Genomic DNA, 72089 nt, shown 5'->3' on the forward strand with positions numbered 1-72089 from the left:
TGCACCGCTGAACCCCAAAACCTGTTGGCTTAATTCCACAACACCAAGCTATTGCAATAACACATAAGTTGCTCCCATACGATAAACTTACACCAACCCACTTCTCTTGCCAACTGAAACAAAATTGAACTTGAACACATAAATTTTTTTTTCCACTGAGGTAATTTTGCAAACACTTGGTACTCATGAATTTCAAGAACACAAGCTATCCACGAATTGCTACTCGGCGTGCCAACCAAAAAAAGGTTCCAACAAGAGAATAAAAAAGTTTTAGCAATTTGTTTTGCAACTGGAGCCCATTCGGGGGGATTTAGATTGCCACAACTAAACCAATAACAAATACTCAATGGCTACAATGAAAGAACATGGAAGGGCCGCTTTGAATAAGTAATTTTGAAGGCCACAAAGTTGTGCCGTTATGGATAAACAACCACTTCCATTCACCAATTGAAAAGCAAGCCAGACGAATATGACCCACAACGTAATGAACGAAAACAAACAAATGCAGCACAAACAATTTTGGAACCACAAACGAGAAAATCCGAAACCAATCTAAGAAGAACAACTAACCGAGCTCTGATTACCAGATTATGAAGGACCGTCTCGGATTTGGGGGAAAATCGTTTGGAACGAAAATGGGTATGAACCCTAACATGAAAAGGGGGAAAATGGAAGACGTCGATTTGGGGGTTTTCGGAACGGGAGGAAATCACGCCACTTGAAGGAGGTTCCAAGATAAGTGAGGAAGATCCGCCACTTTGAATCGGAGATTCAAAGATAAGGATCGGTGGTTCTGAGTAGAACCTCGAGACTTGAGAGAAAACTCAAATTTTCATATAACTCAAATCTGAATACAAATGTGTCTCACAAGGGCTTATATACTATGGGCCGAAACACAAAAAGGTCCAACATAACTTAAGGTCTGAAAAAGCCCAAACAAAAATATTACAAAAAAAATATAAAAGAGTTCCTATTCTACGATCTGAAGCTAATTTGAGATCTCTTTGAAGATCATAGGCATGATTCCATCATCTGTTTTCTAATCCCTTGATGGTCTCGAACCACGCCTCCATCACCTAAACTTTGGGATCAAGTGATGGATGGGGCTCAATGACAGACTTCATAGTCGCTTGGACTAGTTCATTTGTCAGTTCACAAATGTCTGCTTTGAAGATCTAATTTTCAATAAAGGGTATTTCCATATGAATGAACAAAGTAGTGAACAAACGTTAGCATTTAGTAGAAGTAAGGTGACATAATTTCAAATTGTGGTCAGTACCTTCACAATGTTGCGGACAGTGATGTTGAGGTAACAAATTTTATGTTTATGACTAAAAGTCGCAACCTGCTATGAAGAAGGAAAGAACATTACTATCACAATGATTTACCGTATAATGTTTTGATGTTAATCATGACATTCTAAAATGTGTGGAAGGAAATTTTACTTACGATGTTCAAAAGTAAAACTGCTCCAACATTAAAATCTCTTCGATATTCTGGATGAAGAAGTACTTTTCGGTGCACACTTGCCCAAACGGTGCTAGTAGGATCCTGTTCTTGTAAATGCAGGAATTAGTCAAAGAATTTGGTTTCAATACATATGATCTTTGTTAAAGAATGATACCTTCACACATATTTGCATATCGCCTAACCCATTTGAGTTGCACTGTTCCACAATGCATGCTACAAAAGGAAGGATACCAGTTCTGTTACAACTTCCTAAGTGTGTAGTATTGTTAATGTCTCCGTCCTTAACAAGCCCTGCCAATGACAACTACAATTACTGTTTTGGCTACATTCAAATTGACAACAAACTAATTTTTATTAAACCATATGTACCATGGAACTTTATGAATTTCTCTACCCATAACCATGCATTTGATTTGAAATCTCGTTCATAAGTTGCAACAGCAATAGCTTGTGCAAATTCTTGTGTGCTTTGTGCATCTTTTGTACCACGGTTAATGATGGCTGCCTGGACATTTCCTACAGGCCCTGTAATAAGTGTAGTTGATGAATTACATTTTTTAAGGAAAGATTCCAAATCTTGTTCTTCTACATCAAGCCCCTTCCACGATTCCATTGGCACTAAACAACAGACAATATTAACAGAGTTTAATGAACAAGTATGTGAGGTAAATGAAAACCAGTCGGCCAAATTTAATGATGTCCAAGTTAAATGCAGAAATGAAAGAGTTGTTGACTTACCTACTATGTAACCGCGCAACCCAACAAACTAAGAAAGTTATTTTCGTCTGATACCAAGTGGGCCGCGAGGTCCAATATATACAAAAAGTAATTAAAAGTGATATGTCCATAATACCCTTACTTTTCTTCTTCAGGAAGTTTAATGGTCATTGACGTATTGTTTCCTGTTTCATCGCCACCACATTAACTTCTCTCCAACCCCCTTACCTAACACAACTTAGTGCAAAGTTATGGTACCAGCTTCCACATTAAAGGCACGCAGGTGGTAGCTGTCTTTGAATGCTGTTTGGAGCTCAACACTCTTCCTCGTTAAAGATCGTCAACTTCCATTCCAAGTAAGTGGGGATTATTAGTTTAAAAAAAATTATTTCTGCGAGCAAAAAATATTTTCATCTCCGCATTAATGATGGAGGTTGTCTGCATTGGCTTGGTATGTTTAAACATTACAGTCGCAGTTACCGTGTCTGTTACCTAGGGTTTCAATCAATGTTGAATATGATATTTGGCCACCAAGTCTTTGTCTTTGAATGAAATATTGAATATCTTATCTAATGACATGTACAACCATCTTATTGACCATACAAAGATTATAATGGAATCATTTCCGTCACTTGATGATATTTGCTTGGGCGAAGAAATTATTGTCGAAGCATCACATGAAGTCAATGAAGAAACCAGTAGTGACAATGCACATAACCTCAACGAAGATGACATTGTTCCAAAAGTCCATATGTGTTTTGATACGTTGGAGGCTGTGAAAGTTTTTTACAAAAATTATGCTATCAACATTGGCTTTGGTGTTAGGATCAAAAGTTCCCTACGCGGAGCAGACAATGAAATCAACTACATAAAGTTAGTTTGTTTTCGTGAAGGAAATTATGTGTCAATCATTCCCCTAAAATTGAAGATCGTGCCAAGCCAAAAAAAAGCAATGCAAAGCAGGTATAACTGTTGGGAAGAAGGAAGGAAAATGGTACATAAGGAGTGTTGTCACTGAACATAGTCATGATATTAGTCCAAAGAAGTCAAAGCTAATACGTGGCAACTGTAAAGTAAATATGCATGTCAGGCAAACAGTTGACATTAACAACGAAGCCGATGTTAGAATCAACAAAAGTTTTCGATCACTAGTTTGTGAAGCTGGTGGATATGATAACATAAGCTTCATTGAGCGGGATCTTCGCAACTACATTGGTAAACAAAGAAGGTCATTGTGCAAGGATGGGAATGGACAAGCGTTGCTTCGACACTTCTCACAAATGAGAGAATTGAACGACTTTTATTTCGATATAGACATGGACGAAAACAACAGAATATGCAATGTCTTTTGGGCCGATGCAAGAAGTCGAGCGACATGTCAAGATTTTGGTGATGTGGTGTCATTTGACACCACCTACTTAACCAAAAAATACGACATGCCATTTGCGCCTTTTGTGGGAGTCAATCACCATGGGCAGTCTATTTTGTTAGGTTGCGATCTTGTATCTGCTGAGGACACAAGTATGTTTGTCTGGCTTTTTCAGTGTTGGCGTTGATGCATGTCCAACGTTGAACCTGATGGTATCGTGACTGACCAATGTAAAGCGATGATGAACGCAATTCAAGTAGTTTTTCCTAACACAAAACATAGGTGGTGCTTGTGGCACATCATGAAAAAAAGGTGCTTGAGAAATTGCAAGGGTACATAAACTACAAACCTATGAAGACTGAATTAAAAAAACTTGTGTACGACTCCATCTGTGTTAATGAGTTTGAGTTAGGGTGGCTGGGCTTTATTAACAAGTATGACTTGAATGCAAATGAATGGTTGTCTACATTGTATGATGAGAAGCATCGTTGGGTTCCCTACTATTTGAAATGTCATTTCTGGGCTGAAATGTCAACTACACAAAGGAATGAAGGCATGAATGCATTTTTTGATGGATTCATCAATTCTAGCACAACCTTGCAACAATTTGTGGTACTGTATGACAATGCATTAAGGCAAAAGAGAGAAAAGGAGTTTGAAGCTGACTTTCCATTTGTTAATACAATTGTTGCATGTGGATCTCAATCACTAATTGAAAGACAATTTCAATTAGAATACACACACACCAAATTTGGTGAGGTTCAAACGAATTCAGGGGTAAGATGAATTACTTCGTTAAGAGTGTGTCAAAAGATGAAACTGTTTGGAAGTATACGGTCAAGGAAGAGTGGATATGGAACGGAAAAAAAACCACAAAATGCACAATTTAAACTCGACTCAGTGACAACAAATATTGAATGTAGTTGTTTGTTGTTTGAGTTTCGAAGCATATTGTTTCGTCACAACTTCTTGATCCTGGGACAAGAAGATATTGAATGTGTTCCAGAGAAGTATGTTCTCCGACGTTGGTCTAAAATGTGCGAAGGAGACACAACCTCATAAATGCAGGTTACAATAGAAGTAGTGACGACCCACGAATGCAAAGGTACCAATTATTATGCAAGACTTTTTATGATATAGTTGAGGTTGCTTGTGACTCAGATAATGCAACAAATAAGTTGTGTGATGAACTGCACCTTATAGCAAAATTATTAGGGGTACCAACCAAACCAATCCAATGTGTAATTACCAACGCTGGTGGATGCCAAAGCAATAATGATGTTATTCCATCTGCAACCAACATCGGAACGGTTCTAAGCCCAATTCAGGTTAAGAGGAAGGGAAGACCACGTTCAAACAGAATTTAATCAACTATTGAGAAAATATGTAAGAGGAAGAGAACAAATGCGTCTAAAAACAAAGCTAGTAGAACTTTATTGGTCAGTACATTTAATTTTATAAAATGTTAATAAATTATGAAGTCATTAATCAATACTAGAACTAACTGTTTGTTATATTTTTAACAAGACACATGCTATTTTGATACATCATCAGACCATCAACATGTGCCCTTTGAAGGCCAATCGTTACTCAAAACACATTCCTAATAATGGATTTATGTCTTTGTTGACATCTGTGGAGTCTGATTCTGGAAACACTCAAATGTCTACAACAACCCACAATTGAAAAAATTAGAGGTACGAACACAAAGTCAAGTACAAATGGAATGTGGTGGTAAAGTGATTTGTTGTCATCAAAGTTATATTTATGTTTTGTTAAACATTTACAACTAGTTTTGGAAATGCACCTGAGATAGCTTAACTTTATTATCAGATAGCTTTTGGGCCACATGAAATAGACAAACATAATGTAACTCATGTCGTCTTGTTTGTCAATTACATGTGTGTAAATGCTTGGTGATTTCATATTGTAATGGTTATTCCATTTAATGAAATATTATGTCCTTTGAACGTTTCCTCTATTAAATATTCCAATTAGATGAATAATTAAATTTCTTAATTCCATTTCATTATTCATTAAATGAATTAATGTTAGTGACTATGGCCATTACGTTAACGGGTACCAATCATGTGTCCATATTAACATTGGTGGCACACACTAAAAGTTAACGTTTCAGACTCCATGTGGGGGAACCCAATGTTCAACTTCCACCATTTCATATTAATTATGTATTGACCCTTCAAACTTACTGCTGCGACACCCACCAATCCGTCTCGTCTGTCCAGCTCTCCTCAACCACCAGTATTTAATGCCTTTAATGTAACCTTGTTTGAGATCCACTCTCATCTATCAAAAACCCTAACAAATCATGGAAACATCACCACCAACCCAATAATATGGCAGCGAATGGTTGCAACAGTGAAGGCCAAATTCATGTTCATGACGTTCCTCCTATTGGGACCAAGGTGTTGTGGACCTTCACCACGATTAACATACATCAGCAGGTTCTTCGTACCCTTTTAATTGTCATTGTCTTTACAATGATTTACATTATTTAACATATTATGTTTCTGACTTTCCATGTAGTCGTTTGCTTATGTGGATCGACATTTTGTTGCGACATTTGAAAAGGAACTCACCCACGGACTTTGCTTGATAGCTTTGAAAATCGATTTGTAGTATCCTATAACATGGATACAATGAATCCAAAATTAACGGATGGGTGGAAAGATCTGGAAAAGACATACACAACACAGATGTGGGACTCATACGTCCAATTTCGTTATGTGGGCAACTGTAATTTCCAAATAACAGTTTTTATTGGGCAATGCACACTAGAAAATATGGAGGCATTCTTAGAGAGAGCATCCACGGACCCTGGAACAACACTGTTTGCGATGACGTTGACTAAATCTCAAGCAAAAGCAAGTCACTTGGTAATTACTTTTTTTCTGATGTGAATTCTCTTAAATACGATTAATACCTATGAATTCAACCTTTTTGGTGACGTTATTGTTGGTTATCTTAACAGGACTTGAATGTTGCTTTTGCTGACGTCATCAAGAGCCTTGAAATGAATGTCATATATCTGGTTACACGGAGAAGTGGAGTGGAATGCAAACTTCTTGTGTCGTGATCGAAGAAATCAACCAAGTTTGGACAAGCTGGAGGCAGTTTTGTGTTGAAAATAGGTTGAAGGAAGGAGACAGATTGGTGTTTGAGGTAGACCATCTTCAAAAACAACCTATAGTTGATATTTACATTAATCGGTGCTACTGTTACGTTGCAAAGTCAATAAATTTAGTCTGATGTTATGACATCCACACAGACGCTTGTACAAGTGTTTTGTGTGTTTATGTTCTCATTACAAAAATTTAAATAAATTTTGCCATTTTGTTACTTTTTGGTAACTTGGGAGTCATTTCTTTAATTAAGATGTATTTGATGTTTCAATGTGCAAATACTGGTGAATTATTTGATACTTTGATGCAAACAAATTATTCATATAACCAATACATTAGGTGCAACCTTATTTGGATGTGGGTAATCATGATTTAACAGCAAAACAAGAGTAACATCAGTCCCAGTATTTAAGTTCCAACTATGGAGTCAATAATAACTTCATGTGGAGTGTTGATGAATATTTCGGTTTTCGTTTCCCAGTCTTGTGTTATGAATCCATCAACATTGTCAACAACATTTAATAACAACAATGTGAACATATTACAATTTTATTTGCTAGGCAAAAACATGCACTTTAAACTCACAATTACGTTAAAAATTGGGGACTGAAACTACCCCAAGTGGGGAGTTCTGTTACATATTTTGGTTGACACAACCAGTATTTATGACCAATTCTAATTTCAAGGTTCGTATAACCAATTCTAATTTCAAAGTTTAGAATCACGACAATGTGAACATATTACAATTTTATTTCCTAGGAATAAACATGTTCTTTAAACTCACAATTAGGTTAAAAAGTGGGGAGTGTTGTTACATATTTTAGTTTACACAACCAATTTTTATAACCAATTCAAATTTCAAAGTTTTTATAATCAATTCAAATTTCATGTTTTTTATAACCAATTCGAATTTCAAATTACAATTTTATTTCCTAGAAAAAACATGTTCTTTAAACTAACATTTACGTTATAAAGTGGGCAGTGGAACTAAAACGAGTGGGGAGTGAAGTTACATATTTGGGTTCACACAACCAGTTTTTATAACCAATTCAAATTTCAAAGTTTTGATAACAAATTCAAATTTCATGTTTTTTATAACCAATTCAAATTTCAAATTACAATTTTATTTACTAAGCAAAAACATCTTCTTTAAACTCACAATTAGGTTAAAAAGTGGGGAGTGAAACTAAAACAAGTGGGAAGTGTTGTTACATATTTTGGTTTACACAACCAGTTTTTATAACCAATTCAAATTTCAAAGTTTTGCTAACTAATTCAAATTTCATGTTTTTTATAACCAATTCAAATTTCATATTACAATTTTATTTCCTAGGAAAAAACATGTTCTTTAAACTAACAATTATGTTATAAAGTGGAGAGTGGAACTAAAACGAGTGGGGAGTGAAGTTACATATTTGAGTTGACACAACCAGTTTTTATAACCAATTCAAATTTCAAAGTTTTGATAACCAATTCAAATTTCATGTTTCTTATAATCAATTTAAATTTCATATTACAATTTTATTTCCTAGGAAAAAACATGTTCTTTAAACTAACAATTATGTTATAAAGTGGGGAGTGGAACTAAAACGAGTGGGGAGTGAAGTTACATATTTGAGTTGACACAACCAGTTTTTATAACCAATTCAAATTTCAAAGTTTTGATAACCAATTCAAATTTCATGTTTCTTATAATCAATTTAAATTTCAAATTACAATTTTATTTGCTAGGCAAAAACATCCTCTTTAAACTCACAATTAGGTTAAAAAGTGGAGAGTGAAACGAAAACAAGTGGGCAGTGCTGTTACATATTTTGGTTGACACAACCAGTTTTTATAACCAATTCAAATTTCAAAGTTTTGATAACCAATTCAAATTTCATGTTTTTTATAACCAATTCAAATTTCAAATTACAATTTTATTTGGTAGGCAAAAAATTCTCTTTAAACTCACAATTATGTTAAAAAGTGGGGAGTGTAACTAAAACAAGTGCGGAGTTTTGTTACATATTTTGGTTCACACTACCAGTTTCACGGATTGTGTTACGGACCCAGTGAGTGTATGATGCTAAAAATATATTTCCATGAAAACATAATTCACACATCGTCTTCCATCCCCACCACATTCCTTAATGGGTACACAAGGTTGGCCACGAAATTCTGACCACAAAAAATGAATTCAAAAATGGGTGAAAACTGGGGACTAGAAAACGATTAAGTGGGGAGTTATGGTTCACAGCCCCAAATGGCTTAAGCAATTTTTTGAATATATGCCAATCACATCATCTTCCTTGACCATCACATTCCATAACCGGAACACATGGATTTCTGACAAAAAAGATTAAATTCAAAAATGGGTGAAAACTAGAGACTAGAAAACAATTTAGTGGGGACTTATGTTCAACATTCTGGTTCACAGCCCCAACCTGCTTAAGCAATGACAAATACATGTCAACCACAAACTGATCAAAGTCACGTTCAAATGGTGGATAATTCCTTCCATCCAAAAAATAATTCCCCAGTAGGTTATGTGGACGGATAACATATGCAAATGCTATAATATGGAAGTGGGGAATGAATGGAAATTAAGTGGGGACTTCTGTTACATATTTTGGATCTCACACCAAAATGGGGTGTGAAGGGAAATTAAGTGCGATCTTCTGTTACATATTTTGGTTCTCACACCCACTACGAACACAAATATAACTGTTGAGCAAACCAAAAAGAAACAACTGGATACCTGTAACATACATTTTCACAACCAAAACAGATAACAGAATCATGCACACACTTTCTCCTGTAAAATCAATCCATATGTTGCTCCTGAAATAATTTAATGGGGACAATAGGGGACATATCAGGGGACTTCATTACCAAATTTCTATCATCAATTTAAGAAATACATTGCTACATACATAAATGGTTTGCCAAAATAATAGTGACCATACCATCAATTTCATCCATAATTTCCATCCATACATACCATACATAAACTACATTCATAATTAACTAAACAAAAAATAACAATGACTTCCTACGTGTACTTATCAATTCACAACACCATCAACCCATTTTTAGTGATTTGAACTTCTTCTTTCCATAAACAGAAAATGGTGTTTTTATGGCAACACTCTTGAACCGCCTACGAGGTTGGGCCTTCATACGGTCATACATATTGCTATGTTGTGCATCATCATCTTTTTCAACACCTGTTACATCATCAGGTGGCTCAACGCTTTGCTCATTCACCATATCGTCATTATCGAAAATATCATCACCTACTTCATCTGGGACCTCATCCTTTGGGCGTTCACCCTTCCATTTTGCAACCAAGTCATCCAATGCAGACATAGATTGTTCCAAATCAACTATCTCTGCTTCATGATGTTGTAGCAAACGCTCAACCTCTTCCTTGTCCTTCACATCTTGGGTTTTGTATGCAGTGCCAAATTATTCAAATGCTTCTCTTACAACAACATGATCAAGTTCTTCCTTTGACGCCACCACATCAACAATAGCCTATAGAAAAAAACACATGTGTCACATCCAAAAAACTTACAAACTGGAAAATAAATAATATTGTTAAGCACGTCCACACCATGTCGTTATCAAACGCAGTCTTCATGACTTTGTCACCCACGCTCACATTCATCCAATACAACAATTGTGGGAACAAGTTCATCTTACACTTGAACGTTGAGTGGCAAATAATCAAATAATCAAATGATCAAATGACCATAATCGCAAAAATAAATAAAAGCTAAAATCAATTTATGCAAAATGAAAACCATCAGTAAACAACATTAAAAACCATAAATCACTTTACCTCAAGCAAATACGCACATCCAACCACATAGAACTCAAATCGACTTGGTTCATTCTGCAATGCCAACAAAGCACTACACAAGTTACACACCAAATACTCGTACACTAATGTACCCCAATTATATTTTCCAATATTTTCCATGTCATCAACAATTTTAAAAATAATGGGAAAAACACTACCCTTTTTATTTGAAAGCAAGAACTCTGATATTCCTAACACAATATATAACTTGCAAAATAATTCAACATCACCAACATCATCATCAAATTTCATCAAAAAATCAGATATCAACTTAACATCAACTCTTTGACCCCTAAAAGTATTCCATGTCTCACTCTCCAAAACTTCCTCATTTAAATCAATTTTTTCTCCTACCACCCTCAATCCTAACCTTAACCAAACATCTAATAAATTAAATTCCACCACTTCACCGCTAACATCAAAATCACCCCTTCTTTCAACCCATTTAACACATAATTGAGATAAAACATTTCTACTTATCTTCAATGATTCCTTTAACATGGGAAACCACCAAAACGGGGTGCTTGCAATATACTCCTTTTGTGGCACACTTAACTTTTCATTCAAAGCACCAATGCACTTTGTTTTACAGCAATGACGAAATACATCTCTGTAAAAAATCATAATTTTAGGAATTTCAGAAAAATTATATACATCAAATCAACAATAATTTCAACACCTCAATCAATAATTTCAACACCAAAACTGCCATGTTTTATACACTAATAAAAACCAAATCAGCAATACCCCGAAATGGAAAATTAAGTTTAATGAACCAAACGTTGAATATAATTACCTGATTGTGCAACCCTTGAGATAACTCAAACCGCATACAAATCGGAGAATTTCTGCTGAAAAAGGGGTTATAAAAAACATAATCTTTCAAATAGAATTAGGGGATACTTACAAAATAAAGGTTCCTACCCACCGTCGTCGTTGTGGTGTGTCGGAGGTGTTGGATTTTTGAAAGCCCTAGTGGTCGTCTTCTTTGATTAACTATGCAAAAACTTCCAAAGACACCTGTCACTTCAAATGCGAAAATGGTGGAAACGTCGCCGTGGATGACTTCTAGTCACACCTCTGTTCTCCGACAAGCACAAACGTCTTCTTTTATGACTTTTGATCTCACTCTTTCTCTGCTTCTCTAAGAACTAGAGTTTACCCTGCCTTTTGCTCTCTCTCTGTCAGTCTGCCTTTCTCTCTCTCTATCGCACCAACAACTCCACTTTCTCCCCCTTTCTCTCTCTCTGACGCACCAACAATTTCATTTTGCCAAAAACAACTTTCAGGATAACTTCCGCACGTGCACATCAATTTGGTTTCATTTAAAATAATTACTTTAAAAATAAAAAAAAGGCTGTCACGTAAGCCATGTCAACGTGTATGTTAAAAATAATTACTTGGAAACCACACATTCCATAATTGAAGTCAACGTGTATGCTGAAAGGTCAAAGTAAGCATGCAAATGGTAGAAACTAAAATTTCCTGTCACAAAGAAACGATACCTGTTACGGCACTGCTAGTTAGATTATGAGAATGGAAATAAAATTTTATATTGTGGACTTTATTTTTATTAAATGATTTTTTTACTTTATAATGCTAGAATCTCGTAAAAATTCTGGTACTGGAGCAACAATTTTTTTATCTTCATGGTTAACATTAATTACTTGTATCGGAAATTACTTATATTGTATTTAACATTTTGTTATCATTATTGCTTACCTTTGAAGAGTTGACTTCAATTCCTCTGATGGAGTTCGCTTCTTCTTCTTCTTCATCATCATCTTCTTCCTTCTTAAAATCAGAATCCAATTTCATATACGATGCGTTCGTCAACTTTGGCGGAGAAGACATCCGTAGAAAGTTTGTTTCTCATCTCCATTATGTTATTTTACAAGCTAAGGTCAAAACATTGATTAAGGAAGAGAATCTACATGAGGGAATGAAGATGGAAGAACACTTGCGAGCAATAGCAAGCTCTAAGATTGCAATTATCGTTTTCTCCAAAACATACACTGAATCTACCTGTTGTCTTCTTGAGCTTGAACAAATCATTGAATGTGTAGCAACTTTTGGTCAAATAGTTCTGCCCGTATTTTACGAGATTGACCCATTGGATGTACGTCATCAGAAGGATGATTTTGGAAAAGCATTGGAAGAAACTGCACGCAAAAGCTATTCAGGAGAACAACTGGAACTTTCATTGTCCAAGTGGAGCCGTGCACTCACCACAGCCGCAGGTATCACTGGTTTGGATCTCAGAAATTTCAGGTAAACAAATGAATCCTTCATACTTTCTTTTGTTTGAGATTGAATGAAGCATATGTTAAGGTTGTGATTTATTGTGGTAATACATTACCATTCATCTTGAAGGCATGATGCCGAACTTGTGGAGGCAATTGTTAGCCGCGTTCAAACATTGTTGGACTATTCAGAGTTGCCTATTACCCGATTCCCTGTTGGATTAGAGTCCCACGTGAAAAGGGTGATTAGATGTATCGAAAATCATTCCACCGAAGTCTGTATGATAGGAATATGGGGAATGGGAGGATCGGGTAAAACTACTGTAGCCAAAGCCATCTATAATCGAATTTATCGTACATTCATTGGTAAGAGTTTTATTGAAAATATTAGAGATTGGGATCTAGTAAATAGCAAAAATGTTGATTTGCAAGAAAATCTTCTTTATGAAGTCCTAAAATCAAAGTTCGGGTTCAAAAGCACTTGGATGGGAAGAACTATCATCGAGAACGAACTTTGTCGAAAAAAGGTGCTCATTGTGCTTGATGATGTGAATGAGTTTAGCCAATTAGAAAACCTATGCGGGAGTTGTGAATGGTTCGGTCAAGGATCTGTGATAATCATTACAACTAGAGATGTTCAATTGCTGAACCGACTTAAAGTTAATTATGTTTATGAAATGGATGTTATGAACCAAAATGATTCCCTTGAACTTTTTAGTTGGCATGCCTTTAGAGAAGCAAAACCAAGAAAAGACTTAAATGAACTTGCAAGAAACATAGTTGTTTATTGTGGAGGACTACCACTAGCTCTTAAGGTCCTTGGTTCCTTTTTATATGGTAGGACAATGGAAGAGTGGGAAAATGTACCGTCAAAACTAAAAGTAATTTCCATTGATCAAGTTCAAGAGAAATTGAAAATAAGTTTTGACGATTTACGTGAAATGGAAAAAGATATATTTCTTGATATATGTTGTTTCTTTATTGGTAAAGAGAGAAACTATGTCACAGATGTATTAAATGGCTGTGGACTACATGCTAATATTGGAATAAAAGTTCTCATAGAACGTGGCCTCATAAAAGTTGGAAGGAACAACAAACTTAAAATGCATCCTTTGTTTCGAGACATGGGAAGAGAAATTATTTTTCAGAGATGCCCAAAGGAACCGTGGAAAAGGAGTCGACTATGGTTTCAGGATGATGTAAAAGATGTACTGAAAAATAATACTGTAAGAACATTCTTTATTTCAACGTGTTTTCTTTTTCATTGTAATGGATGTGTTGTTAACTTGTTAGACTCGGCATTAGGTAGCAATAATCAACAGAAATTTAGGGATTTACCAATTGTTTATCTTTGCTATATTCATCACAGGGAACAGAAGCTACCCAGGGATTGTCCCTGAAACTACATTCAACCAGCACAGATTGCTTTGAAGCCCATGCCTTCAAGGAAATGAAGAGATTAAGACTTCTACAATTGGATCGTGTACAACTTAATGGAGATTATGGCTACGTTTCTAAACAACTCAGATGGATTTGTTGGCAAGGGTTTCTTTCTAAATACATTCCAAACAACTTTCATATGGAAAATGTAATTGCAATTGATTTAAAACGTAGTCATCTTCAACTCGTCTGGAAACAACCCCAGGTATTCATACATGCCTTTTCTTTTAAAACTCATAGGTTAATTAAGTTAGAAATAGTATAATTGGCTCCGATTATAACTGTTGTTTACTATTTTTCTTCCCAAATCCTTTTGTCAAAAAACTATCTTTGTAGGTTTTAGAGTGGTTAAAATTCCTTAATCTTAGTCACTCGAAGTTCTTAAGAGAAACACCTGACTTTTCAGGACTACCAAGTCTTGAAAAGCTCATTCTAAAAGATTGCCCAAGTTTGTACAAGGTACACGAATCCATTGGAAATCTCTGCAACCTACTACTGATCAATTTGAAAGACTGCACAAGTCTAATCAGTCTCCCCAGAGAGGTATATAAGTTGAAATCTTTGAGAACTTTCATCCTCTCTGGTTGTTTCAAGATTGACATATTGAAAGAAGATATAGTGAAGATGGAATCCTTGATAACTCTAGTTACTGAAAATACAGCTCTGAAACAAGTGCCCTGTTCAATTTTAAGCTCAAAAAGCATTGCATATATATCCCTATATGGATTTGGAGGATTGTCACATCATATTATTCCTTCTGCTATTCGGTCTTGGATGTTGCCAACAAGGAATCCCCAATCTTTTATTCGTCCGTTTTGCGTGGATAAGGAGAATAATAATTGGGGTGACCTTGCCCCATTGCATAACAGCCTTGCAAATATTCGAAGTGTTTTGGTTCAATTTGACACAGAGTTTCAACTATATAGGCACCTAAAAACAATTCTTTTCGAATGCGGTGCTGATTTTACACAATCAAAAATTTCAAAGGATCAGTTGAGATTTTCTTCGATTGGTATTGGAAGTTACAAGGAGTTCTTCAACACTCTCAGCGATAGCGTTTCTGAGGTTCCTTCTCTAGCTCTTACCTTTGTGTACATACATAGCTTTCCATTCATTTTAGCTGTTGAGACAACATGAAATAACCCTAATACAGTATCTAAAGGAAACTACAAGACTCAACCTTTTTTCACCCGTTTTTTTTACAGTAGCATTGCTTCATTTAAAAATACCTCACTTTAATTATCAACAAGCCAAATGATCATGCTAAACTTGACTCATGTTTGTCAGATTCCCATTGATCGTAAACAGAAATGCAGAGCAAAACTATGACCAATTTTGTTAAATTTGATTTGTGCTTTGTAACTTGATTAAAAAGTCCATTTTTGTGTTTTCCATGGCTAATCAAGATTGCGACTAACAGGAATGATTGGTACAATAAACATCAATCTCGTTCATAATTTGCATACCCATAGAACTAGTGATGATTATTGAGGTGACTAATTCCAGGAATACATTTTAATTTGATTAAAAAGGTTCATATTTGTGATTCAGAATGATAAAACAAGGATTGTAGGTGATCATTTGAATAGAAAATTTTCATACATGACTAAGCCTTTGCTCTCCTGGTACAGGGATTGACCAACAGTGAGTCTTGTTATGTTTCTCTTCCAAGTGACAACTATCCTTACTGGTATGCCCATATGGGTGAGGGACATTCCGTTTCTTTCACTGTGCCTCACAATAGTGACATGAAGGGAATGGCTTTGTGTGTTGTTTATTCATCAACCTCCAAAATCATTGAACCTGAATGTCTTTCTAGTGTCTTAATTGCTAATTACACAAAGTGTACATGCCAGATATACAACCATGGCACAATAATTTCCTTTAAGGATGAGGATTGGAATGGCATAGTGTCAAATTTAGGATTCGGAGATAAGGTGGAGATTTTTGTGACTTTTGATCAAGGATTGGTAGTCAAGAACACAACTATCTATCTTATATATGGTGAATCAAATGGCTTAGAAATGGACCCTTGCCCTGAGCCAAAGGTAAATGCCCTTGACAAATTCATTAAGAAAATGGTGAGGTGTGACTACTGGTAAGTTATTTTTCTTCTTTGAGAACAAAACAAGATGCCTTGAGTATTAAATCCTAATGTCCTTGTTTACAGTTTATTTCTGTGTCGTTGTTTTCTTGTTTGTGTTGAGTAGCAGTTTATAGTTTAAAATTCAATTTTTATTTTATCCTGTTTCTCACTCCTCGCGCTATACCTTGTTGCCTGTCCTTGAGATGTTTATTGTATTTTCTTTCTTATTATTTCTGACAATTTTTTCCCTTTCTAACATTATTAACACTGTATCAAGAAATAAACTCAGTTAAATTTCGGTATTTTCTTCTTAAAGTGTGTTATGATTTGTTGTCTATTAGTTTCTGTTTTTGGTTCAACGTGATACGTTATATTATTAGGATCGCACCGTAATCTCGTCCCTTTACTGAATTGAAGAACACACTTGAATATCATCCTGCATTATGTACACTCATACACTTTGTCGTAATAATAATAAAATTACTATTATTGTAAAATCCGTGTACAGGAACAACTTCTTCTAGATATATACTAAACAAGATTATCTACTAAGTCCACGTAAAAATATGCTTTATTTTGGCAGTTTTATATAAAGTATTGTCATGATTGTAACCTTCAACTACCACAATGATAGAAATATAGTTTTTTCTTTCTCTCTATCCTTCTTGATGCTGACAAAAACGGGGTGTGAGAAAATGTGTTTTGTCTTCAATACTAAAAACACTATAAAGTATGTTGCATTGCCACCTTCTTTCTGCATCTGTGCTTTTTTTATGTTGTGCTTATAAACATTCTAATGTTGTATTTTATGAAGGAAAAGCTGTTACACCTACTAAAAGCATTTAAATTAAGCAAGACAGTCTAGTATATGATAATCTTAATTGATTGACAAAACAAATGTTCATAAATATCTTTTTACCCATAAAATCAATTATTATGGTAACTTTCAATTTGCTCAAATTAACTTAAACATTGCCCTTAAAGTTGAAGCCACTATTTTCTTTGATAAATGCAGAAACAATTTGTTTGAGCAATGTTAAAAAATAAACCTATATAAAAAGAATCATTGATCGTAAGGAACGTGAGGCAATCAATATTTGTACAATATCATAATCATATTATTCCAAACGTTCTTTGCATGTTTCCTTATCTATAGCTCGCAGTATTTATAAGGAAGTGCAACATTCTACAAGTCCATATATATGCAAACGATTGTGTTATCAAGCATAAAAGGATAATATCTCTAAAGATTATGCAAGAAACAGTCTTATTTGAAGGCCTATATAAAGGACAAAGTCATTACAACATATACAATGCTTTAAACTTGAATGTTATTTGTTCTTTTTTAGAAGTCTTAAACCTTAATACATTTCATTATGTGAAGTCACACACCTATAACGAAACCTGATGACTTAATACGTTCTTTTTCATGTATATTTTTTTAGTTTTATTCATGATAGCTTATAGATATCGAACCTCAGCTGTCTTTATTCCATAATGCAGCATCTTTTGCGAGGATTTCTTAATGAAATATTATATGGTAAAAGGTAAAAGAACCGACAAAAGCAACAACGACAAAACAAATACAGTAAACATCTCAAATAAAGCCAAGGAAGCACAATGTGAGGAGCAAAAACAGGGTAAAATAAACAAGGGAAGTATAAGAAAAAATAAATTGCACTCAAGGACACAAGGATTAATTCCATAACTCGAGATCCTGCTGTTCTAAAAGAAGATAAATGACTTATCAAAGGTCACATTACAATTTTCTTAAGAAATCTAATGAGGGAATTTTTCTTTGGCGCAGGCTCCTTTTCCAAGTCATTTAATTGATCATCACATATCAGATAGACAACTGTGTTCTTGACTACCAATTCATGAGAAAAAGTCACACAAATCTCCACCTTGTCTCCTGATCCCAAATTTGATATTATACCTTGCCAATCTATATCATTAAAGGAAATTACTCTACCATGGTTGTGTATGTGCAAGGTGCACTTTGTGTAATTAACAATTAAGACACTTCTAAGACATTCTGTTGCCACAATTTCAGGGGTTGATAAATAAACGAGACACAAAGCCATTCCCTTCAAGTCACGATCTGGAGGCACAGTGAAAGAAACAGAATGTCCCTCACCTATGTGGCCCAACCAATAAGGATCAACATCACCTGGGAGAGAAACATCACGTGACTCATTGCTTGCAACTACCTGTATCATGAGATAATAAGGACACGCTTAATTAAACAAAAATTGATACATGGTTAAAAAAAATCTAGTTAATAGTTTTCTTGAGTGTATTTCACCATCATTTCTTTAAGGATTCATAATGCGGTTTTGTTTTTGTCTCTCATGGTTTATAGTTCTACAACCATTATGAAGCTAGTAAAGCAAGAAAGTGGAAATCAATTTGCTAGTACTTAGTATAAGCATAATCACTTGGTTAGTTGGTTATTAAAATCAGAAACTTTTGGATGAAGTTGTGTGCCTGTAGAAGCGCTGGGAGCTAAAATTTTAGAATTGTAGTATATATTACATACTTTATTAGGATTATTGTGTTCTCTTAATTAATAGATAAAATGTTAGTGAAGGTAAGGAACACAGGAAAAGCTAGAGAAGAACCTTAGATATGCTATCACTGACAGCATTGAAGAAATCCTTGCATCTTCCAACACCAATCAAAGAATACTTGAAGTGCTGCTTTGAAATTCCTGATTTTGTAATATTTACACCATAATCGATCAGAATATCTTCAACTTGCTTGGATAGTTGAAACTCGGTGTCACATTGCACCAAAACACTTCGAAGACTTGCAAGGGTGCTAAGCAATGGCGCAATATTGTTCCAACCATTATCCTCAACATCCATGCAAAACGAGTGAATATAAGATAAGGGATTCATTATTGGTGACATCCAAGACCGAATTATAGAAGAAAAAAGATTACGTGACAATCCCTCAACTCCACGTAGGAATATATATCCAATGCTTTTTGAGCTTACAATTGAAAAAGGTACTTGTTTCACAGCTGCATTTTCAGCAATTAGAATTATCAAGGATTCCATTTGCACTATATATTTTTCCAATAAGTCAATCTTCGAACAACCAGAGAGAATGAGAGTGTTTAAAGATTTCAACTTATATACCTCTCTTGGGAGATTGCTTAGACTTGTACAATCCTTCAAATTTAGCAATATAAGATTGCTGAGACATCCAACAGACGGGTGTACTTTGCGCAATCTTGGACAATCTTTGAGAATGAGTTTTTCAAGACGTGGTAGTCCAGAAAAGTCAGGAGTTTCTCTCAAGTACTTGGAGTGACTAAGATTAAGGACTTTTAGCCACTTCAAAACCTTCAAGCAGAAAGTTTTTGACAAAATATTAGAGAAGAAAATGAAAAACCGATATAGTTATAAGTGTAAACAAATAGTATTTTTATTTTAATTAAGCTAAGTTTTAAAAGAAAATGACACGAAATAAAAACCTGATGTTCTTTCCAGACTAATAGAAGAAGACTGTGTTTTAAATCAATTGCCATTGCATCATGCAGATTAAAGTCGTTAGGTAGGTATTCTGAAGTAAACCCTTGCAAATTGATCCATCTCAGTTTCCCAAAATCTTCAGTGAGTTTCCGAGTCCTTGATGTGTCTCTTATCACTAAAGGATAACGTTCGAATAAGTCTCTTGTGGCTATTACAAGCATCTTGAAAGGCAATTTCTGAATGACTTTTGTCCGGTGTGATGAGAAGAGCTAAGAAAAACAAATATATTGCTCATGAGAAAGCAAACACTTCCAAAAGAAGTTTCAAAACGATAGATAAAAAATGTTCTTACAGTATTCTCTAACATTGCATATTCTGCATCCTGACCAAACCATAGTTGAGGGTTCTTCCCAAGTTCCTTTCCTGAAATTTCACGAATAATTTTTCTTCCCATTTTTCGTAGCAACGGTTGCATTCCTAATTTGTTGTTCTTTCTAACTTGTATGAGGTTACGTTCTATGAGAATTCTTATTCCACTATCAGCATCTACTCCACAGTCGTTTAGGATCTTTGTAACGAAGGCTCTGCCTTTACCAACAAAGAAACAACATACATCAAGGAATAAATCTTTTTCCATTTCATTGCGTAAATTGTTGAAGCTTATTTTCAATTTCCGATGGACATCAAGCCTGGGAATTTCCTTTAATTCTAACAACACACTCTCCCATTCTTCTTTCGTCCTTTCAAATAAACTACTTCCAATGACTTCAAGAGCAAGAGGTAGTCCTCTGCAATAATCAGCTACTCTTTTTGCAAGGTAATTGTATTCTTCTTTTGGTTTTTCTTCTCTAAATGCGTGCCAACTAAGAAGCTCAAGGGACTCATTTTCTCTCAACAAATTTACATTAAAAACAGAATCAATCTGAGGTATCCTCTGTAGGTGTTCTTCTCTTGCAGTAATTATTATGACAGTTCCTTTAGCGAACCATACATGACTATCCCATAGGTCTAATAATGGTTCGTATTTAGTATCGTCAAGTACAAGGAGCAATTTTTTCCCATGAAGTTTTTCCCGAATTATACTTCTTCCCATCTCAACGCTAGGTATATTCATCTTTGTTTTTAGGACATCCGAAAGAAGTTGTTCTTGTAAATGAACATGCCCTCTTGTTTGACTAACTTGTGCAATATCTTCAATAAAACTTTTCTCTGTGAATGTACTATGAATTTGATGGTAGATAGCTTTGGCAAGGGTGGTTTTACCCGATCCTCGCTCTCCACATATCCCTATTAGACAAACTTCCATGGATTTATTTTGTATAATCTCAATCACACCTTTCACGCGGGATTGTAATCCAACTGGAAATTTAGTAGCAGACAAGACCGGTAAATTAAGAACACTCTTAACAATTTTGTCCACTAGTTCAGCATCACTCCTTCAAGTTCAACAGCAATCATAGAAGAACCCACGTATTACAAAAATTATAGTACAATCTCAAAATATGGTTGATTGAATGATTGAGTGAGTGATTTACCTGTAATTACTCTCATCCCATCCAAAGAAACTTGCTGCTTTGGTGAGTGCGTGGCTCCAACTGGACATGTCATGCTCCATGGACATGCCTGAAAATGTTTGATGTGCAGTTGCTTTGAAGGCTTCTCCAAAATCACCCTTCTGAAGACGTACATCAGATGGTTCAATTTCGTAAAATACAGGCAAAAGATGTCGTGAGTAAGTTTCTTGCCATTTAATGATTTGTTGAAGCTGATGAAGACACCAAGCAGATTCAGAATAGGTTTTGGTGAAAACAACTATTGCTACCCGACACAGATTGAGAATAGGTTGTTGGATGTGCATGCCCTTCACTGCATTCTCCACGTAAAGGAAAGTGGAGAGCCCAACATTAGAGAGAGCAGAATCGAGATGAGAAACAAATTTCCTGCGAATGTCTTCTCCAGTGAAGTTGATTAGCACGTCGTATTTCCGTGGAAGTTTCGAATTTGAAGAGGCGAATTCCGTGGAAGGAATTGATGACGCCATCAAGTGTTAGAAGCGAAAGCAATAATGCAACACGCTCAAAGAGATGATCTCTCTCTGGTGTACACTGTACAGACACATATTCATTCAAAAGTGGTCAAAGATAGTAACTTTTTATATTAGTGGAATGGAAGCGCATTATAACCTTTTTTTACTTTACTCATTTAAGAAATACCAACACACAACAAAAAAAAATAAATATTAAAAAGAAAATAATATTTTAATCCATCTTTTTTACCCACTTTTAATTTACTACTCTCATCACTCTTAAATTATCTATTTTAATTTTTTATAATAATGTGATATGATTATCTAAAAGTGATAAGAGTGATAGATTAAAAATAGATAAAAAAACTAGATTAAAGTATTATTATCCATATTAAAATAATAAGTATGAAAACTTTTATAATTATATTCTGGTTTTTTTTTTTTAAATTTACATGTTAAATTTACCTTTGATCTTAAAAGCGTTAGGGACCCTCTCACTTGAGCGAGGCCTTTCTGCCTGAGCGAGAAGCTGAGCGAGAATGCATTCTTGTGCTATTTACTTCTTTGTTCTTGGATGAATGTCACATGTTTAGTTGGATTACTGTATTAAAGCATGTTTTGAGTGATGTTGCATGTATGAAATGGTTCATGGGCTGAATATGATGAGTTTGGTAGGATCTTGGAATGGAATATGAATGAAGGTTGGTTATAAGTGTTGGCATGAGTCTAGTATGCATGACAACTACACTCTTGGTTTGTGAAACATGATTTGTATGTGGTTAGGGCATAATTCCACGATAGTTTCGTGGTGGTGCCTCATTGGTTAGCACGTAATTCCATGAGCCTCTAGGTGAGACCTCATGGTGGTGCCTCAGTTGGTTGGGACGTAATTCCATGACTCCTGTTAGTGGGAGTTCATGGTGGTGTCCCATTTATATAATTTAGTAAGGATTCAAGGTAAGGATTGCATCCTGACACTCTAAAGAGTTAGTTAGTCTCACATAAAGCGTACTGACTCGAGTGGTGGGAGTAGTAGGAGGCCTGAAACACTTTAAGAACTAACCTTATGCGTGGGGGATGAGACACATGTAACAATTAGCTCGATAGAGCAGCTCGGTAGAGCAGGAAAGGCCACCATAAGTGCAAGCATCCGCTAAATCTGACTAATTATATGTATTCGGATGAGTTGTGTCTCGAGTCTTAGTGTATTGTTTGAAAAGTCATAACATGATTGGTTGACATATGCATCTTCGACTGTGAAATTGTATGTGACTGTATGATAAACTGTTTTCTACTCTAGCTTACCCTTTTGTTTGTTGTATGTTCTGTTTGTGTGGTTTTCTCTTTTCACGATGATCATCAATTTATTGATGTGAGCAGATACGAGAGCTACTCGTGGTCAACATGAAAATGATGATTCCGCTACTTAGCTCCTTGGGATGGTCTCCATTTCTCTGAGTTTTATTTAAGGCCATGGCCCATGTATTACCTTGTTTTTGGAGCATTAATCGTTTACTGTCAATCCTTGTACTTTGTTCTGTATTGGCATCTTGGTGTGCCTTGGATTCCTCTAAGTATTTTTGGATATTGTAAGGAGTAGTGATTGTTATACTCCGAACCTTTGCTCTTATATTACATTGTGTGACGTGTCGTTTAAATAAGTTATTTATTAAATGGGACGTTACAAAAGTTTGATTGTAAAATTATATTATCACATTAATTGATTTTATTATTAAAATTTGATGAGTTTTACTTAAAATTTGTTGTGTCTAGTTTTAATAATTATATTTTTTTTAAAAAAAACTTTTAGTTTGATTAATTTATGTAACATCCCAATTTCAACAACTTAAAATTAATAAACTAGGATGTTTCATCATAATATTCAAAACAAATATCCATTGTATAAAATATATTATTACAATCTTACAAAAGATATGACTATAAAATATATCATTTATACAAAACAGCTAAAACTAATCAAGCTACACGTTAACCACTTACTAAAACTCCTATAAACCTTCCACTAACCTAACAAATGGTTTCTCATTCTCCAAAGGTGCCTCTAAACCTGTAACCTCATTGCTCCCACCGAATAGGTGATCATGCAAAAGAAAGACAAACAACAAAAGACATAGAGCGCAAGGGTAAGCTAGTTTATAAAAGAAATAATCATATAATAGATAAACTTGTTACATTATAAAATAGCGTATTTCAAGCATTCATAAAAGGAAATACAAAACATATAATTGCATACTCTCTAGACTCAATTATCCAGATTTATGCATTAACTAAGATAGAAGTTGTGCACCTGTCATAAAAGTGGATTGTGGCAAAGGCCCTGGCTCCACTTGGCCTAACGAAAAGTGGATTGCGACAAAGGCCCTGCTCCACTTGGCCTAACCAACATGAATCAATTTCTTCTGGACATGGTAAATTACTTATGGCATCGCCAGATTAGTGGTCTCACCCTTAATCCCGCCATAAGAACCTCCTTCAACTCTCACCACCTAGGCCATGATACTCTATATGAGTTTGTAAGGCTAGTAGAGTATAGGATAGCTTCTGACCAACACATATCCCTAGCCAATGCATAACAACCTACTAGTGAGAACTACACTTCTTCCTTAGAAACACAACCCTTATGCAACAAACAATTCAAATCAACTTTCTCATTCCATTCCATTAACATCCACTTTCACTCTCTTACCATCATCACATTTCCTCATAATCCAACACTTCAAAAACAAAGATGCAGTCCAACTTTAACCGTCTCATTTCACTGATTCTCTTTCATACTTATAACCTCATCACTTATAAAACATACCCACCAATTATATACAACTCATTCATCATATTCACATATCATATTTCATAATTTCATGTAATAAGCACTCTATAACATAAATGTTCAAGAACAACTAGTAAAACTTCATAAACACAAAGGAAAACATAAATGTCACACATGATAGAGGGGAGATGACAATTTATGTTAAAGGTGAAGAAACAAATAGAAGGTTCCACAAGTAACCTAGGGATTTTCCCACAACCCGTGGATTTGGCTTTAGGATGAAGAATTCACACCAACGTATTCCACAAGTAACCAGTGGACATTTCCACAGCTTGTGGATTCAACTACGAGAAGTATAATTCAAACAGTGAATTCCACAAGTAACTAGTGGATATTTCCACAACCTGTGGATTTAGCTACGAAAAGTATATATCAAATCATACAAGCAAAAAAACCATACTCATCATAGATCAAATTCATCAACATGCAATTATTAATTTAGAAAAACACTGCAAAGCAAGATAATACAAGCTTCCCTTACTTGAAAAAGCGGCTCAATCGGCCCAAACAGCTCAATAGACTCAAGGACACCAAAACACCTTTTGCTCCACAGGACACTCTATCTATACCTAGGAACAACACAAGAACGATTAGGACCTACCGTTATGATCACTGACCAACAAAGACTCATATTGATGATTAAAACGTCACATGCAACCAAAGCATGGTCACATGCAAGCCAGAATAGAGAAGACCCACAAGAAAACGAGCAGAAGTTCAACTTACATGTTTGAAAAAATTGATCGGATAGAAAGGAAGAGCTCGCCAAGAGGATCACCCTAGCGGTCTCCGATCTTCAAACAGATGAACAGAAGGTGAGAACTTCTAGAGAGAAGTCAGAGAACTCTAGAAAAGTGGTTTCTAGAGAGATGGTGTGTTTTTAAAATAATGAAACTCGTTTATAACAAAACTATTTATACTAAAACCTTTTAATATTAAATAATCGAGTCTCACTATTTTTAAACCACTATCAATTCTAAAATGTCAATTTCTAGGGTTTTACATTCTCCCCAACTAGAAAAGTTTTCATCCTCAAAAATTCGCTCATTAGGTAGAAGGAAAATTATGGTCTCCTCATATTGTCTTACCACAACCACCTAGACTTATCTGACTTATTGACCTCAACACATTAACTAACTAGAAACCTTGCCTCTATGTTATCCGATATGGTGCTCAATAGTGTAGATTTGTGTAGTCATTGCTCTTAGAGAAACTTCTCAACTTCAAACCCAAAGCTTGAAGGATCCTTTAGGTCCAACCAACCGATTTTTATCTGATATGCCGACTCACCTTCCATATGCCCTTCACTGCCTCTTGTAGGTTTTTACCAAAATATGAAGATAGCCTTAGTCTCAATCTAAAACATATTAGTTACCACCTCACACCATCTGATTCCCTCCTTTAAGGACCACTCAATTGGCTTGACCACACACGACTTCTGACATACCAATAAGAAGTGAGCACTCTTTGTCATCCTATCCACCATAATCTTCACGACATCATGCTTCTTTTAAGGTATAATTAGTCGTATAGTACTCAGTTTGGGGCTAGGGTGTCAAATAGGTACCCGGTTTAAAGAAAGTGTCAATTGCATCCCAACTTTTGAAAAAGTACTTCAATTAGGTCCCTTTCAGACAGAGTTGACTAACGCCGTTAGTCAACGTGCCACATGTTAGTCTGTGGTTTTTTTTATTTTTTTTGATATTTTTTGATTTTTTTAAAATTTTTTAAAATTTTTTAAATTTCTTTTGAAAATAAAAATAAAAATGTCACGTGTCAAGTCCTTGTGTGTGACACGTGGCATTGTTAGTGCCACGTGTTAGTGTCACTATCAGATGTCATTGTGTTGATTTCGATTTAGTCCCCATATATGTCTTTTTGTTTTAATTTAGTACCTAAGTATGTGTATCTGATTCAATTGTGTCCCAATTTTTTTTAATAATTAAAATATTTTTGTAATCCATTTTTTGTAAGATTAAAAATAATTATGTATAAATATTTTTACAAAATTAAGTACTAATATTTATATTGTTCCTCTCAATTTCAGACCAAATTTATTATTTACATAAATGTTATACTAATATTTTTTTATTAAAAACGACTTTTTAACATATTACTTTTTTGTTAAGTACTCATGTTTTGTTAATTTTTTTTTTAAAATAGAACAATATTGTCTCTTACTAATTTTAAACCAAAATTTCTATTGGTTTGAATGTTATACTATTTTTTTTTATTATTAAAAATGACTTAATAAAATGACTTTTACCACTAAATTTTAATATAAACATCAAATACTTAATTTTTGTTAAATTTTTATACTTAATTACTTTTAATTTTATAAAAAAATAGATTTTAATTATTAAAAAAAATTGGGACAAAATTGAATCAGATACACATACTTAAGTACTAAATTGAAACAAAAAAACATATATGGGGACTAAATCGAAATCAACACAATGGCATCTAATAGTGATACTAACACGTGGCACTAACAATGCCACGTGACACTAACAATGCCACGTGTCATACCCAAGGACTTGACACGTGGCATTTTTATTTTTATTTTCAAAAATTTTAAAAAAAAATTAAAAAAAACTACAGACTGACACGTGGCATGTTGACTAACGGCGTTAGTCAACTCTATCTGAAAGAAACCTAATTGAAGCACTTTTTCAAAAGTTGGGATGCAATTGATACTTTTTTTAAACCGGGTACCTATTTGACACCCTAGTCCCAAACTGGGTACTATACGAGTAATTATACCTTCTTTTAATGACTTTGACCAGTAGGTAACATAGTCCATAATAATGTTATCCCACTTCTAGACTGAACCCTTCAACTGTTGTAATGACAACACCAAATTCTAACATTCAATCAACACCTCTTAATATTCTAACCTGTAACATTCATGCATCATACCCGTAGAACCACATCTTTTCTTGACTTGAAATTTCTAGTTTGATCAATACCTAGTAGCTTTGTGATACATCTCAAACTAGGATTGTCCAATTTGCCTTTTTTCCCAACCATTTTGACAAAGCCACTAGTTTTAGTTAGATGACTACACTGATGCAATCTCCTAACAACTTCACTTCCCAGCTTAGATTCTCATACTTCTCTACCAATTCTTGCTCTTACCTCATCAAACCAAGGACTTGAACCCCTTTTTTTTTATCATTTAAGCTTTTACTATCGTTTTCTCACTTCTACGTTGACACTTCAATTTGAAACCATAACCCAATTCATCTCCTACTTCTCCTGTCCAACTTCTTTTGTGCAACACCACACTTCTAGCTATTGGTGATCATTGAACATTGTTAACCAATCCTCATAAGAAATACACCTTTTGTTATTCTTGAGAAATCACTACTGTATCAACCACCAGGTCATGAGCAAGATAACTCTTCTCTTGCACCTCCAACCATTGATATGAATAACCCACCACTATACCACTGCGCTACCCTGACCCATACACAACCCCATAGTAATGAGATTGGAAGACAACCAATTCACCTTTGAGATTATGTCCCAACCTTGTAAAAGGACAATTCAAATTGACTTTGAATCTGAATCCTTTAATCACCACGAGACATACCAAAGACCCGAGCAATCTTCACTTGGCCACAATTGTAGCAAAACCACCATCTCAACTCCAACTCCCTCTAGCACCCAACAATGGCTCATCCACCATAATTCTAACACCAAGAGGTTATGACCCCAAACGAAACCAAAAGCCCTAGTCCAAGCATCACCTTTGTAACATGTATGAAGAGACTGATCGGATAAAAAGGAAGAGCTCGTCAAGAGGACCACCCTAGCGGTCTCCGATCTTCAAACAGATGAACAGAAGGTGAGAACTTCTAGAGAGAAGTCAGAGAACTCTAGAAAAGTAGTTTCTAGAGAGATTATGTGTTTTTAAAATAATGAAACTCATTTATAACAAAACTATTTATACTAAAACCTTTTAACATTAAATAATCGAGTCTCACTATTTTTAAACCACTATCAATTCCAAAATGCCAATTTCTAGGATTTTACATTCTCCCCACTTGTATTAATTTGTTTGTTTGTAGTTTATATATTTTGCAATATATTTTTGAATTACGAAATATGTAGTAATGAAATTTACAATGTATAAGGAAATATAATTATTGAATGAAATTCAGTACACATAACCTAATTGACATAATTAATAAAAAAATAAAATTCATTAGAACCAAAATGGATAATTAAATCTTGTACCCCTTTTGGATATGCATTTAATCAAGGATTCAGATGTTTCCTTATTTAATAGACTCTTGATGGACGTGTATATTGTAACATCTTTTTTTTAATAAACTGTATTATTTATTTTAAATAAAGCAATTAGAAAATCTTATATTTTTACTAATGTTTCATATTTTATCTAAATGCATTTTAAACATTAAAAATATATTTTATCATGATGTAATTTTACTTATTGAAAATAACAATAAGAATAAAACAAAACAAATATTATATATATATATATATATATATATATATATATATATATGAAGGATTTTTTAAAAGAGAAAAAAAAAATAATATAGAAAAGAAAAAGAAAAAAGAAAAGAATAAGAAAGGATAAGAAGATAAGAAGAAGAAAAAAGGAGGATAATGATGATTTGGATAAACATGCACATGCTTTGCTTTATATATATATGGAATGAGAGAAGTTACGGTGAGGTGAGAAAGTGAGAAAGTGAGAAAGTGAGAAAGAAAGAAAGAAAGAAAGAAAGGAGGGAGAGAGAGAAAGAAAGGAGAAAGAAAAAGAGAAAGAGAAAGAAAGGAGAGAGAGAGAGAAAGAGGAAGAGAAAGAAGAGAGGGAAAGAAAGTATAGAGCAAAGATTCAAAGATATCTTAGTCTTCTTCAAAGATTATTAGTGTGCCCTTCAATCAATAAGGTAAGGGGGAGTGAGGTTAAGCTCTTATATATTAATCTTGATAAGCTCATGGGTTTTATATTAATCTTTTATTTATTTTGACTCATATATTATTCTTTTTACTTTCATTTAACTTATTTTCATTTATTATCCTCTTATATTTATTTTATTTAACCTCTAATTATACACGGATCTTGTTTACTTATTTAATCTCCAAATATGTATTGATCCTGTTTATTTATTTTATTTATTTTATTTTATTTATCTCCAGTTACGCACTGGTCCTGTTTATTTATTTTATTTCATTTTATTTATCTCCAGTTACGCACTGGTCCTGTTTATTTAGTTTATTTTATTTATCTCCAGTTACGCACTGATCCTATTTATTTATTTAATTTAATTTAATTTATCTCCAGTTATGCACTGATCCTGTTTATTTATTTTATTTAATCTCCAATTAGTATTGGTCCTGTTTAATTTATATTTTTGTTTATTTATAACGTTCTTACCCTTATCTAATTATTTATTTAAAGTTCTTGCTTTGATTCTTATTTTATCATTATTTTTACAATTAAAAATAAATAAATGTGAAGTAAAAGTATATACTATTTTATTCAGTGAGCTTGGATATAAGAAAATTGTATGTACATTTTATCGTTGTTTTATATTCTTTGTATAGTTTATACAATGACATGAATTGATAGTCATCACATTTAATGACCTTTGAAAATATCCAAGAGTATGTCAGTTAAGTAAGAGTTAAGTCTGGTTTCAATAAGTTGAGATTAAACCAGTGTCAAAGTGTTTGTATTTGGGAAGTCACAGTTTGGTACACTGCGGGATGAAAGGCAAGGACCATGGTGGGGTCTAAGAAAGTTTTACCAAGTAGGTGAATATCTGGATAGTTCAGAATAGCGCCCTGGACTAGGATATTCATAGGCCAAACTTGGGACTATCCGATACCTGCTCGGCATCGCCAAGGTTAGGTAGTGAGTATATATCTCTTTTGTGAGCCGATGAATGGCTAATATTCTTGAGAAAGAAATAATTATGATTGTACCAATATTTTATGAGAAATACTCAACTACCTAATCACTTCCCAAAGCAACTTTTGATGTTCAGATTGGATCATCAGAAGTGGAATATGGATCCATATGTCTGGTAAAACAAGATCAAGTTTGGTGGTTATAGGTCCAAATCTAGGCCCCCGGTGTCTGCATTGTTTGTTGAGTTTATTAAGATTGATATTTAAGGCTTATAAAGACCTCACTCCTTTCATATTTTGTTTTTCATATGTACCTGTTGCATGAGCAGAAGAGGAACTTGCTCAGTGAGAGTTGTTCGGGATATTATTGGTGGATCTTCTGAAGATTGACTCATGGATAATTTCTATTAATATCTTTAGGAGATGTTAAAAATATAGAAAATCTTCTATTCTGATGTAGGACTCTTAATATTTAACAAATATATATTTTTGTAATATTTCATGAACAATTACATAGATGCAAACTACATATATAAATATGAAGTTATGTTATTATTAATGTTCTCTCAAGGATAATCGTATGGAAAAAAAAATTGATTCCATATTTTTTTATCAAATAATAATTATTTAGTATAGTAGTCGGGGTGTCACATTTAGTGGTATCAGAGCAGTTCTTTCTGTCAAGACCTTGGGTATGGTGTCTTCCATGTTTGTAGTCTCTACTAGTAAGTAGAGGTGCAAGTTGTTTGTTCTTACATTTTTCTTGTAAAAGAGAAATGCAAGATAAGTAGACTAATAAAAGTAAGTAATAACAACAATTAATACTTGTAGTAAGGATAAGTTTTAACAATAGTTTAAAAAAAAAAATCTAAAGAAAACTAAGGAAATTGTTCATTCTTTCAGGAAAAGATGGATAATGGACCAAACATTACCAATGAGTTGTTGGAAAGAATGACAATTGTCCTGGAAAATATGAGCCAAAAACAAAATGTTGAACCCATGGAAAATCAAGGATTAGAAACCTTTCGCAGGAATAATCCACAAAAATTTAAAGGGGGATTTAATCCTGAAGGTGCTCAGTCATAGATAGCAGAAATTGAGAAAATTTTCATCGCAATGACGTGTGCAGATGCAAATAGAGTCACATTTGCTACATTTATGCTCGTTGAAGAAGCTGAAAACTGGTGGAGATTTACAAAACAACAATTGGAGGATGAAGGGAGACAAATTACTTGGGAAGCCTTCAAACAAAAGTTTCTGGAAAAATATTTTCCAGAGGATCTTCGGAGGAGGAAAGAAGTTGAATTCCTTAATCTTCGTCAAGGAATCATGTCTGTAGGAGAATATGCAGCAAAGTTTGACGAGTTGTCAAAGTTTTGTCCTTACTTTCATGATAGAGTTGATGAACGTTCCCGTTGTTCCAAGTTTGAAAGTGGACTGAGACCTGATATTAAACAAGCAGTTGGTTATTTAGAGATTTCTTCCTTTCCCAATCTTGTAAACCGTTGTAGGATTTATGAGGATGATACTAAGGCAAGGCAAACTCAATGGAGGCAAGGAGGGCCTTTGAGGCACAAAAGAAATGATTTTAATAATAAGAAACCCTACCAACGTCCATCTCATGCTTCATGGAATTCTTCAGGACAAAGACATTCCTCTCCTGCCAATAATTCAAGCATAACCAACCCTATCAAATGTTTCCACTGTGGAGGACCTCATCTGTCAAGAAATTGCACCATAAGGACTATAACTTGCTTCAATTGTGGGAAGTTGGGTCATTATCGTAATGAATGCAAAGAGTTAATTAAGGAGCAAGGAAGTAGAGGAAGCATCAACAGAGGAAAGAATCAACTTGGAAGACCAAAGACAACCGGGAGAGTCTTCACGATGAATGGTACTGAAGCTGTTCAATCTGAAGATCTAATCCAAGGTAAATGCATCATAAATGGTCACCTCGTTAATGTACTATATGATTCAGGTGCTACTCATTCTTTCATATCACATGAGTGTGTCAAACATTTAAAGTTACCTATCTCTTTATTACCATATGATTTAACTGTGTCTACTCCTACCAATGTTCCAGTCACGACTTCACTTGCATGTACAAATTGCAATATTTCTATAGGGAATAGAAAATTTTCTGTAAATCTTATATGTCTACCCTTGTCTCATTTGGATATTGTTCTTGGAATGGACTGGTTATCTTCCAACCATGTTCTCCTAAACTGTCACGATAAGACTTTAATTTTTGAATCACACATAGGTGAAGTTTTTGACTCAAAAGAATTAAAAGAGAGTACTACCAACCACAATGAAATCCCAAAAGGATCTCAAGTATACATGATCTTAACTTCTTTAAAAGTCAAGGAAATTCCAGACATTAATAAGTTTCCTGTTGTTTGTGAGTATCTTGATGTTTTCCTTGAAGATGTTCCTGGGTTACCTCCACAAAGAGAAATAGAATTCACTATAGACTTGGTACCAGGATCAAGACCTGTGTCTATAGCCCCTTATAGGATGTCACCTCTAGAGTTAGCAGAATTAGAAAAACAAATAGAAGAATTGTTGGATAAACAATTCATCAGACCTAGTGTTTCTCCCTGGGGTGCGCCAGTATTGTTAGTCAAGAAAAAGGATGGCACTATGAGGTTGTGTGTGGATTATCGTCAGCTTAACAAAATCACCATTAAGAACAAATACCCTCTACCAAGGATTGATGATTTGATGGATCAATTGAGAGGTGCTGTGGTATATTCCAAAATTGACTTAAAATCTGGTTATCATCAGATTCGAGTCAAGGCAGAAGATATTCAAAAGACAGCTTTTAGGACAAGATACGGTCATTATGAGTACTTGGTAATGCCTTTTGGTGTGACCAATGCTCCTGCCATTTTTATGGATTATATGAACCGTATTTTTCATGAATTTTTGGATAAATTTGTGGTTGTTTTCATTGACGACATTTTAATTTATTCCAAAAATCATGAAGAACATGAGAGGCATTTGAGGATTGTGTTACAAATTCTAAGAGAAAGACAATTGTATGGAAAATGGTCAAAGTGTGAATTCTGGTTGAGAGAAGTTCAATTTTTGGGTCATGTGATATCACAAAATGGCATTGCAGTTGACCCCTCAAAGGTTCAAGCGGTATTGCTTTGGGAACAACCAAAGAATATCACAGAAATACGAAGTTTCTTAGGATTAGCAGGCTACTATAGAAAATTCATTGAAAGATTTTCTAAATTAGCATTGCCTTTGACTAAGTTAACACGTAAGGGAAAACCTTTCAAATGGAATGAAGCATGTGAGTTTAGTTTTCAAGAGTTGAAGAAAAAATTAACATCTGCACCTGTTTTAATCCTTCCTGACCCTACAAAAAATTTTGAGGTATATTGTGATGCATGCAGACAAGGATTAGGATGTGTGTTAATGCAAGAAAGAAAAGTTGCAGCTTATGCTTCACGACAACTCAAGCAACATGAGCTTAATTATCCTACACATGATTTGGAATTAGCTGCAGTGGTGTTTGCATTGAAAATATGGAGACATTACTTGTATGGGGCAAGGTTTGAAGTTTTTAGTGACCATAAAAGTTTGAAGTACCTTTTTGATCAGAAAGAACTAAATATGAGACAACGTAGATGGATGGAATTTCTTAAGGATTATGACTTTGAGCTGCAATATCACCCTGGGAAAGCAAATGTTGTTGCTGATGCTTTAAGTCGAAAGTCTATACATGCATCCATGATGATGGTGAAATAATTGGATTTGATAGAATCATTCAGAGACTTGAACTTAGCTGTAAAACTTAGACCCAATAGCATATGCTTAGGAATGTTAAAAATATCAAGTGAATTCTTAGAAGAAATAAAGAGAGCTCAAGAAAGAGGTCAATTTTTGCAAGAAAAATTGATAGCAAAAGTTGAAGGAAAGGAATCTGAATTCCACAAAGATTCAAATGGAATCATCAAGTTTAGAGATAGAATTTGCATACCTGCAAAAGAAGAGTTGAGAAAGTTGATAATGGAGGAAGCTCATAAGAGTAGCTTAAGTATTCATCCGGGTACTACAAAGATGTATTAAGACTTAAAGAAAATGTTTTGGTGGTCTGGGATGAAGAAAGAAGTGGTGGAGTTTGTTGCACGTTGTCTAGTGTGTCAGAAAACAAAAGTTGAACATAGAAAGCCTTATGGGGAACTACAATCCTTAGATGTACCGGAATGGAAATGAGAAAGCATATCCATGGATTTTGTGACAGGTTTACCAAAGACTGTGTCAGGTCATGATGCAATTTGGGTCATTGTAGATAGATTAACAAAATCTGCTCACTTTCTACCTATTAACATTAGATTTTCCTTAGAAAAGTTAGCTCATTTGTACATAAAAGAAATTATCAAACTACATGGAGTACCTTTTAGTATAATTTCTGATAGAGACCCTCGTTTCACATCTAGATTTTGGGATAGCTTACAAAAAGCCTTGGGAACAAAAGTTAGGCTTAGTTCAGCTTATCACCCTCAAACTGATGGACAATCAGAAAGGACTATCCAATCTTTAGAAGACTTGTTGAGAGCCTGTGTTTTAGAACAAACTGAAAGTTGGGAGAAATTTCTACCACTTATAGAGTTCACTTATAACAACAGTTTCCACTCAAGCATAGGAATGGCTCCATATGAGGCTCTATATGGGAGAAGGTGTAGAACCCCGTTGTGTTGGTATGAGAATGGAAATTCCTTAGTTTTGGGTCCAGAGGTAATTCAACAAGCAACTGAGAAGATTAAAATGATCAGGGAAAAGATGAAAACTTCTCAAGATAGGCAGAAAAGTTACTATGATAAACGAAGGGAACCCCTTGAGTTTGAAGAAGGAGATCATGTTTTCTTGAAAGTTACACCTGTAACTGGGGTTGGTAGAGCTATCAAATCTAGGAAACTTACACCCAAATTCATAGGTCCTTATCAAATCCTTAAAAGAATTGGTTCTGTCGCATACCAAATTGCTTTACCTCCAAACCTTTCAAAACTTCATAATGTTTTTCATGTGTCTCAACTTCGTAAATATATTCATGACCCTTTTCATGTGATAGAACCTGATATAGTACAAATACGAGAAAACCTTACTTATGATGTGCTTCCTGTAAGGATTGGAGATCGAAGGATTAAACAACTTCGAGAAAAGGACATACCTTTGGTAAAGATATTGTGGAATCAACAAGATGAAGGTGATGCAACTTGGGAATTAGAAAGTAGTATGAGAGAGATGTATCCCCATCTTTTTGCAACCACGTGAATTTCGGGGACGAAATTCCTAAAAGGAGGGGAGAAATGTAACATCTTTTTTTTAATAAACTGTATTATTTATTTTAAATAAAGCATTTAGAAAATCTTATATTTTTACTAATGTTTCATATTTTATCTAAATGCATTTTAAACATTAAAAATATATTTTATCATGATGTAATTTTACTTATTGAAAATAACAATAAGAATAAAACAAAACAAATATTATATATATATATATATATATGAAGGATTTTTTAAAAGAGAAAAAAAATAATATAGAAAAGAAAAAGAAAAAAGAAAAGAATAAGAAAGGATAAGAAGATAAGAAGAAAAGATAAGAAGAAAAAAAAAAGGAGGATAATGATGATTTGGATAAACATGCATATGCTTTGCTTTATATATATATGGAATGAGAGAAGTTACGGTGAGGTGAGAAAGTGAGAAAGTGAGAAAGTGAGAAAGAAAGAAAGAAAGAAAGAAAGGAGGGAGAGAGAGAAAGAAAGGAGAAAGAAAAAGAGAAAGAGAAAGAAAGGAGAGAGAGAGAGAGAAAGAGGAAGAGAAAGAAGAGAGGGAAAGAAAGTATAGAGCAAAGATTCAAAGATATCTTAGTCTTCTTCAAAGATTATTAGTGTGCCCTTCAATCAATAAGGTAAGGGGGAGTGAGGTTAAGCTCTTATATATTAATCTTGATAAGCTCATGGGTTTTATATTAATCTTTTATTTATTTTGACTCATATATTATTCTTTTTACTTTCATTTAACTTATTTTCATTTATTATCCTCTTATATTTATTTTATTTAACCTCTAATTATACACGGATCTTGTTTACTTATTTAATCTCCAAATATGTATTGATCCTGTTTATTTATTTTATTTATTTTATTTTATTTATCTCCAGTTACGCACTGGTCCTGTTTATTTATTTTATTTTATTTTATTTATCTCCAGTTACGCACTGGTCCTGTTTATTTAGTTTATTTTATTTATCTCCAGTTACGCATTGGTCCTATTTATTTATTTAATTTAATTTAATTTATCTCCAGTTATGCACTGGTCCTGTTTATTTATTTTATTTAATCTCCAATTAGTATTGGTCTTGTTTAATTTATATTTTTGTTTATTTATAACGTTCTTACCCTTATCTAATTATTTATTTAAAGTTCTTGCTTTGATTCTTATTTTATCATTATTTTTACAATTAAAAATAAATAAATGTGAAGTGAAAGTATATACTATTTTATTCAGTGAGCTTGGATATAAGAAAATTGTATATACATTTTATCGTTGTTTTATATTCTTTGTATAGTTTATACAATGACATGAATTGATAGTCATCACATTTAATGACCTTTGAAAATATCCAAGAGTATGTCAGTTAAGTAAGAGTTAAGTCTGGTTTCAATAAGTTGAGATTAAACCAGTGTCAAAGTGTTTGTATTTGGGAAGTCACAGTTTGGTACACTGCGGGATGAAAGGCAGGGACCATGGTGGGGTCTAAGGAAGTTTTACCAAGTAGGTGAATATCTGGATAGTTCAGAATAGCGCCCTGGACTAGGATATTCATAGGCCAAACTTGGGACTATCCGATACCTGCTCGGCATCGCCAAGGTTAGGTAGTGAGTATATATCTCTTTTGTGAGCCGATGAATGGCTAATATTCTTGAGAAAGAAATAATTATGATTGTACCAATATTTTATGAGAAATACTCAACTACCTAATCACTTCCCAAAGCAACTTTTGATGTTCAGATTGGATCATCAGAAGTGGAATATGGATCCATATGTCTGGTAAAACAAGATCAAGTTTGGTGGTTATAGGTCCAAATCTAGGCCCCCGGTGTCTGCATTGTTTGTTGAGTTTATTAAGATTGATATTTAAGGCTTATAAAGACCTCACTCCTTTCATATTTTGTTTTTCATATGTACCTGTTGCATGAGCAGAAGAGGAACTTGCTCAGTGAGAGTTGTTCGGGATATTATTGGTGGATCTTCTGAAGATTGACTCATGGATAATTTCTATTAATATCTTTAGGAGATGTTAAAAATATAGAAAATCTTCTATTCTGATGTAGGACTCTTAATATTTAACAAATATATATTTTTGTAATATTTCATGAACAATTACATAGATGCAAACTACATATATGAATATGAAGTTATGTTATTATTAATGTTCTCTCAAGGATAATCGTATGGAAAAAAAAAATTGATTCCATATTTTTTTATCAAATAATAATTATTTAGTATAGTAGTCGGGGTGTCACATATATCTTGTTTGGATAAACAATTCAACGTATTGACAAGTGTCGGGACGATACACATATGAGTCCATACATTGAACTGTTTTCCAACGGTTGATCATTTGTGTAATATCATTATCTGATTTGATTTCAACTGTGTCATGGATAAGTTTGTTATTAACTACCTTGACAGGACGAAGGTAATCAATTTCGGTTACTACAGAATGGACCCATAATGTATTCTTTGGGTTATTTTTTTTAGAAGGTCATTGAAGATGAAATTGTGAGGGATTGACATGATGACAGTAACGTCTGATCTGAAGTATAACCATATGGGCTATCTATGATGCCTACCTGTTCTAGAGATCCTCCATAATATAACTTTGTTGGTGAACGCGCGATAGGGTTTGGGTTTTTGGAAGAGGATGAGGGAGTTGGGTGTAGAAGACTAAGTATTTCCACAGGCGACCTTGTGAAGGTAACAAACAATTCAATTATTGTGTTAATGTGTAAATGAGACTAATGAGACTTACAATTAATCATTTCTGCAATGTCATCATCTGTTGAGATTTGAAGAGCATCATAGATAATGGCTCCTTGTTCATTCAATACGGGTATTCAGAAGTACAACTTGTTGATGGATGTGGTGGTTGGAATTTGTAGAGTTGAGCACACTTTATGGTTCAAGAGGTTGAATGTGCATTTGTATGGTATGCGAAAGAGTTCTGAAATTTCACATTGGAATTACATACCATCTTGAGATTGTAGGATTTTGCCATTTGAAAACAAGACTTCAAGGTAGGAATTTGAATAGTTTTCTTGGGTGTTGATGGCAAAGTTCTCCATGCGAGACATTTGGATGTGTTGATCTTTGGAGAGTGGTTGTACTATGTGGGTTTCTTAGGCAATAAAAGACTACAATAGGTTGGGTGTGGAGTATTTGTATTTATAGGGGAAGTATTTGTGCGTGTTGCTATACAAAATAGTGAATCTACCATTTACTTACTTGGGAATGATTATGGTGGAAATCATAAAAGGTATGGCATGTGAAAAGTGGTGGTAGAGAAGATAAGGAAGAGATTGGCAAGATGGAAAGGGAAAAATCTTTCGTTTGCAAGAAGGACATGTTTGCTCAAATTTGTTGTAACAAATTTACCCTTAATTTACTTTTTGTTGTTTAAAATGCCAGCAAAAGTGGAAATGGAAGTCAAGAAAATACAGAGAGTTTTTATGAAGGTAGGGTAGTGAAGGCAAAAAGATAGCTTGGGTAAAATGGAAAAATATTTGTAAACTAAAAGAGGATGGTGGCTTGGACATAAAAGATATCAAGAGTTTTAACATTGCGTTACTCGAAAAATGGAGGTGGAGGATAGCAATAGAAAAGGAAGGATTGTGGAAAACCATTATAGAGTCCAAATGAATACACAAATTTTGGAATCATAGGACTAATAATAGACTTGAAACGTTAAGGTGGCTAGATATTATGAATGTAACTAGTGAAGGAGAATGTGGGAACTAGTTTGCAAGAAACATAGAATGGAAAGTAGGAAAGGGGAAGACAATTGACGTATGGAAAGATAGATGGATAACCTAACAACCTCTATACGAGATCTATCCAAGATTATATTTTAATTCCGATTTTAAGCAAGGGACTATACAAGAGTATGGAAGGTGGAATGTGGATGTCTGGGAATGGAACTTGAACTAGAAACCCAATTACGTTAAACTTTTTTAACGTGTTAAACACATCTCCAAGCTGACATCGAAGCAAAAACTTGTTAAACGGTGTAAACAACTGAAATGCTAGCATAAAACACAATTGACATGTCAAAAAATGTAATGTAATTGGGTTAAAGGTATTCATTCATTTCTAAAGTTTGAGGATCAAAATATATCAAAATTTCAAACAGAGATGAATTTCAATTTCGTGTCAAAGATCAAGATAAATTTCAACCTCAACACAAATTTATCATCATATTTTAAAAATCGTTATTAAGTCTTGTTTTGATGATGATCTCAAATTTAACCAAATTTAATAAACACTTTTCCATTGAATCCAACAATAAATATTTGATAATTTTAACAAATTCTTATTGATACAAAACTTGTTAATACTATTACATACAAATTTTTTTCTTCACATATATAAAATAATATATAAATAAAATTATTTTTAAAAATTTTAATACATTTTATATATTTATCTGTCCAAAATTTTTGCAAATCTAATTTAATACCGATAAAGTATTTCTGAAGATTCGCCGTAAAGTTACCAAGATAAACTTTAATATATTGAAGAACATAATCAAAATAATATTATTAACCCTTTATTTATGTTTTGTTTATCATGTAAATAAGAAATAAATTAATAAAAAGATTAGGATTTGACACGTATTATGGTCATAGAGTTTAAATACTAAGTTTGTCTTTAGAATATCTATATTTTATTTATTAATCCTATATAAATATGATATTTTTATATAATCCTTATAAATATATAATTTTTAAGTTTAGTTTCTAATAACGTCTTCATGTCGTCATATCATCTGTAATTTTATATGGAGAGTTTTTATTCACTTGCATCATCACTTTATAGAGAATAAAAATAAAATTTTAAATTTCTCCGGACAAATGAAACAAATAAAAATATTGAAAAAGAAAAAAAAATATTAATATTATAGAAACAAAAGCATATATTTAACTAGCGTAAGTATTAACCTTAACGTAGATGCAGAGTTTAAGAAGGCTTCCACGATTATACCCAAAACTAGAGTTCAAATAAAGAAAAGTCTCAACCCTTGCCCAAACCAACAACTAACTAAACAAGAATATTATAACATAGGATTTGCAAGACACGCACATCTCATTAAATTTAAGGTACATATTTTATTCAATACATTCAAGAAAATAAAACATAATTTGTAGATTTTTTTTATGCAAACTAAGCATCATAAAGATTTTCCATTTGACTTAGAGTTAAAACAGGCACACAATTTCCATGTATAAAAAAAAAAATCATGGTTTTCTAAATGAACATAAAAGTAAAATTTAAACATATTTTTTGGGTTAAACACCAAACGAAGGTGATAATAGTGAAAAATATTGTTCGTTGAAAACATAAGTATTCTTGGAATTAAAAGCATTTCTTTCAAAAAATATCTTAATTTGTAATTAAGTGGGAAATGCAAATGATGTTTGATGAGAACTCAATAAATAATGAGTGAAACCATAGAGACTACTATTTTGAACAACACAAACAAGAAATATATGTAAGGAGGAGTATATAATCAAGGAATTATACAAAAGTTAGACTAAGCCAAATAAAAATGTGGTGAACAAAAACAAATACTCTTTAAAGTGGTCAAAAGAAATACTCTGTTTTGGTTACACCTTACAAAATTACAAATTCATGTACATTGATGATAAACGATTTTTTACTATTATTCTTCTAAGTGACACTTAGAATACCCTTTCCTAAATATTTACTAATTATTATTTGCTTAAAGATATATCTACCAAGTTCTAATATAAAGAACCTCTCTTTTATACTTTCATAATTGAACAAAAATAAAAGTCATACCTCAACTTTTGAGTATCATTCACTCTATTATCTCCATGTTTCTAACTTTAGATTATCTAAAAAACAAACTTTTACATCGCATGATAAAGAGATAAATTTTATCTTTGAACAAGAAGTATATCAACGAGTCTAGTATCAATAACATTTTTAAAAATCTAACTTCATTCATTATCCACATTGTTATACCCTCTTCCATATTTTTACCCACCCTAGGGTAATGGCCATGACAGAGGAATCTAACGTTGCATTGGTCAAAGATCAAACGCTGTCAAATTTGGGCATCCATTTTCCCTGCTTTTCTTTCCTGCGCTTCCAGGGTACCACTTGCTTAAAGGTTTCACAAATGCTTACCTGCACTAACAAATTGCTTCACAATAAGATTTTAAGATCACAACCAAACCCAAATGTAACAGCAAAAATCAATGTTCTGTTCCTTCTAGTCAAGTGTCAAGCTGTTTGAGTAGGTTGTTCTTGGTGAAAGGAAGGAAAATGTTGCTAACTCTGAACTGCAACTTTTGGTACCAAGAAAACGAAAAGGGACAAAGATTTCAAAGAATTAAAATAGGATAATAATATTTTGATATCTAAATTTTGACAATTTTTTTTACGGTACAAGATGATATTTTTTAAATAATTTTAAAATAAAAAAAATAAAAGAATAAAAAAATGAAAAATTACTTAAAAATATCATTTTAAATTATAAAAGAAATTGTTAGAATTTAATTATTAAAAAATTATTTTCTATTAAAATATGTTAATTTCTTGTTTGCTTTTTATATTAAATAGTGTGCCTTTCCCGTTCACTTTCCTGTATTAAAATTCTTGTCACTCTATTTCTATTTGAAAGCATACTCGATGCAGTTTATGGTGATTTGTTTGTATGACGAAAATAACAAAGAAATTGAATGGGAGAAAACCAATTTTTTTAATTTAAAAAAATGAAGAAAATTTAATTTTTAAAATCACTGGAGGCTTTCGTAAAACTAAAAGAGGTATGATTTATAAATGAAGGAACTGATATTATGTATTTAATATCATTAAAAATACACGATTTACTATTTTAGTCTAAATCAAATTGCACTAAAATTGTATCAATCCTATTCTATGTCAATTCAAATTAAATTACATTGAAATTTCGTCAATCCTGCAAGATTTTAGTTGAAATGAAAAGAAAAAAAATAATCAAAATTAGGTTGTATCTATAAGACTTCTCGTTTCACTCAGAAATTTTGTAAGATCAGTTAATTTCACTTTAAAAACGTGTCAACACGGCTATCCCTTTAAATTAACTATGCTTATCATTTTGTAGAACATGTTGATTTCATTTTTTAACCTTTTTTTGTTATTCCATTAAATCAAAATTCTCATCAAATTTAATTTTAAATTTATTTTCCAGCAAGAAGATATATTTTGATATACTTTTAACCGTAAATTTCCCTTAAGTTCACACTACTCTAAAAATTAAAAATCATTTCCCAAATTAGCATAAACCTTTAGAAAAGAAATGGACAAGAAACGAAGCTTACATACCCACATGTGTGAACTTCGGTGGGAGAGAGTCGAAAAGCTTCCTTTTCTTCTAACCCTTGTGATCTTCACCTTACTCGTTCCCTCCACAGTTGAAGTTGATAAGTCAAAACTACCCTCCTCTGCCTCGTTCTTCTTCAACGCGCTCCACCTGTTAGACGCGAAATTCGCATTCCACGTGTCCTTCGAAGGCCTACACGACGTCGTAAAAGACATGGCGCGTCCAACATAAGGCCCGTCCAGCACGGTTGTCGGCGACGAACCCTTGCCCTCCAACAAAACCAACCTCGGAGGAAGTTCCAAGGTTCTAGCCACGTCATCACTACCCTTGGGCCTGGATCCGCTGTGGCAGGGCCTAGGCCTCCCCGGCGCCTCCTCCCAGTCGAACGGAACAGACACCGCCGTCCGCGGCGGTGGAGTAGGCAAATCCGGCGGCATGCTCGCCCGCGAAATTGTTAGCAGAGAGAGCTTTGGCGGTGTTTGTGGTTGGTCTTGGTGGAGCTTCTTCTTCTCTGAACCCATCATTATGAAGGTAAATGAGTGAAGTGTGGGTAGCGTGAGCGTGTAGTTTTTATAGAGAGAGTCAACAAGTTTTTGTTAGATTTGGATAGAGTGACCACAAGTGAGTTATGTGTGATTCTGACCAAGTTTGAGTAGGCTCCTGAGGCGCTTCTTCACGAGAAAATACGCATTTTTATTTTTCATAATAATAATATTATTATTATTATTATTATCGTTGGTGGTGGTGGATCCCGCCTTGACTCTTTCTAAATGCTAGTAACAACAATCAACGGTCACTAACACGTTTAAGTCTTCAAAGTAATGAATGGGAGAAATTCTCATTGGTGAAATCCATGACTTCGAATGTTAGTTACGACATTTAAATATATGGCTTAAATAGTCTTTTGGTCCTAGTTTTGGTCGACTTTTTTCACTTTGATCTTACTTTTTAAATTGTTTTCAATTTGGTCCTATTTTTCGTTATATTTTTTCAATCAACTTCTTTCCGTTAACTCCATCCAAATCATTAACGGATGTGAACAGTAACTGCCACGTGTCATCTTGTGATTTTTTTGATTTTTTTTTAATTTTTTTTTAATTTTTTTTAATTTTTTTTTAAATTTTTTTAAATTTTTTTAATTTTTTTTTAATTTTTTTATTTAAAAAAAATGTACACGTGTCAAGTTTATATTATGCCACGTGTCAGAATTAGATTTTTGTATTCAATTTGGTTCTATTATTCGTTATCTGTTTTCAATTTGGTCCTAGTTTTTTTTAAAAAATTTAACATTTTTTTCCTCTCCAAATTGAGACAAAATTTAATTTGTATATATTAAAATGCATATTTTTGTTAAATATTTTAATTTAGAATTAAATTTAGTTTAGAATTAAAACGAAAAAAAGCAATAACACCATTAATTTAAATTTTTTTTTTAATTTAGTATTTTTGTTCCTCTCCAAAGACAAAATACAATTTGTATATAAATGTTATACGAATATTCTTATTAAAATACATATTTTTATTAAATATTTTTAATTTAAAATTAGAGTTGGTTTAAAATTAAATATTTTTAACCTCTTAAAATTTTAAATTAATGGTGTTATTGCTTTTTTTCGTTTTAATTTTAAACTAAATTTAATTCTAAATTAAAATATTTAACAAAAATATGCATTTTAATATATACAAATTAAATTTTGTCTCAATTTGGAGAGGAAAAAAAATGTTAAATTTTTTAAAAAAAACTAGGACCAAATTGAAAACAGATAACGAATAATAGGACCAAATTGAATACAAAAATCTTATTCTGACACGTGGCATAATATGAGCTTGACACGTGTACATTTTTTTAAATAAAAAAAATTAAAAAAAAATTAAAAAAAATTAAAAAAAAAATTAAAAAAAATTAAAAAAAAATTAAAAAAAAATCAAAAAAAAATCAAAAAAATCACAAAATGACACGTGGCAGTTACTGTTCACATCCGTTAATGATTTGGACGGAGTTAACGGAAAGGAGTTAATTGAAAAAATATAACGAAAAGTAGGACCAAATTGAAAACAATTTAAAAAGTAGGACCAAAGTGAAAAAAGTCGACCAAAACTAAGACCAAAAGAGTATTTAAGCCTAAATATATCTAGACGAAAATATAATTACACATGACATATATTTAATATAATATTTGTTGAACAGTTTTTATCCAAATCTTTATAAGCTCATGTTCCCTTAATTTTGATGACCTAGAATCGCGGTGTTAAATATATTAAAAATTCAGCATAATATACTATCTTCTAATGGTTTTGGTTTTGACATTTAAGTTAATAAATAAATAAAGTACACATATGGTTCGTGATTTAAGTGATGTAATTCAACCGGATAATTACAATTGCATTATCTTAGAAGGGAGGGTCCAATTAGAAGATTGAATGATGGGGAGTTTCAAATATGATGTAATCCTAAAAATGGATTAAAAATGTATTAATTTTGTTTTATGTTGGGTGGGAATAAACTAAAACTAAAAGAAAATCCTTAATGATCAATTTTAGTGATAAAAAAATAATTAGTCACTCTAGTGACCAATTTAAATATCAATCTATTAACTAAAAATTATTGGTAATTAAAATAGTTTCAAAAAATTATAAATGATCTCAAAATTGGTAACTAAAACAGTTTCTATTATAAATTGGTCTCTAAATTGGTTACTAATATTAACTACCAAAATAATTTGTCTCTGAATTAGTCTCTAATTAAGAAATTGGTTACTAAATTGGTTTCTAAACATATTTTTAGTCATAAAAATGGTTATTTTTTGATAGTTTTTTTTTGTAGTGTAAACTATTCTTAGTATTAGTCTAATTTTCAATGTTTCGTTTGAATAAAGGATTAAGAAAAGTATTTGGCTAATACTTATAATTTTTTCCTACTAGCTCATGTATCATGTAAGATAACTTGATTAAATTCATTTGTGGAATTCCTTTCTTAAGCGGACATATTTTAAGTGGTTTTTATTTTCTTATATTTAGCTTGGTAGTGCTCGTTAGCTTATTCTTAGTGGTGCATAAAGGGTTTTCATAATTTCATATCCTTAGTGCTACTCACTGGTGGTGCTTTGGTGCAATTCCAACTTCCAAAGTGGAAAGTGTTCCCTCTTAAGATTTTTTGTCTTGTTAGCTAGGTTATAGGTAATGATTTTTCCATACTTATTTATTAAAGTTAGGCAATGCAAGGTTCTCCCATTTTCTATTCTTAAGTTATGATATAGGTCATAAGTAATAAAACACTATCTTGTTTATTTCATGCGGTTTGAGTGGAGCAAAGTGTTCTACATTTCTACCATTTTCATAAAATATCATGAAAATTGTGTATTATTGATGGATAAAATTTATTAGTAATAGCAAAAATTCAACAATAATTTGAGTTTGTCGATAGATAATTAATGGCCAAAAATTCATCAGTAAAATGGTCATTGATAAATCTTACCAGTAGATCATGAAATTTATCGATAATTACTGATGACCGCAAATTCATCGATAAATATTCGTTGATAATTATTGACAGATTATGATCATTGATAAAATCTATCGATAAATGTCACGATTGGGCCATCTTCTTCATCTTCCTTCTCGTCCTTATTTCTTTTTCCCTCTTTTTCTTCTTTATCTTGGTCCTCTCCTCCTTATCACAACTCCACCATTGTCGAACTTTGTGTTTCACAAATTTTTTTTGGACTTCTTCTTTCCAAGCTTTGAACGAGAGCAAAGACTTGGCCACTTAGTTCTATTAGGTTAGTGGTTTAGAGACCAATTCCTTTGATAGCCAAAACCTTGGTAGTTAATGTTAGGAAGCAATTTAGAGACCAATTGATAATATAAACTCTTTTAGTTACTAATTTAGAGACCAATTATTTATAATAGAAACAATTTTTAGTTGTTAATAATTTTAGTTTATAAATTGGTATCTATATTGGTAAATATAGTGACTAATTATTCTTTGTCACTAAAATTGGTCATTATTTAAATATCTTCTTATAATGTGTTTTCACTGTAACACCCCATTTAAATAATAACTTCAATTTAAATGAAATGCCACACATGGAATTTAGTGACAAGTCCTGAAGTATAAACGCTACTCCTGACAATATCTAGAGGATGCTAGGAGAAACCAAGGCACACCACGATGTCGGATACAAACAAAATCCAAGGACTTCACAATAGTTAATAGAGTACTAAAGAGAAAAGTAGTACATGGGCCATAACCCTAAAGAAAAGCCCAAAGAAACATGAAGTGCAGCCCAGGTAGACTATGCAGCGGAACCATCCCTTCCTTGTTGACCTCGAGTACCTCTCGCATCTGCTCCCATCAATAAATTGATGATCATCGCAAAAGTAGAAGAACAACATACAAAACAATCAAACAAGCAAGGGTAAGTTAGAGCAAAAAAAAATAGTGTTATCATGCAATCATATACTCTTTCACAGTCAACTATACATACATCGTCCAAACATGTTATGACCTTCCACACAATACACTAAGACTCAACACGACTCATTTGGATACATATAATTTGGTCGGATTCAGTGGATGTTTGCACTCATGGTGGATTACCTTGCTCACTCCCGAGCTGCTCACTCCCGAGCTATGTGTTACAAGTGTTACAATGATTCAATCCCCCACATACAAGGTTAGCCCTTAATGAGTTTCAGGCCTCCTGCTACTCTTACCACAAGAGTCAGTCCGCTCTAAGTGAGACTAACTGACTCCTTAGAGTGTCAGGATGCAACCTTACTTTGAATCCTTTCCAAATTATATAGATGGGGCACCACCATGAACTCCCACTAACATGGGTCAGAATTACGTCCCGACCACTGAAGCACGACCAGGAAGTCTCACCTAGAGACTTATGGATTTACGTATTGACCACATACCACATATATTCAAACAACCAAATAATATTAATCAGGCATTTAAATCTCATGCCAACCTACGAATATAGAATCAATAATAACTCATCCATATTCCTCATCCATATTCCATGTTGAATCAATAATAACTCATCCTTCCCAAACTACGAATATAGAATTGTACCTCATGCCAATACCATGTCAAGAGTCATCCTTTCTTATCCATGAATCTTTCCATATCTCATATCAAATCCATACCCAACTCATCATATTCAATCCATGAAACCAACCATACGTGTAACATGCCCAAATCATATTGAAATCATCCATTACAAACTATAGATTATCTCATTCATACATAATCACCCAATTCATACTTTAAAAGCAAGATCAACACAAACATAGAGCCAACAATTCAGAACCAAGAAACAACCAAACATGTCGCATTCTCGCCCAACTTCTCGCTCAGGCAGAAAGGCCTCCTCAGGCAAGAAGGACTCTCGCTCAGGCGAGCTCCTTTCGCCTAGGCGAGAGCTCGACATCAAGAATAGTGGCCTTCATCTCCTTCTCGGTTAGGCGAGACTTCCCTCGCCTGAGCGAGACACTCGCTCGCTCAAAGCGTGGTTAGTCGCCTGAGCAACAACTCGCATGAAATGGCATGAACGAGCCTTTGTTAATCTCGCCTAGGCGAGACATGCTCGCTTGGGCGAGAAAACTAGCGCTCACCACTGTTCTCTCGTGCAACAGTCACCCAAACACGCTCCAAACAGTTCAAACATGTATTCCTGTAACTCATTTTCACACACAGTCTATTTAATCATGAAATAAACGTACAACAAGTAGATCTCACGGAATATACAAAATGATCTAGCTTCCCTTACTTGGAAATAGGCTAATAACAGACTATGACCCTTAAGCCAATGAACCCAACAACTCCAAGAGCAGGTTTACGAACTCGAACAGCGGCACAGAGAGAATAACAAGGTTACTACGGTGAACCCTAACAGAAACCACAAAAACAAACTTAGAAAGGAGGGAGTATGGTTCAAGGACCAACTTACGTGAGACGAGGTGAACTTTTGAGCTAGCACGAACAAGAGGGAACCAAACCCTAGCAAAGCTTCTGTTGATGGGGAAAGGGAGAGAGTAAGGCACTGTTTTCTCAAGAATGGTAGAAATGAGAGGGATTAGGCTGCCTTAGGGGCTTTGGACACCCTATGGGCCAGTCCTTAAGCCCTACAGATAGGGCTAGACCTCTTTAAATTTTAGGACAGAAAAAGAGGGTTTTACATTCACAATCTCACTTAATTCAAATATATTCAAATCTTACTTACAGTACTATAACTTCTAATTACTTCTGCAAATATAATAATTTAAATTATTTTTAGTGACTATTTAAATATTTAAAATATATTGAAAGACTTATTAAAATTTGTAATTATAGGTTATTAATTTCTAAAAAATAAATTACATCATATATTTTTATAGTAGTGTGTGATAAGAGAATGAAATAAAAGTTTTAGTGGCTAATTTCAAAAATCATACATGTTGAAAAGTCAAACCTAACTTTACCTTTCTATTCTTTACTATTTTAGTGATTGCTTATGTTAGTTAAAGTATTGTTCGTTCTGTAGTATAAAAAAGCTTTTTGTTTCTAGTGTATAAATATAATCACCTCTGTACAGTAGTTAATACAATGGTGTGTGCTATTACCATCTTAAGTCTCTCTTAGTCTCTTTCACCTTTTCTTATCACTACTAAATTGGTATCCAGAGCATAGGTTCGCCTGTGTGGTAGAAGAAATGTTGTTTTCAAAGCGAGTAAGGAAGAACGTCATGGTGAGTTACGTAGCCATGAAGGTAATACAATCTTCAAGAATACCAAGAAAGGGTGTAGGTATCAAGATTTGTGCAGAATTTTGAGGGGTTTCAGAATCAAGATGGCTGGGATTGGAAGCATAGTCCAGGGTGCACTCTAGGTGTTCGACGGAAAGGACTTTGATGATTGGAAGATCAAAGTGGTGGCAATCTTCAGTTTTCAGGATGTAGCTGAAGTGGTGATAAATGGGTTTTAAGAGCTTGGAGCCAAAGCTACAGATGAAGAGAAAAGGAACTACAAGAACCTTTAGAAGCTTGACAACAAGGCCATATTCCTTTTGTGGGTTGGGCTGAAAATCTTTAACAATACTTCTAAAGCTACAACTAGAAAGGAGTGTTGGGAAATCTTGATGAAGACGTATGATGATGATGATAAGAACAAGAAAGTTAAGAGGCAAACATTGAGAAGACAGTTTGAGTGTATTTGCATGGACAAAAGTAAGACAATTTCTGAGTATTTTGATAAGACTCAAGAAATTGTGAACGCGTTGAGGGCTTGCAAGGATACAATCACTGATCAGCAAGTGGTTAATAAAATTCTCAAAACATTGCCACAAAGATTTGATCATGTAGTTGTGACTATCGAAGAAACAAAGGACTCGAAGGAGATGGAATTGGAGGTGTTACAACACTCACTTGAGGCACATGAACACATAATCCATGAGAAGAGGCATAATCTGGAGCAAGCTCTCCAAGCAAGAGCTTTTTAGAAAGGCAAAGGTATAAACCTCAAAGAAAAGAAACGATTCTTTAATAAAAGGAAGCAAGAAGAGAAGTCTAAAGATGACAACTCCAAATCCATAAAAGACATCCAGAAGCAAGGCAAAAAGGAGAAAGAATGGAAGTTTGACAAGAGAAAAATGAAGTGTCACAACTGTTAGAAGCCTGGTCATTTTTCCCGAGAATGTTGGTATGGAGAGAGTGCCAAAAACAGATTGAAGAACCAAGCCAATTTGGCTAAAGATGAGGTATCTTTTGACTCGGATGTTGCAATGCTGATGGCTAAGACTAGTGATGTTAGTGCAGATGAAAAATCCTATTGATATCTAGATTATGGATGTTCCACACATATGACAGGTAGAAGGGACTGGTTCATCAAGATTGATGATATCTTTCATGGTAAGGTGAGATTTGTAGATGATAATAGGCTAAACTCAGGAAGGGTTGGTTGTGTGGTGTTAAGAGATTCAAATGATAGAGAAGTTGATATTGATGGTGTGTTGTATGTGCTAGGTTTGAAAATAAACCTGTTGAGTCTCAGCCGGTTGTTACAAAAGGGCTTCATTATGGAGATGAAGCTGACTGTCCATGCAAAACAATCCGAAAATAGAACATTTCAAGTTGCCATGGGCACTCGAAAACATTAGTATTTTGCCACTACATTAGATAAAGACGAATGGTTGTGGCTCTACAGATTTGGACACCGAAATTTTCAACACTTGCATCAACTAAGCAAGAAGAAAATTGTTACTAGGGTGCGAGAGATCGGGGTTCCAAAGGAAGTCTGTAAAGAATGCATAGAAGACAAGCATACTAGACCTACATCCAAGAAATTTATACCAACCAAAGCCACTAAAAAACTTGGTGTGGTATACTCTAACGTGTGTGGGTCGTTGCAGGTGGAAACACCTAGTGGAAATAAGTATATAGTCACCTTTGTTAATGACCTCACCAGGAAAATGTGGACTTACTCGATGAAGAGAAAGAATGAGGTGTTATTTATGTTTGAAAGGTTCAAGAAGATGGTTGAATGAAAAAGTAGATGTAATGTGAAAGCATTGAGGTTTGATGGAGGATGTGAGTATGCCTCAGCTGAGTTTGCTGACCTTTGTGAAAAGGAGGGAATTGTGCATAAGTTCACACCACCATATACTCCTCAGCATAATGGAGTCGTGGAAAGGAGGAATAGAGCCCTTCTTAACATGATCAGGTGTATGCTGAAGAGTAAGAACCTACCAAATTACTTTTGGGGAGAGGTAGCAAGTATAACAACCTACGTGCTAAACAAACTCCTACAAAGAGGTTGGAGATGCTAACACCTAAGGTGGCATGGTTTGGAGTGAAACCTGATGTGACTCATCTTAGAGTTTTGGGCTCCCTATGCTACAAACATGTTCCGAACAACTAAGAAAGAAACTGGATGATAAAAGCACACTACAAATTATGATTAGGTACCATAATACAAGTGGCTACAAAGTATATGATCCCATCTCAAAGAACGTGGTGGTAAGTAGGGATGTATATGTTGATGAGTCAACAAATTGGGATTGGATAGAAAACACAAAGTATAATAGTGCACTACATGTTGTCATCGAAGAAGAGAGTTCTGCTGATCAAGAAGATTCCACCGAACAAAACGTGACAAAAACAGGGAGAGTATCACAACTCCCCTCATGCCTTTGAGACTACGATGTGTCTCATGATCCAACTACAACCTCAAAAGGGAATTTGGTGCACTTTGCTTTAATAGCATAAGTAGAACCCATCTCGTTTGAAGAGGCAGCAAGAGATGGTCCCTAGTGGAGAGCAATGGAGGATGAGATTGATTCCATTAAAAGGAATCAAACATGGGAGTTGGTATAGCTTCCACCAAACAAGAAACCCATAGGACTAAAATGGGTATACAAGGTTAAAGTGAATGCAAATGGTGATGTGGTGAGGCATAAATCTAGGCTCGTGGTCAAAGGATTTTTATAAAGGGCTGATATAGACTCTGGTGAGTTCTATGCTCCTGTGGACAAAAGCAAGACTGTGAGGTTGGTTGTGGCAATGACCACAAATGAGAACTAGAGTTTACATCAATTAGATGTAAAATTTGCATTTCTGAATGGTCCATTATAGGAGGAGGTTTATGTCCAACAACCAAATGGTTTTGTGGATGAAGTTGAGAAGCATAAAGTATATAGACTGAGAAAAGCCCTATATGGGTTGAAAAGAGCCTCAAGGTCCTAAAAACAAGTGAATCAATGAATTCCTTGAGAGGATTGAATTCATGAACTGCAAAATAGAGTACGGTGTATATGCGAAGAATTATGAAGATAATAGGGCAAATGGAAGAGTCATTTTATGGTTATATATTGATGATCTTCTAATCATGGGCAACAATGATGAGTTGATAAGAAAATGCAAGGAGGAGTTGATGAAAGAGTTTGAAATCAATGATCTTGAAAGGCTGAATTACTTTCTCGGTATTGAATTCACCTAGACATCAAGTGGTTAAAACTGTGAACCCTCTTTGTGCAATTTTTTTGTGCACAGAACTACAATTTCTTGTTGGTTTTGTGGACAAAACTGCAAACTCTTATCGTGCAACCAAATATCCTTCTTTATGTACTAGATATTGCAGAATAAAAGCAAATTCTGTAATGTAGCCCTTGTCATGATAATGAAGCTTATCAGACAAGTTTTTGTGGACAAAAATGCAAACGTACATTTCAATATTTTGTGGACAAAACTGCAAAGCCTCCTTAAGCAATTATTTGCAGTCAAAATAACACATCCTTCTTGTTTTTCGGACTAAACTGCAAACTTTCCTTGTCCAACTTTTTGTGGACTGTTAAATGTCAAATTAGACATTCATTTTGGTGGTGTTTTAAAGCACTTCTTCGAGAGTTTTCTTTTCTTTATTTTCTATTTTTATAGTATTTTAGTATTTTCTTCTAAAAATATTAGTTTTAATGTTTTTAAGTGATATTTTAGTTCGGTGTTTGTTCAGTTTCTATGATTAGTCTAGCATAGTGTTTCCTGAATTTTAACTTTGATTCAATCTTCTTAAACTCAACAAAGTTGAATTTTAATATTGTTTTCCAGCAAGCTTGATGAAGTCTAGGAGTTAGATGAATAGAGAATAAAAGTTATCCAAAATCTCTTAAAAAGAGTCAACATCATCCATCCTAGATGGAATCAAGTGCAAAGCATTAAAATAATCAGCTAGACATATTACAACCAAGGAAGATTCATTGAATAAAGAGTGTTGCAGATGGAAGTTAGAAAAGTCAAAAAGTCAATCAAAGAAGAGCCTTGGTGGTTAAGAAATTGCAACAGATGGAAGTTAGAAAAGTCAAAAAGTCAATCAAAGAAGAGCCTTGGTGGTTAAGAAATTGCAAGTAAAAGAAGAGCCTTCGTTTCCATTCATGCAATCTTTACTTCTAAGCAATTTACAGTTTTGCACCTATTTTCCAGCACCTCCTTTTACCCATTTTTCTTGTTTTGATAAAGAGATGCTTTCTTGGATGAAGGTTGAATGATATGAATATTTGCCTTTATTTAGGGTCAGTTTTGGATTCAAATATGGTTTCTAAAGAGTATAATGTGACCATTGGATTCAATGTTTCATATTAGACATATTGAAAGAAAGATTAAGACCCATTTTTTTCTTGAATTTTCTATTCAAGCTTTTACGTTATTGTTTTCTAGTTTTCTCTACACATTCCTTTATATTTTGTTTGCCATGATATCAATTTCTTGTATGAGCCATTCCATTTTACATATTCACACCAATTCTTTTTTATTGTCAAAATCTAGTTCATAATGCTTGGTTCATAATTCTAGATTTCTTCTTTTTCTTGATTTGATTTTTGAATTTAGGATTAGATAAAATGAGTGCAATGTCACCATTTGATTTAATAGGTTCTCATGAACTGAAGTGGATCCAAGAATATGAAATTATAGGCCATGGCTCATGATTTTATGTTTTGCCTTCAAAAATCCATTTTCACTACCTCGCAACCCACATGATAATTTTTAGTTTTAAATCCATTTCTAAATTTTCTCACTATTTTTGACGTATTCTAATGAATTTAGACATGTTCTTTGCATTTCAGCGAATTTTGTATGTTTATTTGCATTTCAACATATTTGTTCATTGTATAGTATCATGTTTGAGCCATCAATTACATCATTCCATGCATTTTGAAAGTTTTAACCCATTGAGTAGATTCTAGGTTTTCTAGTCTAGCTTAAGTAGGAAATTTTATTCTGCATTAATCTTTTTGGTAAATTATCTGTTTTGGTAGTCCATTAGCATCATATTACACATGTTTATTTGATAAAATCATGCATTGATGCACAATTGCATGTTCGTAGCCCATTTATTAAATTTTGCATAAAACTAGAATATTTTTATTTGCTCCTTTAATGAGTGATTTTTTATTTTGGTGTTTTTTGGACAATTTTGATCATCCAAATTGCATACCTTAGGATATTAAAACTTGTTCAAAGCATTTACAAGGCATGAAACATAGTTTTCATCCTCATATTCATTTTAGGCACTCTTTAGAGGCTATTTTGCACTCACTTTAGTTTAAGTGGTCATTTTCGAACTCGTTTTATGTTTTGTTCATTTCTTTGTTTTTAAATTTCATTTGCATCATAATATACTTGTTCAAATGCTAAAAATATCAGTTTAATCATTACATTTCCATGCTTATGTATACAGTATGTTCAGATCGTTATCATTGCATTTAGACCCATATTATGCATAAAATACTTTGCTGTTAAAAACAATTTTGGTGCATTTAGACCTAGATTATGCATAAAATACTCATGTCTAGTTTAGTTTGACACGATTTTAAGTATTTGGAGTGTTTAGTGCAATTTAACCATTCATTTTACTTAGATATAGAAATAGAAACTTGTATAGGTGGGGTTTTTACATTACATAAATAATAGGTTAGCTCATTCAAGCATTTTATCAAATACTTGGTGAAAAAACTAGGTTTTTGCTAGGTATTTCATCAAACACTTTTTATTTTGCATTTAAGAGCCATTTTAGGACAAGCCAAGGTCTAAGACATCTTTCATTCATGGTTCTATATAGTTTTACATGTTCATTAATAATATTATAGCATTTACCTATTAAATTTTTTTAAAATATTTTAAAAGCATTTCATAAATGCTTTGCATTGTTTTGGAATAGATTTTATATATTTTTTTCATCGCCTCATTGTTTATTTCATTTTTAGAATGATAATTGGACACATTATATGATGAAGGATTGACCCCAACCAAGGATGGAGGCACATGCTTAAGAAGTCTAAGCATGTTTAGAAAGGAAGTTCACTAATCCTTCATCCATGTTCATTTTTTTATTATGTTTGAAGTTCCCTAAGTTGACTTAGTTGAATCAACCTTAGTAGACTTGTTAACCTTTGACTAGGTTTGACTTGTTGACTAGAGTTGACTTGACTTAAGCCAACATGCTAATCCTTATTTATATGTTTTGTAGGTGTAAGTAAAATTAATTATGGTGGGTGATGTGGCGCAACCCTAGTGGAGAAGTGGTGATGAGATGGAGCATAGGTGGAAGAAAGAGAAAAGGAAAAAAGCACAAAGTAAAAGGCATAAAGCAAGTGTACCTATGTATCTTTGGTCTCCTTTCTTTTTAGCATACTTTAGCCACTTTTTGAGACATATGAGACACCTTCTTGGTCTCCTTTAGTGCTAGAACGAAATTAGCCTTGCACACACACCATAGTTAGCTCTTTTGTCTATCATTTTGTAACCTTATTTGACCTAGTTTCTAGAAGCTAGGTTTAGGTTTTTGTAGAGACATCCTTAGGTATCTTTTATTTTCATAGAGGCCCCTAAACTCTTCTATATAAGGGGTGTTCCTAGACATGTAAAAGGTTGAACATTTTGAAGTAAAAACATTCTTGTGTCTCAACCATATGTGAGAGTTTCCTCCCTAGGGAGTGAAATACTTTTAAGCCTTATCTTGCATAGCAAGTGGCGACACACATCCACTCATCTTTAAGGTTGCCATGGCTTCTAGCCTAGCCTTGTAGTGGCGTGCTTATCACATTTTTACCATTTCTTTCCTTTCCAGTTTATGTTTTCTTCTTCCTTTAATTGTTCTTGGTTTTCTATGGTTTATGTGCATTCCATTTCCTTTTTGTTTGAATCAATCCATCATCTTCTTCTCTTGAGCTTTGTGAAAGGAACCTTCATATCTAGATAGCATGCTATCTTAATGTCCATTGGGGATTTCACTTAGCTTTCTTAATCAACTAACACCATATTCAATAATCTTAAAAAAAAACACGATAATCCTTCATCATTATAGCTACAAGATTAAACAATTTCATGGACTGATACCTAGGTTGTTCCCTATACTTCATTAATGGGAGAACTAGGATATTGCTAGAGTTTTATGCGATGGAAGCTTATAACATTGACAAAACTACAAATTATTCCTGTTTTTTGTTGACAAAACTATAAACTTATCTTACAATTTTTTGTGGACAAAACAACAAAACCTACTAGTGCAAATTTTTGTGGACAAAATTGCAAATCATTCTTGATTTAGTGAACTAAACTACAAACCTTTATCGTACACCTGCATTATTTTGTGGACAAAACTACAAATTCTTTTTGTATAATTTTTTGTGGGCAAAATTGCAAACCGATTTTGAAATTTTTTTGTGGACAAAATTCTAACCTGTTTTTGTGAAACCAAACATCTTTATATGTGTAGCAGATATTACAAAAAAAGAGAGCATATTTTGCAATGTAGGCCTTGTCAATATATTACAACTGCTCTAGAATTACCATTTTTAAAAGCAAAAGTTCAAAACCATCATCTATTATGAATTTTGGTATTTTAAGAACAAGTCTTGAAGAACTTAAATCTAGTAATCATTTTTCGTGAAATTTTTGTATGGATAAAAATGTAAATTATTTTTGTAAATATTTTTTGTCGATAAAGGTGCAAACCCATCTTGCAATTTTTTTATGAACAAAATTATAACTCAGTCTTCTACAACTAAACATTCTTTTGTAAATACTAGATATTGTATAATAAGAACACATTATGGAATGTAAGCCTTATCGAGATAGTGAAATTGCTTCAAAAATACTATGTTGTAAAAAAATGTTTAGAAACATCATCCAATATGAATTTTGGTATTTTAAGAATATGTCTTGAAAAACTAAAATGTAGTAAACACTTCTTGTGCAATTTTTTACGGACAAAAATGTAAATCCTTCTCTTTTTGAGCAAAAAAATTAGAAACCTCCATCATGCAATTTTTTGTGTGTAAAAGAAAAAAACTACCGGGTGCAATTTTTTGAAGACAAAATTGATTATCGTTTTGTGTTTAGTAGACAAAATTGCATATCATCCTTGTGCAATTTTTTGCGAAAAAACTACAAATCATCTATGTGCAATTTTTTTGTAAAAAAAAAGTGCAAACCTGAGTTGCAATTTTTTTATGGACAAAACTGCAAACCCATTTCGTACAATTTTTTTACGGACAAAAGTGCAATTTTATGAGGCTAATATGAGTATTAATCTCAACTCATTTATGCACTTCTTTTCCTTTATATAGACTAGCATAGGATAATAAAATACACATCATGACCCGCATTACTATCACTCTAAACACATCCATCCTTTCACACAACCCATAGATTTTCTTTCCTGCACTTTTTAGTTTTGTTTTCTAATTTTCGTTTCCATTCATGCAATCTTTACTTCTAAGCAATTTACAATTTTGCACCTATTTTCTAGCACCTCTTTTCTATCCATTTTTGTGGTTTTAATCTAGATATTCTTTCTTAGAGAGGGGTTTATTGATATTAATCTTTGCCTTTATTAAGGGTTAGGTTTGAATTCAAATCTGGTTTCTAAAGAGTACAATGTATCCACACTACAAAAAGTCGTGTAAGTAGTGGATGTTTATTTTTGTCTAATATGACGTTTTTAAACATTGTTATTTACGCGCGTTGCTTTTTTAGAAAATGTCGTAATTCCTGCCACCACAAAATATAATATGGCATTTTGAAGTCAAACGTCGCAACAAACGCCACTTTATACATTGTATAAAGTGACATTTTAAAGAGGTAAATAACAAACTTAAAAATGATGTTATTTACTAAAAGGAAAACAAAATCAATGAAAAGAACGACATTTAAAAATGTCATAATTCACATTATTTTACAACATTTATAAATGTCACTATTATCAACTATTATCATTCAAATATTTTATTATCTATTATTAATCATCTATGTTTATAATTTTATAATTCAATAAACTCTATTGTTAATAATAATAATAATAATAATTTAAAATATATAACAAAAGAATGATATTATTATAAAAAATTAAGAAACATTTTATTTCATTAAAATGATCAACAATTACAAAGTGCAAAGAGTTCAAATATAAAAAAAAAATTAAAACGACAATATTGAAAGTCAATATCCAAAAATAAAATATCTAATTCTATAACATTCTACAAGCTCTAAAATTTCCTCACCATATCACATTCACATATTTTATAAGGTTGTAATCATCCTCCTTCCTTTCATTGGACCTCCTAAGTTATTCAATGGTGTAGATCAACTTCCATTTGGTTCCTAAAATAAATAAAAATAGTTTTTTTATTCAATTTTAATGAGTATATATTAAAATAAATCAATTTGGAGGAGCTTGAACAAGGTTTTATAGTTCGTAGTCCTAATAACTTAAAGCATCGAGCATTGGTATTAGAAAAAAAGTCTATGCTTTTAGTATATTATACCAACATTGCTATTAAATTGTGTTTCTCTTATGGAAGACATTTGTTCCTCCAAAGAGAGGTCCTTGTAGTCTAGCCATGCCTTGTATCATGTACTTACTATGTAAGACAAAAACAAGAAATATTAGTTTACAAAGTTCCTTGGTCATAAATTTCACTATTGAAGAGTAAACTTAGAACTTCATTTAAAGCAAAAAAACACATCAAATGCAACATCCTAATGATTTCCAAAAGGGTCATCTCTTATTCCATCATATAGTTGTTGGAAGCATTGAACGAAGGTAACTTCTTTATCTTTTTTTGAATCCATCAAAATGCACAACGCATGTAGAACACACTTAGGATTGTTAACAACCATGTCACAATCTACGTATGCATTAATAAACAATTAGTATCACATCATCCATGATAATTGCACTAGAATACTACATGATAATTAAGAATAATGAAATTATTTTAAAATTTAGCCTTCTTCTACCTGCTAGAGTCCTAAACTTAAGCAACACTCGATAATTTTTCACTTCTTTTTTCGGCCATCCAAGGACTACAAAGTCAATAAAAGAAAATTTAAAATAAAAATAACTAAAAATAACACAGAAAAGTACATGTTTAACTTCAAGATTTCAAGTAAAAACAAAGAATATCCTTGTTTAAAAGTGAGTAAGGTCTCATAAAAGGAATAAAAGAATAAGAAATGAGTAGGCACCGTAAATTGTTGTTAGATATTTTGTTCCCCTACCATTAGGAATTCCAAATAAATAAAGAGTTTATTTACCTAAATTCATGTTCACAAGTTAAGAAAGATATACCACACATCCTCACTTTTGCAACCAACACAGCCTTTGCACCGCACCGAGCAAAGTTTCATTAATTAGAGGAGAGTTGCCATTAGCATTTCTACTCTTTTTCAAGAATTACCTGATAATATCAAATTAGAAAACACACAAAGATTAAATTTTACATAGTGTTCATATCCATCGTTCAATCTTATACTCACAAAACACACCTATTACAAATAACGATTCACCAAAACGCCACCATATAAAGATGTCTCTTCATCCTTATACACACAGAATCCATAACCTTAAATATGTCTCTTCATCCTTATACTCATAGAATCCATAACCTTTTGCTTTCCTAGTTTCCCTGTTAATAACTAATATGCATGTAAAACATGGAAATACTACAAGTCGACCAAGTAAACCATTGGTTAAGAAGCAAAAAGGATTTCTCGTATCTTCAACACCAAAAATTCAATAACCAGAAAAAATGTGAAGAAAGAGAGAGTGGATACAAAAAGTGCAACGATGTTGGGACTGGGAGGTGGCCATGAAGAACCAAAAAAACGCAATGCTCCTCAATCTCATTTTTTTTTGTGTTTTGGCTAAAAATAGAACCAAAAAAAATTTAATTTCAAAACCCTAAAACTCTAACACGCGTGTGAGTTGAAATTACCTTCAATGAAATAGTGAAGAACTTACCTTAAACTAATGAAGAACAAAGAACCATGCGACTAGGTCAATGGCAAAATTTGGGAATCGTCTAGGGAATGACACGACTTATGAGTGAATGGGTTGGGGATGAGCGATTCCGATGAGGATAGATGGTTTGGGTTTCTGGCGAGCTTTAGTGGCGATAGTATGAAAGGATCGAATGAGAGCCGACGCGGGGTGAGGTACAAGTGAGATACAATATATGTATGGCATCCACGTTGAGCTCCAGGTAGAGTCGGACAAGGTCCATGTACGGTGGATATGAGGTATGCGACGATGGCGATGTTGGTAAGGTGAAGTGCATTGGTGGTGAGGTGTTATGCATCAATGGCAGTGAGGTTTGCGATGAGTGAGTGTGGTGGGAGAAATTGGAGAAAATTAGGGTTTAGAAGAAGTACTTTGATTAGGAACATTGTGTTGGGGTCTTTGTGGGAGGACTGAATGCGATTCGGGAAAATGAATTTAGAAAATTCTAGCAGAAATTTTGGGAAGGGGGAAAGAAATTTGATAAAAAAAAGTTTTGGAAATTTAGACAACAACTTTGTCAGAATTTGAAAATTATAAGTTGTGAGAAATTTTGAAAAACATAAAAAATAATTATTTACTATAAAGTTATAAAATGACATTCTTAAATGTCATAATTTTCAATAATAGTATGATATTTAATAATACGACAATTATAAACATCATATATTGCATGAAAATTATGACAGTTCTATAAACGCCATATTATATTGTAAAAAGCAACATTTTAAAATAAATGTCATATTAAAAATGCCACAATATACACGATTTTTTGTAGTGTCATTGAATTCAATGTTTTAGATTAGAGATATTGAAACAAAGATTAGACCTATTCACCTAACATTCAAGTTCTCATTTATGGTTTAAACCAATATTTTTCTAATTTTTTTTATTCAAACTTTTGTGTTACTATTTTCTAGTTTTCCTTTCATATTCCTTTATATTTTCGTGTCGTGATATCAATTTCTTGTTCACACAAATTCTCTTTTGTTGTCAAAATCTTGTTCATGATACTTGGTTCATAATTCTAGATTCCTTCTTTTTCTTGATTTGATTTTTAGATTTAGGATTAGATCAAAAGAGTGCAATGTCACCCTTTGATTCAATAGGTTCTCATGAAATGAAGTGGATCTAAGAATCTAAATTTATAGAACAAAACCCATGATTCTAAGTTTTGCCTTCAAAAATCCATTTTCACTACCTCACAATCCAAATGATGATTTTTAGTTTTGAAATTTTCTCACTATTTTTTGTGTATTCATATGACTTTAGACATGTTCTAATTCTTAGATTTCGGCTTTGAACTCAAAATCCCTAAAAATCTAAAAACTTAGGTAATGTAATTATGTTTCTTGCTCTTTGTTCTTGAACTTGCTTTAATCCTTGATTTTTGCATTTCAACAAATTTTCTATGATTCTTTGCATTTCAACATGTTTGTTCAATGTATAGGATCATGTTTGAGTCATCAATTACCTCATTCCATGCATTTTACAAGTGTGGACCCATTGAGTATATTCTAGGTTTTTTGATCTAACTTAAATAGGGCATTTTATTCTGCATCAATCCTTTCGGTAAATTCTTTGTTTCGATAGTCCATTAGCATCATATTACACATGTTTAAATGATAAAATCATGCATTTATGCACAACTGCATGTTAATAGCATTTATTAAATTCTTCATAAAACTAGCATAGTTTTCTTTGCTCCCAAGTTTGATTTAATGAGTGATTTTCTATTTTGGTGATTTTTGGACAATTTTGATCATTCATATTGCATACCTTAGCAAATTAAAACTTGTCAGGATAGTGAAACTATTTCAAAAGCATTAGGTTGTGAAAAAAAAATTACAAACATCATCCACTATGAATTTTGGAATGTTGAGAACATGTCTTGGAAAACTAAAATGTAGGAAACATTTCTCGTGGTATGTTTTATGTGCAAAATTACAAAATCTTCTAGTGTAATTTTTTGTAGAAAAAACTGCAAATCATTTATTTTTTAGTGGATAGAATTACAAATCATCCTCATGCAATTTCTTTTTATCAAAAAAACTATAAACATAACTAGTACAAAATTGTAAATCGTACTTATACAAGTTTTTTGTGAAAAATACTACAAACCTAAGATGCAATTATTTTTAGACAAAACTGCAAATTTATCTCATGCAACTTTTTTACGAATAAAAATATACATCATTCTTTATTTTGTTGACAAAATTGTAAACCCTCATTGTGCAATTGTTTATGGACAAAATTGTAAATCTTGCTTGTTTTTGTCTACAAAATTGTAAACTCTTCTTGTGCAATCAAACATTTTTCTATGTGTGAAAATTTGAATACCCAACAAGATGTTTTTATCAATGATATTGGGAGAGGTAACAATATCTCAAACATTATCCACATATGTTGGAAGATAAGTGATGACAACCAAATGTTTGGTAGTTATACAAAGTGTTGTAGTAGCTGAAAAAATCACGAACCAAAAGGACTTCCTAAGGCGTGAAGATTCACTACCCTTAAGGATTTATCCACGGTGTATTGTGCAAGCCCCCTAAGATACAACATGAACTTCTTGGAATTTTTTGAAGATCTCATAACTAGCAAAATAACTCTTAAAGAGAGTAAATAAATAAACCCAAAATGAGAGAAGAAATATAAGAAAGAAAGGAGGAGAGAACTAGAGAGAATGAATGAGAGCATGGAAGTGTGTTTTGAGGGAGAAGTATATGCTCTATTTATAGATGGTGGATGGGGGCATAAATGGGTCAAAATTCATGGCCTGCGAAAGAAAAAAAACCAAAACAATCCCACCGTTAAAATATATGGTTGCAATAGTGCACCATATTTGCATCCGAAATTAAGGGAGAAAATCACGTTCTCGGTGCAACAGCTTTTGCAATATATTGCTATATATATAACAATCCCCATGTAAGGCCCCTTTTATTTTTGTCATCTTAATCTTTAGGGCTGCCCTGCAGCAGTGGGCCTAAATGGCTGGCCCATGATATAAGAACCCTTCGTGTTGCCCTAATTCCCCATTTCATTCACTTTCAGAAAAGAACCAGCCGTCATCCCCTTGCTCTCACGTGACGCTCTGCTAGGGTTAGGGTTCTGCCGTCTCCGAGCTAGTTCGAGGTTGTTTCCTACTCCATGTAAGTGTTGTGGCAGGCCCATACTTGTTTCTTTTGCTCATTCCGTTCTTTTCCCAGATAGGGTTCCTAGTGACCATATTGTGCTTCTGTTCAGCCACCTTTTCAGCTCTTACGTTCGCTCTTTTAGTCGCTGTGCTCGTGTGTTCGGTATAAAAGGCGCGTCGGGTCTTTTGCTAGCTCATTCCCAGGTAAGGGAAGCTAGAACCCTCTTGTTGGCTTGGTCTGAGTTGCTGTTTTATGTGCTTAGTGACTTCTTTGTGGTTGCCTGTTAATATGGATGCATGATGCGATGGGATTATTGTTTATGGTATGTATTCACATCTGTTGCAGGAAAACAGTGGCGGGCTCTGTTAAACTCGCCCAAGCGAGCTAGTCTCGCCTAAGCGAGATTAACAGAGGCTCGCCTAAGCATTTCTCCACGAATGGTCGCCCAGGCGACCTGCTGTGGCTTTTGAGCGAGCAGGCAACTCGCCCAGGCGAGAGGGATCTCGCTTAAGCGAGATCCCACGTTGCCCACACACTTGTTTTTGTGCTCTCGCCTAGGCGAGGGGGAGGCTCGCCTGAGCGAGCACGTCTCGCCTGAGCGAGACCCCTCAGCCTGAGCGAGGTGCTGGGCGAGACTGTGCTGTGTTGGAATGTCTATTGGTCCCTGAATGATTTGTTTTGGTTGAGTATGATTGTATGAGGAGTGATCTGTATATATAATGGAACATGAAGTATATTTTTGACATGATTCATGAATTTGTGGATGAGGAGTTGGTATGAGACTTAGCATGCGAAATGAACGTGTGGTTTGAAATCTAAGGAACATGGTATTGACATGAGTTTTGCATGAGATTGTATTGAGAGGGTTGGTATGAAAAAAAAGGCATGATAACGATATGAATTGGAAGACCTTGGTACATGAATGGTTCATGATAAGATGAAGTGTGTTGAGCCTGGAACATGAAAGGCGTTGACTTAAAGGTCGGTCTCATTAACATATAAATGCGTGGTGAATATCATTTTGGTTGTGCGGTAGTGTCCTGTATGTGTCAGTGCATAAGTCCTTGGGGTCTCTAGGTGAGACTTTCGGGGTTGCGCTTCAGTGGTCGGGACGTAATCCCATGGCCCCTGTTAGTGGGTGTCCATGGTGGTGCCCCATCTGTATAACTAAGTAAGGATTCAAGGTAAGGACTGCATCCTGACACTCTAAGGGGCCAATTAGTCTCACTTAGAGCGGACTGACTCCTGTGGTGAGTGTAGCAGGAGGCCTGAAACTCATTAAGGGCTAACCTTGTGGTGAGGGAGATTTGATTCATCGTAACACTTGTAACATATGGCTCAGGATCGAGCAGCTCAGGGTCGAGCAGAGGTATCCACCACAAGTGCAAGCATCCGCTGAATCCGACTAAGTTATACGTATCCGGATGAGTCGAGTCGAGTCATAGTGTATTGATTGAAGAGTCTTAACATGTTTGGTTGTTATATGGGTATGAGATGATGAAATATAATTGACGGTGTGATGAATATGTTGTTTGGCTCTAGCTTACCCTGTTTGTTGTATGGTTGCCTTGTATGTGGTTCTTCTTTCTTGCGATGATCATCGACTTGGTTGATGGGAGCAGATGGGCGAGTTTCTCGTGGTCAGCAAGGGAATGGCGATTCAGCAGCTTAGCCATCTGGACTGGAGACATTTTATTCATGTTTTGCTTTAGGGCTACGGCCTCTGTATTACCTTATGATTTCTTACTCTACACTCTTTGTTAGATTGGTATCTGTTTTATGTCGGCACCGTGGTGCCAGGTTGTAGGGGTTGCGTTAAGGACCCCAAGATTACGCTGCTATACTTTATATCGTGACGTTTTCTTTAATTTCGTTTAATAATTAAATGGGACGTTACACCCCACATATTTCAAAAGATAAGAGATAGAAAGAAGAAAAGAGAAAATCCTGGGTTTCACATAGGCTGTAATGCATCAGAGCTGATATAGCAAGCTATATGAACCAATCTTTAGATTGGGAAACTTAACACACAGTGTAGTTAGTATAGCAAACTATATGAACCAAGGACACTTGATGTGTGTTAGCGGTGTATCAATCATAACACACCCCCGCAATTCTTTGTTGTTATCATTGTGTTGTGCTTACTAGGCCATGCACGTGCCCGATGTTCATGAGTGCTCTCGAGATCATGCCAAAATCTCATACAAGCGACCCCACTTGACACTCATATAGGTGATTTCATCAAATGTATGCTACAAATCATACACCACCCGTAAGGGATATGAAAATCATTAAAAATTTGCTTAAATTAAAATTCTCACACCACATAGAATTTTAATTACAAAGTTTAAACTCTCAATATTGAAGTCTCTAGCACTTTCACACACCAAAGGAATGGACAATATTGATTTAAAATCAATTTAGTGTTATTAGAACTAACAAGTGACTTGTTTTTACCCATATGAACGTTATTCATGGGATCTCCAATCATAAAGGTTGGGTTACCATCACTTGTTTGTTTGCAAGTGGCTTAAGTCCCATTCCCCTCGATGTTTCTAAAATCATATTTCTTCCTAAGGGTTTAGTCAGAGGATCTGCTAGATTTTGTTCTGACCTCACATAATCAGTGGAAATAATTCCACTCTTTAGCAGCTGCTTAACTAGATTATGTCTTAATTGAATATGTTTGTTCTTCTCATTGTAGTTCTTATTTTTAGCTATAGCTATTGCTAATTGGCAATCACAATGAATTGAAATAGATGGGGTTGGTTTCATTCCTAGAGGAATGTTTGCTAAGAAGTTTTTCAACCACTCAGCCTCACTACCAGCCGTTTCGAGAGCAACAAACTCAGATTCCATTGTTGATCTTGCAATAATTGTTTGTCTAGCTAATCTTCATGTAATCGCACCACCCCTAAATGTGAATACATAACCACTAGTGGATTTTGTCTCATCTTAATCAGAGATCCAATTAGCATCATTGTACCCTTCTAGTACAACAAGAAATCCACTATATTCAATGGCATAATCCATTGAACCTCGTAAGTATTTCATAAGTCTTGCAAGTGCATGCCAATGTTCCTGATTAGGACATTGAGTGTACCTACCTAGTCTACATACTGCATAAGCAATATCAGGTCTTGAAAAGCTCATTAAGTGTAGTAAGTTCCCAATTATGTGGACATACTGAGGTTGAGAAACAAATTCTCCTCTAATTTTCATTAGTTTAGAGTTAACATCATAAGGGGTACTCACTGGTTTAAACTCATAATATCCAAACCTCCTAAGAAGTTTCTCAATGTATTGTTCTTGGGATAGTAATATACTATCTCCCTTCCTTATGATTCTAAAACCTAAAATCACATTGGCTTCACGCATGTCTTTCATTTCAAAATTAGATCCTAGAAACAATTTAGTTCTAGAAACTATATCAATGCATGTACCAAATATTAACATGTCATCCGCATACAAACACATAATGACACATTCACCATTTTCAGATTTAGAATACACACACTTATCAACATCATTAGGTAAGAAACCATCACATAGTAAGACATTATCTAGTTTTTCATGCCACTGTTTAGGTGCTTGTTTTAACCCATACAAGGATTTTAAAAGCTTGCATACCTTATTTTCTTGACCAGGGACAACACACCCCTCAAGTTGAGTCAAATAGATTTCCTCCTCTAAATCACCATTTAGAAAAGTAGTCTTAACATCCATTTGATGTATCACTAGCTTATTGGTAGTTGGGCTAAGAAAACTCGAATTGAGGAAATCCTAGTCATAAGGGCAAAGGTGTCATATGTTGGGATTTTGAGTAAAACCTTTTGCTACTAACCTTGCTTTATACTTATCTATGGATCCATCTGGGTGATACTTTTTCTTAAAGATCCACTTACAACCAATGGTTTTTGCTCCTTTAGGCAAATCTACTAAGGTCCAAGTATTACTTTTCTGAATTGATTCAATGGCATTATCCCACTATTTTGCATCAGGAACTCTTGTAGCCTCTAGAAAGCTTGTTGGATTATTTTCAACTAGATGGGTATAAAAGTCATCTCCAAAAGAAGTTTCCTTCCTTTGTCTTTTACTTCTTCTCAAAACTTCACACATGGCATAATTATTATTATCTATAGACTGTTCAGGTGTCTCGCTAACCTTTAAAGGAAATATATGTTCAAAGAACTCAACATTTTTGGTCTCCACAATAGTATTATGTTCAATTACATCACTTTTAAGAACAAGAAACCTATAGGCAGCACTATGTTCAACATAGCCTAAAAACATACAATTAGAGGTTTTATAGGCTATTTTTCCTTTCTTAGGATCGGGTAACATTACCTTAGCTAGGCACCCCCACACTCTTAGATATTTAAGATTAGGTTGATAACCTCTCCACAACTCATAAGGTGTTTTACTAGTTTTCTTATGAGGTATTCTATTTTGTAAAAAACATGTAGTAGGAAGGGCTTCTCCTTATAGGTTATCAGGTGCACTAGAACTAATAAGCATGGCATTCATCATTTCCTTAAGAGTTATATTCTTTCTCTCAGCTACTCCATTAAACTCAGGTGAATATGGTAGGGTTACTTCATGGATGATACATTCTCTAACACAATATTCATTAAACAAAACATATTCACCACCTCTATTTGATCTAATCCTTTAATTTTCTTATTCAATTGATTTTCTACTTCTGCCTTATACTTTAAAAACACATTGAAAGCTTCATCTTTATGCTTGATTAAGTACACTTTAGTGTATCTAGAATAATCATCTATAAAGGTTATAAAATAATTTTTACCACCTCTAGACATAGTCTGTTTTAAGTCGGCTAGATCAGAATGAATTAACCCTAATAATTCAGATTGATGTTCTACAGGATAACAAGTTTTCTTTGTTATTTTAGATTCTACACATATATCACATTTACCACTTTGTTTATCATGCATATTAATTAATCCTAGTCATTGCAATTTCATAACATACGAAGAATTCACATGTCCTAATCTAGCATGCCACATAGAAGAAGATTCATTAATAATTTCTGAAATATTGAGTACAAAGAGACCTTGATCACAATATCCCTTCCCCACAAAAACATTATTTTTTGTCATTACAATCTTGTCAGATTCAAATGACACTTTAACCCCAACTTTTCCCGGTAGTGCTACATATATTAGATTAACTTTAATAGAGGGCACAAACAACACATCACTCAAGGTCAAAGTCTTCCCCGATGTGAGTTTCAGAAGAACCTTTCCTTTCCCTAGGACAGAAGTTGTATTGGAGTCACCAAGATAGACGTATTCTTCTCCATCCCTTACATTAGTATAGGAGGTAAAAACACTTCTGTTTGCACAAATGTGCCTAGTAGCACCAGAGTCTACACCCACTTACTCACATTGGTCACCAAATTTACTTGTGAAACGATCGCAACTATAGTATCTTCCCCTTTAGCTATATTTGCCCTAGGAGGATTTTCGTTTCTTGGTCTACTCCTGCACTGAGGTGCATGATGGCCAAGCTTCCCACAAACGAAGCAATTTCCCTTTTTCTTAAAGGTGGGGTTTGATCCTTTGGGACGGGAATTTCGAAAAATACTTTTCTTATTGTGATCAGGTTTATTCTCGTACTTTTTTTGCAGATAATGCTTTGGCCCTTGCAGTAGCACCTTCCTGTCTATTGGTATCTTCAACTATGATGTGTGTAATGAGCTCTTGAAGTGACATCTTCTTATGCCTGTGTTTCAACTATTTTTTATTATCAGTCCAAGATGACGGTAGTTTCTCTATTAGGAGTTTTGAAACAAACTCATCAAGAAGGATTATGTTCTTTGTTTGATATCTTCAAACAACTTGTGATATTCCTTGATTTGGATCTTAATGTCCTTATCTTCAATCATCTCCCAGTGGTAGTAGTTTCCTATGATGAATCTTTGTCTGACTATGTCTTCAACAATGTATTTGAGGATGAATGAATCCCAAATTTCTTTTGCTTCCTTGTATGAGCAATACACATCGAACAAGTCATTAGATAATGCACTAAGTAAAGTGTGTCGACATACCTTATTTGCATGAATCCAGTGGTGCATAAAAATGCTAAAAACGAGTTCTAAAACGTGAAAAACGAAAGAGGCACCTCCATAGGTCACCAACCAAGCTAAAGAAGGTGAAAATGGAGAATAAGGGACAAGAGGGTGGCTACCCATGAAGAAGAAGACCTAAAAACATGGTCACATCACCATAGTTGCTCATATTTACAAAACTGCCATTTTATCACTCAAAATTACAAAAATGCCACCATGGGCTGAAAATGATGGCCTAGTGATGTGGACAGGCTAAATGACATGACGCAAACATGGCAATGATATGGAAATTCTCTCTTCATCTTAAGATTAGTGTCCAAGCTCCAAAATTTGCTCCATAAAATTCCTAAAAATAATTAGAAATAATTAATGCCAAATTATTCAAAATAAAAAAATGCCCTAATGAAGCCCAATTGAGGAAAATGCACTAACAAGAGACAATTAAGCATTAAACAACCCTCAAGATGAGCACAAAATGGCAATGGAATAAGGGAAAAAATGACTCATCAGAGATTTTTAGCGTGTGTGAAGTTTTGAGGGAGAAAAAAATTTGAGGGAAAATTAAAACTAAAATAAAGAGGTTAAATAAAAATAATAATATATTAACTAAATAATATAGTTACCAATTTAGTGATCGATTCTCTGTAACTATAAACTCAATTACTATTTCGGTCACTAAATCCCAACTGTAATTTTTGGTCACTAATTCAGTCATTGATAGTAACCACATTTTTCAGTCACTGATTTTTATCATTATTTAAAAAAATTCTAGTAGTGCAACCATTAGTGATCTTAGTGTCAATACCCACTTTTCCATTATAACTATTAAACGTAGCTTACCAATAATGCTTACTACTAGAGCAGCCACCCTTCTTGCTTCTCATAAGCCTTACGGACAGGGTCCACTTCCCACTCCTCTCCAAGAGTTATACGACAAAGTCCACTCCCCATTACTTTCTCAGAGCGTCATGTGGTAGAGTACACAAGTGTCACTTCCTACCACTCTCCCCGAGAGCTTGATGAGTGAAATTCACCTCCGAAACAATTACGCAAAGTTACCATTCCCACTACTCTCCTAGAGAGACTACGGGCGAATATCATTTCCCACTACTCTCCCTAAGAGTCTTATAGGCAGAGTCAACACCTAAGCTCACCACTAAACACTGACAAAGTGCACCACTTTTCGTTGAGTCACTACACAAATTAACAATTCCAAAAAAATAATAAATACTACAAACTCATTGAATCACAACACAAGTTTAACCAAAAATCCATAAATCAATTCATCCTTGCATATAAAAATACCACCTCATAAACTATAAATCATTGCATATCTAACCATTCTTGAAATTAAGCAACGGAATAATTTGTTAATGGACGAAAACCAAGAGGGCGTGAATTGGTTTATCAATAAAAAGTAATAAATTTAAAATTTTTCCAAATTTTTCCGTTTTAAATTAAACCCTCAGTTTCTTTAAATGCAACAACAAATAAATTAAAGAGATAGGGAAGAAGATTCAACACAGATATTTATATTGGTTCGAATCAAAAGATCCTACGTCCAGTTGTTAATCTCTTTAAATCAATATATTAACTTAATCACTATAAAAATTGGGGTACAATCAGATTAAAAGATTAAGGAGAAGAAAACACCTTTCTTGAAGACAATAAATGAAAGACCTATGAATCACATATAGAACCTAACCAGCTTTCCTAACAATAGCAGTAGCACCTAATCTCCTAAAAATCTCTCTTAGGAAAAGTTATCGCTCCACTCACACTAGGCTTTTCAAAGCTCTTTTAAGAACACTCAGAGAAACTCTTTGCAATCACAAAACTAGAACTCTACTTCTCTAAAA

At 33.8% G+C, this 72089-nt stretch overlaps 5 protein-coding genes across 8 annotated transcripts; 2 read left to right on the forward strand and 3 right to left on the reverse strand.

The window, feature by feature from the left end:
• Nucleotides 1-9666: 9666 nt before the first annotated feature.
• On the reverse strand, nt 9667-11047 carry LOC114194936. Its single transcript, XM_028085337.1, has 2 exons — nt 10526-11047; nt 9667-10218 (listed from the first exon to the last, which is right to left on the reverse strand). The coding sequence occupies exons 1-2, from the start codon at nt 11045-11047 to the stop codon at nt 10150-10152; spliced, it is 591 nt and encodes a 196-aa protein (XP_027941138.1). The 3' UTR covers nt 9667-10149.
• A 1191-nt stretch (nt 11048-12238) lies between these two features.
• LOC114193562 (TMV resistance protein N-like) lies at nt 12239-16630 on the forward strand. 2 transcript variants are annotated; one of them, XM_028083415.1, is made up of 6 exons: nt 12239-12817; nt 12920-14015; nt 14159-14434; nt 14566-15294; nt 15861-15919; nt 16086-16272. In XM_028083415.1, coding segments are annotated over exons 1-6 (2682 nt in total). In that variant the 5' UTR covers nt 12239-12296; the 3' UTR covers nt 16087-16272. The 2 variants fall into 2 exon arrangements, with proteins under 2 accessions (XP_027939216.1, XP_027939215.1); XM_028083414.1 differs by having other exon boundaries at nt 12241-12817; nt 15861-16630.
• Nucleotides 16631-17974: 1344 nt separating this feature from the next.
• LOC114193565 (TMV resistance protein N-like) lies at nt 17975-21910 on the reverse strand. 2 transcript variants are annotated; one of them, XM_028083416.1, is made up of 5 exons: nt 21330-21907; nt 20147-21230; nt 19797-20063; nt 18937-19665; nt 17975-18525 (listed from the first exon to the last, which is right to left on the reverse strand). In XM_028083416.1, exons 1-5 carry the CDS (start codon nt 21833-21835, stop codon nt 18070-18072), a joined length of 3042 nt encoding a protein of 1013 aa, XP_027939217.1. In that variant the 5' UTR covers nt 21836-21907; the 3' UTR covers nt 17975-18069. The 2 variants fall into 2 exon arrangements, with proteins under 2 accessions (XP_027939217.1, XP_027939218.1); XM_028083417.1 differs by lacking the exon at nt 17975-18525 and having other exon boundaries at nt 19069-19340; nt 19459-19665; nt 21330-21910.
• A 13309-nt stretch (nt 21911-35219) lies between these two features.
• Nucleotides 35220-35846, forward strand: LOC114194937. Its single transcript, XM_028085338.1, has one exon. It carries the CDS (start codon nt 35220-35222, stop codon nt 35844-35846), a length of 627 nt encoding a protein of 208 aa, XP_027941139.1.
• Nucleotides 35847-41569: 5723 nt separating this feature from the next.
• LOC114193655 (uncharacterized protein At4g00950-like) lies at nt 41570-43867 on the reverse strand. Of its 2 annotated transcripts, none has more exons than XM_028083539.1 (2): nt 43191-43867; nt 41570-42016 (listed from the first exon to the last, which is right to left on the reverse strand). In XM_028083539.1, the coding sequence occupies exons 1-2, from the start codon at nt 43710-43712 to the stop codon at nt 42008-42010; spliced, it is 531 nt and encodes a 176-aa protein (XP_027939340.1). In that variant the 5' UTR covers nt 43713-43867; the 3' UTR covers nt 41570-42007. The 2 variants fall into 2 exon arrangements, with proteins under 2 accessions (XP_027939340.1, XP_027939339.1); XM_028083538.1 differs by having other exon boundaries at nt 41570-42011; nt 43191-43857.
• Between the last annotated feature and the right edge of the window lie 28222 nt (nt 43868-72089).

This window comes from Vigna unguiculata, chromosome 8 (assembly GCF_004118075.2).
Source record: "Vigna unguiculata cultivar IT97K-499-35 chromosome 8, ASM411807v1, whole genome shotgun sequence".
Taxonomy (NCBI): Eukaryota; Viridiplantae; Streptophyta; class Magnoliopsida; order Fabales; family Fabaceae; genus Vigna; species Vigna unguiculata.

What these genes read in the sequence shown, in the direction of transcription:
- LOC114194936 (XM_028085337.1), bottom strand. Translation starts at nt 11,047, where the DNA reads ATGTTAAAGGAATCATTGAAGATAAGTAGAAATGTTTTATCTCAATTA. An exon ending in GATGTGCGTATTTGCTTGAG is followed by an intron (nt 10,219 to 10,525) that starts GTAAAGTGATTT and finishes TTTTTTCTATAG; the next exon opens with GCTATTGTTGATGTGGTGGC.
- LOC114193562 (XM_028083414.1), top strand. Translation starts at nt 12,297, where the DNA reads ATGGAGTTCGCTTCTTCTTCTTCTTCATCATCATCTTCTTCCTTCTTA. An exon ending in TCGTCTGGAAACAACCCCAG is followed by an intron (nt 14,435 to 14,565) that starts GTATTCATACAT and finishes CTATCTTTGTAG; the next exon opens with GTTTTAGAGTGGTTAAAATT. An exon ending in TCAGCGATAGCGTTTCTGAG is followed by an intron (nt 15,295 to 15,860) that starts GTTCCTTCTCTA and finishes CTCCTGGTACAG; the next exon opens with GGATTGACCAACAGTGAGTC.
- LOC114193565 (XM_028083416.1), bottom strand. Translation starts at nt 21,835, where the DNA reads ATGGCGTCATCAATTCCTTCCACGGAATTCGCCTCTTCAAATTCGAAA. An exon ending in ATGCAATGTTAGAGAATACT is followed by an intron (nt 20,064 to 20,146) that starts GTAAGAACATTT and finishes TGTTTTTCTTAG; the next exon opens with CTCTTCTCATCACACCGGAC. An exon ending in TCAGTGATAGCATATCTAAG is followed by an intron (nt 18,526 to 18,936) that starts GTTCTTCTCTAG and finishes CTCATGATACAG; the next exon opens with GTAGTTGCAAGCAATGAGTC.
- LOC114194937 (XM_028085338.1), top strand. Translation starts at nt 35,220, where the DNA reads ATGGCTCCATATGAGGCTCTATATGGGAGAAGGTGTAGAACCCCGTTG.
- LOC114193655 (XM_028083538.1), bottom strand. Translation starts at nt 43,712, where the DNA reads ATGATGGGTTCAGAGAAGAAGAAGCTCCACCAAGACCAACCACAAACA. An exon ending in ACCGAAGTTCACACATGTGG is followed by an intron (nt 42,012 to 43,190) that starts GTATGTAAGCTT and finishes TTGTTAGTGCAG; the next exon opens with GTAAGCATTTGTGAAACCTT.